The 71,841-nt window shown below is 38.3% G+C and overlaps 5 protein-coding genes across 8 annotated transcripts; all 5 read right to left on the bottom strand.

The window, feature by feature from the left end:
• Positions 1 to 21,167: 21,167 nt before the first annotated feature.
• LOC145642974 (uncharacterized) lies at positions 21,168 to 21,895 on the bottom strand. The gene is made up of 2 exons (XM_081694131.1): positions 21,346 to 21,895; positions 21,168 to 21,232 (listed from the first exon to the last, which is right to left on the bottom strand). The coding sequence occupies exons 1-2, from the start codon at positions 21,893 to 21,895 to the stop codon at positions 21,168 to 21,170; spliced, it is 615 nt and encodes a 204-aa protein (XP_081550257.1).
• A 2,727-nt stretch (positions 21,896 to 24,622) lies between these two features.
• LOC145642973 (uncharacterized) lies at positions 24,623 to 26,642 on the bottom strand. Its single transcript, XM_081694130.1, has 2 exons — positions 25,609 to 26,642; positions 24,623 to 25,499 (listed from the first exon to the last, which is right to left on the bottom strand). Exons 1-2 carry the CDS (start codon positions 26,640 to 26,642, stop codon positions 24,623 to 24,625), a joined length of 1,911 nt encoding a protein of 636 aa, XP_081550256.1.
• Positions 26,643 to 33,006: 6,364 nt separating this feature from the next.
• LOC145642972 (ATP-dependent DNA helicase pfh1-like) lies at positions 33,007 to 34,529 on the bottom strand. Its single transcript, XM_081694129.1, has 4 exons — positions 34,178 to 34,529; positions 33,473 to 34,072; positions 33,286 to 33,393; positions 33,007 to 33,095 (listed from the first exon to the last, which is right to left on the bottom strand). Exons 1-4 carry the CDS (start codon positions 34,527 to 34,529, stop codon positions 33,007 to 33,009), a joined length of 1,149 nt encoding a protein of 382 aa, XP_081550255.1.
• Positions 34,530 to 37,290: 2,761 nt separating this feature from the next.
• LOC145641838 (uncharacterized) lies at positions 37,291 to 43,520 on the bottom strand. Of its 3 annotated transcripts, none has more exons than XR_014115560.1 (7): positions 40,748 to 43,520; positions 38,583 to 38,673; positions 38,358 to 38,447; positions 38,026 to 38,257; positions 37,842 to 37,931; positions 37,718 to 37,764; positions 37,291 to 37,586 (listed from the first exon to the last, which is right to left on the bottom strand). XR_014115560.1 is itself a non-coding variant. In XM_081692820.1 (7 exons), the coding sequence occupies exons 4-7, from the start codon at positions 38,190 to 38,192 to the stop codon at positions 37,510 to 37,512; spliced, it is 384 nt and encodes a 127-aa protein (XP_081548946.1). In that variant the 5' UTR covers positions 38,193 to 38,257; positions 38,358 to 38,447; positions 38,583 to 38,673; positions 40,748 to 43,520; the 3' UTR covers positions 37,291 to 37,509. The 3 variants fall into 3 exon arrangements, 2 of the variants coding, with proteins under 2 accessions (XP_081548946.1, XP_081548947.1); XM_081692820.1 differs by having other exon boundaries at positions 37,718 to 37,767; XM_081692821.1 differs by lacking the exon at positions 38,583 to 38,673 and having other exon boundaries at positions 37,718 to 37,767.
• A 1,444-nt stretch (positions 43,521 to 44,964) lies between these two features.
• On the bottom strand, positions 44,965 to 61,300 carry LOC145641837 (protein Iojap, chloroplastic-like). Of its 2 annotated transcripts, none has more exons than XM_081692818.1 (5): positions 61,059 to 61,300; positions 53,376 to 53,502; positions 52,047 to 52,185; positions 51,817 to 51,905; positions 44,965 to 45,089 (listed from the first exon to the last, which is right to left on the bottom strand). In XM_081692818.1, exons 1-5 carry the CDS (start codon positions 61,242 to 61,244, stop codon positions 44,968 to 44,970), a joined length of 663 nt encoding a protein of 220 aa, XP_081548944.1. In that variant the 5' UTR covers positions 61,245 to 61,300; the 3' UTR covers positions 44,965 to 44,967. The 2 variants fall into 2 exon arrangements, with proteins under 2 accessions (XP_081548944.1, XP_081548945.1); XM_081692819.1 differs by having other exon boundaries at positions 53,376 to 53,454.
• Between the last annotated feature and the right edge of the window lie 10,541 nt (positions 61,301 to 71,841).

Below are 71,841 nucleotides of genomic sequence, written 5' to 3'. Positions count from 1 at the left end.
GTGAATAAAGAGAGTTGATGATTGAAAGATGTAGATGATATGACCTCTATTTATAGGAAAAAAGAGGGTCGAAGAATTAAGAAAAAAATCCAAATTCGAATCGAAATAAAACTCGTAGACAGCAGTTTTTGCGGATTTTGTTTTTATCATATCTTTTGATCCAGGAATCGGAATAAGATGAATAAGATGTCGTTGGAAAGATCTTGAAGTCTGCTTTCTAACCCAATTAGAATCAGATTAAAATATGTTGTATAATAAAATATATGAACAAAATAGTAGGACGGTATCAGTTTTGGATAGAGTTTAATATCTTATTCATATCTTTTTCGTTATAGCTCGGATTTAATATTATAATATATCATTGGAAAGATAATTTCAAGATCTATCCAACCATATAAAATTTGGATAAAAAAATGTGAGGCACGAAAATAATATCTGACTGTCTTTGGACATGTTTAAATCCGAATAGAATTAGGACTTTAAAAAAGGAAAGTTTTATAAAAAAGGAAAGTTTATATTTAAATCAAATTCCTTAATCTTATATTTTCAAAAAAGGATAATTAAGATATTTTAGAAACTTATAGAAGATTCTAATCAATCCTAATTAGTTTAGGAATAGGATTAAACCTTTGGACCTTCCTCATGATCATTGGGTCGTAGGTAAAATCCGGTTTGGGCCCAGTTTAGTATTTTGGCCATAACTTCCTCAATATTCATCGGAATTGGGCTTATAATATATTGTTGGAAAGGTCTTTTCAAGCCCCATCCAATTACACCATTATTGGACCCTTATCATGGACCAAACTAAACTAGAATGGACGTTTTCATAAAATAGAGTGGGTTTTCGAAAACAGAAAGAAAGAATTTTAACAAAAACTAACCGCAACACTAGACTTTTCACACTTTCACCTCATTAGATTATGGTTCGACGTGAAAGGTATTCATCATTGGGTTTGGTTTTGGGAAGACACAAATGGGTGTCTACAGAAGCCCCCACTTTGACTGAGTTTGGAGAAACGCAAGTTTCGAAAACAAAAGTCAAAGTAACGATAGGGACGGAGAATGATTCAGAACGTTCTGCGATCCTAAATCAATCTTGTAACGCCGATACCTGCAAAACTAGCATTAGTTAAACAGATAAAGAGTTAAGAAACGCGTATCTTGCACCGTTGAGCACACGTCTCTGAAAGTAACCGATTTGTTTTGATGACCTCCTGCAAGCTAGAGAATGCCATCCCGCTTGAAAACCGCTACGCCCGTAACTGCTTCCAATTTGGAAAATTGCTTCGCCTGAAACGACCCTCCTCCGCTATGATAATATTCCATATCCAAGGGAATACTATCGAAGATTATTTCTCTCGAAACAATCCTCATCCGCATTGATAACATTCCACGTCCAAGGGAATACTATCGAAGATTACTTCTCTTGAAACAATCCTCAGTTGTTTGTGACAACTCTCCACAATCTAGGGAACGCCACCTTGCTGTTTCGATGTTCACTCGTCTCTGAACAAAGAGCTTCTTTTGGATATGACTCTAATTTCCGCTGTGATAGTCTTCGAAAAGATCACTGCTTCTTAATGTTTGCTATGCCAGTACGTCGGTACTTTGCTGCTTGTGAACCAGTATGTTGGTGCTTTTGCTATGATGACAATCCTCTTTTCTTTGGGAATAGTTGCCAACACAACTCTTGTATGATGTATGACAATCTGATTTAGGGAAAGTTGTCAATGCCACGTAACAATCCATCCTTGGAAATGTTGTCACGATGAAGCGACAATCCGTACCTCGGAAAATTTGCCAAAATCCAATTTTTGGGAAAAGTTGCCAATGCTTCGTAACAATCTTTCATAAGAACTTTGCTATGATCGACAATCCACATCTTGGAATATAACGCTTGAAAGCAATCCAGCTTGGAAATTTGCCAACGCTATGCGACAATCCTTTTGGGAAAATATTGCCACTATTGACAATCCGCGTCTTGGAACATTTGCAAAAAAGAGTCGACCGACAATCCACTTCGGGAAAATTTTCCACTTACTGAAATGAATGACAATCCATGTTGAGGAACTTTTACCGATATTTATGATGAATAGAAACCTACAACAATCCTTTGGGAAATTTTGCTATAGGGAACTGGGTGTATGACAATCCAATTTCGGAAAACTTGCCAGCGATCTATGAATGTATAACAATCCGAACTTGGAAAAAATTGCCAAACAAAGAAGGAGCACGACAATCCACGCTTGGAAACTTTGCCAGAGATGACAATCCAATCCTGGAAAAATTGTCGTTAAAGAAGATGCACGACAATCCATTTTTGGAAATATTGTCAATTGGGGATGACAATCCAATTTTTGGAAAACTTTGTCGTTTAATAAGAATGCGCGACAATCCATATTTGGAAATATTGTCGTTTAAGTGCTTGCTTTTGAACCGATTGTAATGAGCCAGTGTTTTAGGCGCTTAAGCTAAGTGAGACGATTTTTTCGTCAGGTCAATCACTTATTGCAATTGTAATCAAGCCGACGTGAAAGGTATTCATCACTGGACTTTTCACACTTTCACCTCATTCGATTATGGTTCGACGTGAAAGGTATTCATCACTGGGTTTGGTTTTGGGGAGACACAAATGGGTGTCTACAAACCCTAATTTCCTTCGGCTTTTTAAGTGTCGATTGATAATTTCGGGCCTTTTCTGGCTTTTTATTATTCGGGCTAAAATAAGAAAACAATTAAATAAAAATAAATAAAAGGTTTGGGCCAAAAATAAACAATAAAATAAAAAAGGTTTGGGCTTAAAATAAGTTGGGCTGAAATTAAAACTATGCTTTTACCAAACAACAAGACTAATCCATGGACTGTTCAAAAATATGAATTTAATAAAATACGATTTTTTAAGCACTCTCGGGATTAAATACTAAACCCGACCAATAGTGGCGGTGAAAGGTTGTTTATCATCGGGTTTGGTTTTGGGGAGACATTTTTAGGTGTCTACAGAAGCCCCCACTTTGACTGAGTTTGTAGAAACATCGGTTTCGAAAACGATAGTCAAAGTAGCCGATAGGGACGGAGAATGATTTAAGACGTTCTGCGATCCTAAATCACTCTGCATACGCCGATACCTGCAGAAAAATGTTAATTCCACAGATAAAAGAGTAAAGGGATAGAACACGTATCTGGCACCAGTGTATCGGTGACAAACGAATTTGGCAGCTTTCTAAGCTTGAAGGAATCCACCGAGTGACATTTGTTGAAACGCTTTCCATGCTTGAGGAAAGCCGACTGAAGAGTTTGGTACCTTTCTAAGCCTGAAAAGTTACCGGATAATACTTTCCATGCCCGAGGAAAGTCGACGAACGAATTTGGTGTCATTCTATGCTTGAAGAATTCTACCGATAATGCCTTCCATGCTTGAGGAAAGCCGACTACTTGGCGGTTTTGTATACTTGAAGAAAAATCCACCGATAACGCTTTCCATGCTTGAGGAAAGCCGACTTGGCGGTTTTCTATACTTGAAGAAAAATCCACCGATAACGCTTTCCAAGCCTGAGGAAAGCCGACTTGGCGGTTTTCTATACTTGAAGAAAAATCCACCGATAACGCTTTCTAGGAAAGCCGACTTGGCGGTTTTCTATACTTGAAGAAAAATCCACCGATAACGCTTTCCAAGCCTGAGGAAAGCCGACAATTGCTGAAATTTGTAAGTGTATGATGGTTCGATTATCCCCGAACGTGGGCCGCAGATGATTCACAATTTTAAGCCGATTATCCGACCATATTAAGTGCTTAAAATGCCGAAAAATAGACTTTGATGTTTGCTAGGGGTAAAATGGTAATTTTAGTCCCCCTTAAATATCTGTTAGAATTTTCCGTGTAATTCTAGCGAAAAATAATCGCTTAATAAGCTCGAATATTCGCTGACAATGTGCAGAGCTACCGTGCCACGTCACTACTTTGTCGTGACACGGGAACTCCTCCCGTCAGACGGGATAAAATCCCGTGTCACGGGAATACTTTTTCCCTTTTTTTTTATTTTTTTATTTTGCTGTTTGAATTGGTCAACGCGTGAATCAGCGAGCCACGTCAAATTGTACCGTTACACAACAACGGTAACCGTGGCACGGTGAACGGGGTTTGCAACGGTTACTTTTTTTTGCTTTAAATTCATATTTCTGCTTCACCATTTCGCCATTTCTCATCTCCTCTCTCTATACTTCTCCATTTTCATCTTCTTGCTTCATACAAACGCCGCGCCACGTCTAAGAGAACCGGCGGCCGTCCGAGCTTACCGTGACACGGGAACAGCAACCGTGCCACGGCGGTTTTGCATTCCCTTTTTTTTTATTTTTTTTTCTTCTTCTGCGAGCTGCTGCTACTGTTGTTCGCTGCTGTTGCTCGTCGGTGCTGTTGCTGCACAACAAGGCTCCGGCAACGTCTGCTTTTCCCGTGACACGGGACTTGCTCCCCGTGACACGTCTGTTCTCCACCGAGCCGCGGCAAAACTCAGCCGCCACGGCGGCCGCGCAGTTCTTCGAGGTTTTTCGAGCTTTTGGAGCTCAAATTTCTACCAATTTTGCTCTAATTTCTTGCTATCTTCCTCATATTCGACCCTTTACAAGCATCCATGTAAGTTTCCTTTTATTTTTGTCTTGAATTTGAAGTAATTTCATGAAAAAACCCTTAAAAATCAATTTGGGGATTTTTGATTTTGAGGTTTTATGTTGAAATTCTTGCCCTGATTTTACTTGTATATGTATGTATGTGTGTTTGTGAGAAATTTAAGACAAAAATTGCATGATTTGATGGAGAATTGAGCAAATCACCATTTTTGGGTACTACTTTGTGAAATGATGTTCATGCTACTTATCTTGTACTTGAAATGGTGAAAAAATTGTGGTAAATCTTGTGAAGTGTTTCATGATGTGTTGATTCATTGTTTTTGTGCAATTTCGAAACATATTTTGCGTATGTACTATATTGTCATGGAGAACATAGTATCATGCGGCTAGGAGAACTGCAGTATTAGTTTGTCATGGAGAAACTAAATACCATAATTTTGCCAATTTTTAGCCTGGAGGTAAAAATTTAGCATATAATTCAATAAATAACGAGCCGTAGTATTAGTTTGTCATGGAGAAACTAAATATCATAATTTTGCCAATTTTTAGCCTGGAGGTAAAAATTTAGCATATAATTCAATAAATAACTAACCGTAGTATTAGTTTGTCATGGAGAAACTAAATACCATAATTTTGCCAATTTTTAGCCTGGAGGTAAAAATTTAGCATATAATTCAATAAATAACTAAATAACTTAGGAAATGATGCTAAGTATTTAGATTTTTATTTTTATAAATATGCAACTTGAATTAAATGTCTTAGGAAATGATGCTAAGCATTTAGATTTTTATAATAGCATGCCTAGACGACGAGATTGCGATCTTTCTACCCACGGCCGGCGTCGGGCTTTTCGGGAGGACACTCCCACCGTTCCTGAGGGCATGGACGACGATGCCTTAGAGTCCGAGCCTCGGGCATCCGCGAGTAGAGGTAGGTGGGTTCCACCTCCGTGGACTCCAGACCAGTTGGTTTTCTGCCGTGAAAACCATGTCTCTCATCGCCCACTCTCCGGCATAGTCGATGGCACGCTTCGCCACCACGGTTCTGGAGCCGGCGATTTGATCCCTCGACTTCACCAGATCATTACGAGGGATCCTGCTACGAGCGCCCTATGGGAATCAGCTGGTTTAGTAGATTTCTATACGGCGGTTGTAGGGTTTCGCAGCCCCCGGGGTTGCGGTGCGACGGTCGTTCGCGCATTGTTGGAGTATTTCTGGGATACTACCTACACTTTTCATTTTGCTTGGGGGGAGATGACGGTGACCCCCCTAGACTTTAGTATGATCAGCGGGTTGCGCTTCACCGACCGGGCTGTAGCTCAGATGTCTGATCTGTCTTGGGGATCGGCTGAGACAGCTGATTTGTTGGGTCCGATCGTTCAGCACATCAGGACCCGACCAGTGTCTCGAGGTGGTCCTAGGAGCGAACGATCGGAGCTGGATTCAGTTTTAGCTCGTGGCTTCGACATGGAGGATACGACGGCTGAGCAGCGAGTGCGGATCTTCATCCTGATCCTGATCTCTATGACCCTTTCTCCCGATAGGAGTTCACGTGTACTCCTTTGCTACCTCCCCGCTCTGGTCAGGATCCATGAGATAGGATCCTATAGCTGGGCCAGCCTTGGATACGCCGATCTCCTCTTATCGCTACGTCATGGCTGTCGGCAGCTGAATGACGAGTCTCCCATCACCGTCTATGGTCTGTGGAGAGTCGTAGAGGTGATGATCTTTCCCCTTTTTATTTCACTTTAGCTTGTTCGACTCATGTGCTAAAGATTACTTTTCATTGCAACTATGGTTCTACGAGTACTTCCCAGGCTTGGCTCCTCGCCGGCGTCGTGGAGCGGTCCATGATTTCCCTGTCGGGGCCAGCTGGCGTGATCGAGGAGAGTCGCGGGTGGAGTCCGTCCCTGCACTGCGTGGGCTACTACGCCGAAGCACATCTTCTGTTGGCGTAAGGATTAGTTTTGTTGCGCTTTTCCTTCTGACGTTGTTTCCGTTGTTTCACGCCAACTTTTTATGGTTTCCAGGTTGCCATTGATGTCCAGTATCGTCCTTGGGCCGGGATGACTGATCTACCTGAGGCCCTGCGTCTTTCAGCGTACCGTACCATTTTGGTTGGTACCGGACGCTTTGTCTGGTATTTGGGGGAGCGAATCGTCCGTCAGCATAGCGGCGATCGTTTTGTGGTGCCCTCATCTCCACCAGAGTCGATGCTGGACTCCCGCTTGATCAGAGAGTTGATCAACAGGGGAGAGCGCTATACTTTTCCATGGCAGGAGCTTGTTCACATGGAGAGTGACTATGCGTGGGACTTGCTTCCCTCTATGGCTCCTCCACCCCGTCTTCCTGAGGTATGATTTCTTTTGAGGATCTTCTTTACTAGTCTCTATTTTAAATAGCCGAATAACTTGATTATTCGATCATATTTTCAGACGACCATTCGCCTTGTGGGGAGGATCGAGATTCCTCCTCAGTCTGTCCGCTATCCAGGGCCGATTGGTATCACCGAGGACCATATTGCTGACGCGCCAGAGGGTTATAGACAGGCGTAGGAGTCTCTGCCCGAGGTCTTTGAGCCGGTGAGTTTTCTACGATGCATTATTCACCCTTTTAACACTGCTTGTTTACTGACTTTTCTTTGTTTTATCCTCAACCTAACCGCCCGGAGATGATGGGACTCATGAAGCTGGTTGACGCCCTGAAGTATTGCATCATCAAGCTTCGGCGTGGTGCGAGTTGTCGGAGCTCTAGCGACGTTCTTGAGGTATCATTCATTTTTTACTTCTATCATTTGTTTTATTTTGCATTGTTGACACCTTTTGATTTTGTATCTTTCAGGAGCGACGGAGGTCCTGCTCGCGCTCGAGGCCTAGAGGCTCGGACGAGGAGGAGCTTGGTCGTGGTAGACGATCTCCTGAGATTCGCCGGCATTCTCATTCTCAGCGAGAGCCTCAGACTACTCAGCCATTTCAGGAGGCTCAGTGGCAGCAGCCTCAGTGTTCCCAGCGCTTTCCGGGCCAGAGTCAGGGGCAGCGACAGTTGTTTTCACAGCCTCCGCAGCCTGAGCTTGGGTCTGTTTTGACTCCCTTGGATCCTGGTTCATTTTCAGCTCCATTGTCCGGGATTCCTCCACCGGTGTCGGGCTTGTTCTCAGTTCCGATGTGTGGGACGATGCCTTCACCGACGATTCCAGTGTCTTTGGGCTAGTCTACACCGTTTTCCGACTGGACGGGTCCTACCTTGAGCTTGACTACTGCTGGGGTTACAGGGACTAGTAGAGACACTACTCCCCGTACTCGGATGGTGGAGGGACTCTTCGGCTCACCGTTCCCATATGCGCAGGGTGGAGATGATACTGATTCTGGCTCTAGGGACTTTTGACCGAGGGTTTTTATTTGTACATACTATGATGACACTTGACATGTTTATTTATTACGACTCTTTGTACATTATTCACGGTTTATGTATTTATTATTGTGTGTTAGTGTGTGCTTGAAACTCCTTGTGTGAGATTGTGTATTTATTAACGACGCGACAAAAAAAAACATAAGTGGAGTAATGGAGGGTACTGACCTTCCCCAAAAGAAAAAGAAATAAAAAGACAAGCAAAATAAAATTACCTTCCCCAAAAGAAAAAGAAATAAAAATAAAATGATAAAGAAATAAAATAAATGAAATTACCTTCCCCAAGACAAAAAATAAAATGATAAAGAAATAAAATAAATGAAATTACCTTCCCCAAAATAAAAAGAAATAAAAAGACAAAAAATAAATAAAGTGATAAAGAAATAAAATCTTAAAGTGATGGATAAATAAATAAATAAAATAAAGATAATAATAATAACAAGAATATAGATAAAAAAAAAAGTGAGAATTTTATTAGAAATAAAACTCTCAGAAAAACTGAAAAATAGACGGTGAAGATAAAATACTATAAAAATCCGGATAGATACGGGAACAGATGAAAAAAGAAAACGCGTGAAGTGCCGTGACACGGCACTGTGTACCGTGTCACGGCAGAACTTGCCGTGTCACGGCAAAAGTTCCTGTGACACGGTGGAACTTCCCGTGTCACGAGACGCGTATTACTCAGCGGTGTGTTTTACGCGTATGAAAAGATAAATTCTGGGCAGTTTCGAGCACTTTTGCTATAAAATAAGACCAGTTTATTCATGATATGCATAATTACGAAACACAAAATAATTTATAATTTCATATTTCAATAATCATGTCTCAGAATTTTGATAATACATTGTGCGACTGGTCTTATTCTTTGACCAATGCTGAAAAAAGAGAGTTAGAATTATTTCATGTTAGGGGTTTGCTAGCCCTGCGACACGTAGCTATTGAACATGATTTTCTTAGGGCAGCATTAGATTATTGGAGTCCAGAAACACACTGTTTCAAATTTGATTATGATGAAATATGTCCCTTGTCGGAGGAATTCGGCGCAATCTTTGGATTTCCTGCTAGAAATCTTATTTCCATGCCTACCCTACGTGAATATTATTACCAAGATTTTGAACGCCATCTGAATCTAATAGATCCAGATTTGAATAGAATTGTTTGTGGTAATGAAGTAGACTTAGAAAAACTTGCTAATTTATATTTTAATCGCCCTATCTCTGAGTCTTATCATGTATATCGTAGAAGGGCATATATTTTTTGCATGTTTAGCAAGCTCTTATTTGCAAACGATAGGGTAGGACATGCTTGTCTAGCGTTTGTGCTTGAACATGTCGAATCTGGAAGATCTCCTATGCCGACGTGCCTTGGAGAGACATTTCGTGGCCTTGACGAGGAAAAAGCTGACCGGAAAGCCATCAGGAAGGGCTCTCTGGTACTACTGCAGGTAAAAATACGCTCCGAGTAGCCCCCGTGACACAAAACAGGCACCGTGTCACGGTGGGTGTCTGCCATGACACGGCAAAACCTGCCGTGTCACGGGAATCTGCTTGATTTTTTTTTTTTTTTGCTGCCGTGACACGGGAACTTCTCCCGTCAGACGGGATGAAATCCCGTGTCACGGGAATATTTTACACGTTTTTTTTTTTTGACTGATTTTTTCATTTTTTTTTTTTTTTTTTTTTTTTTGCAGATTTGGTTGATGGAGCGTTTGGAACTATTCGAAGCCCCCGACAATGTTGAAAAATATGGCCCTAACGACCTAATCCACAGGAAAAAGAATTACTCTGCGAACATGTCGTATGAAGATTGGAAAAATTTCTTTGCAAAGAGAGAATTTTCCATTCGTTGGGTGGTGCCTTGATGGAGGCTTACTAGGATGGTTGGCACGAATGATACTCCATATTGCCGTGTTCCTAGTATCTCAAAACTGACCTTTTATTGCTCTTCTCGACTGATGCGGCAGTATGGACTTGAACAAGTAATTCCACGCTATAACGATAGTCCTCGTGAAGTATCGTTGCATGAAAGTAACTTTCACAAGTACGAGGCTTATTGGATTGGAAGACCTTTGTGGACCGTTTCTGCAAGTGACCAAGCTCCTCCTCCTTCATCTAGTGCATACAAGGCATGGTTGAACCCTAGAAGTAGGAGGGAACGATTTGGGTCACGCAAGTCTGATGTGAAGAGTCGTCTTGGAAATAAGAAAGCTCCTCCTAAAGATCGTCTAGGTCCGAGAACACAAGGGATTGAGTTTAAGACTCCTATAATGCCAAGAAAGAAGAATTATGTGAAAGGGAAGGGTAAAGAAAAGATGGTCTATAGGGAGAAACAACCGAAAAAATTCAAGAAAGGTGAAAGGGGTGAAAGTTCGACTAGGGGTGTGACGGTTCGGGCTACGAAAGACACATTAATGGTGAAGGCCGACCTAATTGACCAAGAGAAGGATGTTCCTAAAGAGAAGAGAGATTAGATCAATAGTGCTTTGCTTTTTATGATTTAATTTTTATTTAAAATAAGGCATATGATGCCCATACTTGTAGTCACATTTATTTTAATAATAATAGCACATTTATTTCAGCCTTAAAAAATAAAAATTACAATGACTTTTATTTATTATTTATTTATCCGAGTCAAGGAGTCGGGCGCAATGGAAGAACGAAAATAAAAACTCGAACAATGAATCCGCAACGAATGCGCCATTATTCTAAAAATATAACGGAAAACTGAAATTCCACCGTGTCACGGTGAGAGGGTCCCGTGACACGGTACAAATTCCCGCGTCACGACAATTTTCCCTTTTTTTTTTTTTTGCCGACAAAAGGTGACGTGGCACGGGAACTTCTCCCGTCAGACGGGATAAAATCCCGTGTCACGGGAATTTCCCTTCCTTTTTTTCGTTCAGGCCCACCGTGTCACGGTGAACAATACCGTGACACGGTGGGATGTCCCGTGTCGCGGCAATTTTCCTTCTTTTTTTTTTTTTTGGCCGTGACGCAATGCTGAACTGACGCGCATATTTGATCAACAGAGGGAGGATTTTTTATTTTAAAGTGGTCGGGCCCCCTTGAGGGGTTGCCTACGTATCCTAAAAAGGAATCAGGCCAAACGTAGCTCTATTGGGTCATGAACCCATGCGTCTAGGCATAGAATTTCTTGAGTTGATCCAAGTTGGTTAAATTATGGAAGTCGTTACCGTCCATGTCTACCAATTGTGCCGCTCCGCCAGACAGGATGGCTTTAACAATGTACGGGCCTGACCAGTTCGGTCTGAATTTTCCTCTTGGATCTAACACATTTTTATGAAGTGCCTTAAGCACTAGGTCACCCTCTTTGATATTTTTGGTCTTGACTTTTTTATTAAAATGTCGTGCCATACGCTGTTGGTAGGTTTGGACATGATGCAAAGCTGCCAAGCGTTTTTCATCAAGCAAGACCAGTTCGTCGTATCTTGCTCTAATCCAGTCGACTTCTTCTAGTTGGCTTTCCAATGCGATTCGAAGAGAAGGGATTTCGAGCTCGATTGGTTGTACAGCTTCAACTCCATAGACCAAAGAGAAAGGGGTAGCCCCTGTTGATGTACGGACAGAGGTTCGATAACCCCAAAGGGCGAAATGTAGCTTACTTGGCCAATCCTTGTAATTTTCTGTCATCTTTTCGATGATAGTTTTCACCTTTTTGTTGGCCGATTCGACTGCTCCGTTTGTTTGTGGTCTGTAAGGTGATGATCAGTGATGCTTGATATGATATTTCTGTAATAATTCCGCGCATTCGGCTTGGAAATGTGTTCCATTATCACTGATCATCTCATGTGGTACCCCATAGCGGCATATGATATTTTTCTCAATGAATTGAGCTACGTGTTTTGCCGTCAGCTTGGCATATGAGGCAGCCTCGACCCATTTGGTGAAGTAGTCGATTGCTACGAGAATGAATTCATTCCCCCCTTGTCCTGGTGGTGTTATTTTTCCAATGATGTCAATGCCCCAAGTGGAGAAAGGCCATGGAGAAGTATACGTGTAGAGAAGCGAAGGTGGAACATGCTGTAAGTTTGCATACACTTGACACTTCATACATTTCTTGACGTATTCGTGACAATCTCTCTCCATAGTAGTCCAATAGTAACCTTGTCGTTGAATCTTTTGGACTAACATCTTTGCATTCATGTGTGTTCCACATATACCAGCATGAAGGTTTTCCATGGTTTTATGTGCTTCTTTCTTGGCTATGCATAAGAGACTTCTTCCCATTGCAGTTCTCTTGTGGAGTTCTCCCCTGACGAGCACATACTGTGAGGCCAGGAGCCTCAAAGCACGGCGTGCTCTTTTATCAGTATTAGGAGGGTATTCTCCTCTTGTCACATAATTAAGGATGTCCGTATACCATGGCTCTTCATCTTCTTCTTGTGGTTCTTGTTCATCGTCAAGTGCATGAACATAAGCCGGCTCATATCTTCTTTCTATGGTCAATGGCATTATGATTGTATCAGTTGGAATTCGCACCATTGATGCTAATTTAGCTAGTGCGTCGGCGAATTGGTTTTCCTCTCTTGGCAAATACGTATACTCCACTTCATCTAGTTGCTCCGTAAGAGTTTCTAAATGAGCTTGATACGTAGCGAGAATTTCACTTCTCACTTTCCATCTCTTGGAGATTTGGTTAATGATTAGTGAAGAATCACCGTAGATTCTGAGTTTCTTAATTCCCAAGGCGACAGCTGTTTCTAACCCCAAAATGCATGCTTCATATTCTGCGGCATTGTTGGTGACATCAAAGTCGAGCTTCATGGAAATTGGGATGTGCTCTTCATTGGGTGATACGAGCAAGACTCCTACACCACATCCTATTTGATTTGAAGCTCCATCGAAATAGAGCGTCCAGCTATCATCTTCGGTCATGAGTAAATCTTCGTCAGGGAAATCATACTCATCTTCTTCTTTTTCAGCTTCTTCTAGCGGAAAGTCTGCTAAGAAGTCAGAAACTGCATAACCTTTGATGGCTTTTTGTGGCACAAATCTCAAGTCAAATTGAGCCAGATTGACTATCCACCTTGATAATCTGCCATTGAGTATTGCTTTCTCGAACAAGTATTTGAGAGGATCCATCTTGGACACGACATGCACTGTATGAGTAAGCATGTAATGTCTTAGTTTCTGTGGGGTCCATACAAGTGCGAGACACAACTTCTCAAGTGGTGTGTATCGCGTTTCATATCCTTGAAGTTTTTTGCTCAAGTAATAGATTGCATTCTCCTTGCTTTCGATTTCTTGTGCTAGCATTGCCCCTATCGTTTCTCTTGTGACCGTTAGGTAGAGTCGAAGAGGAAAGTCAGGTATTGCTGGCGCTAGCACGGGTGGGTTTGCTAAATACTCTTTGATCTTGTCGAAAGCCTTTTGGCAGTCATCATCCCATGTGACTGGGACATTCTTCTTAAGCTTCTTGAATATAGGTTCACATATCGCTGTGAGCTTTGATATGAACCTACTTATATACTGCAACCTTCCAATGAAGCCTCGAATCTCCTTCTCATTTTTAGGTGGTGGCATGGCCATGATTGCTTTTACTTTTGTAGGATCTATTTCAATCCCTCGAGAACTGATCACGTATCCAAGTAATTTGCTTGACGTGACTCCGAATGCACATTTTGCTGGATTTAATCTCATGTTGTACTTGCGGAGTCTTTCAAAAAACTTGCGAAGGGCAATAATATGTCCTGGGCGATCTTTAGACTTAACGATCATATCATCGACATAGACCTCCACCTCTTTGTGCATCATGTCATGTAACAATGCTGTAGCTGCTCTTTGGTAGGTGGCACCCGCGTTTTTCAACCCGAATGGCATTACCGTATAGCAATATGTACCCCATTGCGTGATGAATGTGGTTTTCTCCATGTCTTCTTCGGCCATCAATACCTGATTATATCTGGCGTAACCATCCATGAATGACAGGAGTGCATGGTTTGATGTATTATCGACCAGAATGTCAATGTGAGGTAGAGGGAACCCATATTTTGGGCTTGCTTTATTGAGATCCCTGTAATCAACACACATTCTGACCCTTCCATCCTTCTTTGGAACTGGAACCACATTTGTTATCCATTCCGGATACTTGGATACTCTGATGAAACCTGCGGCCAATTGCTTCCTGATTTCTTCCTTGATTTTGAGAGCCACATCTGGTTTCATTCGGCGTAGCTTTTGTTTGACAGGCTTCATACCTGGAATGAGTGGTATCGTATGCTGAGCTATATCCCTGTCAATTCCTGGCATATCTTGGTATGACCAAGCAAATACATTAACAAATTCACTAAGCAAGTTAATTAGCTCTTTGCGTTCATCTTGACTTAGTGTTAATCCAATTTTTACTTCTTTAACAGTCGTATCATTGGAAATGTTAACTGTTTCTGTATCTTCAATAACTGTTGTTTTATTTTCGTGTTCTTCCATTGCTTTTATTATTTCTTTGTCATTTTTATCATTAGCAAAGCAATATTGATCAGGGCTAGGGGAATGGCACGCATCGTAAGCAAAGGTACTCATTTTATTGAATTCACTGGCTAATACATCAAGAGAGGCAAGGTCGGCTGCGACCTCACCAGAATTATTAGGACTAGAAAGAGAGGACTCAACAAGAGACTTAGGGTTGAACTCTATAGCAGAAAGAGGGTCGGCCTCAGACTCTAAGGACTCGTCTACAGACTTAGACTCAGACTCGGACTCGGACCCAGACGACTCAGACTCATCAAACATAGGACCCTCGCCAGCGGTTATTCTCAACTTCTCTCCACTCGGCGTAGTGGTCCTCAATGTCTTGCGCCATCCTCTTGAAATGTTGTCAGCTTGGACGATTAACTCGGAGGGGTCAAAATCCTTGTTCGCTATGACAGCTTGAACGAGCTCGGAGTTATCATTGCGGACCGTCTTGGACTCATTTTTCTCCATTCCAAAAAGAAGGTTGATTCCTAGATCATCAGAGTTCAGGCTAGCTGGCTTCTCGGTTGTGAAGAGCTCTTCGTCTTCGTCAACGAAGTCACAATCGAGGAACACCTCGAATCCTGGTTCACGGATCCCATCATGGACGAATGGCTTAGGGAATTCATAGCATGGGAAGTCTTCCCCTTCTTTGATGTACTGGCCATTGAGGGTGAACGGATACGGATCCATGGCCATTTCCGTCTTCATGATTCGAGTGTTATTGCGAGCCTTCATCTTCAATGCAGCTCGTTTCAGATCTTCTTTTGTTGGCTTGAATCCCAAGCCAAAAGTATCCTTCTTGAGCGCACCAGGATGGCCCCAAGATTCAGCCATTTTCTTCTTGAGTCCAAGGGTCATTCCAGGGAAATGACCTTGCTTCTTCAGAATGGCATTGATACTGGTGTTTGAATAGGGATCGAAGTCGAGATGACACTTTTCCTCCTCTTCGATCACGAGAACATCATCTAGTGAAAACCCCCAAAGATCTTCATCTTCTTCGTCATGTTCAACATGGACGATAGGAGTATCAATAACTTGAATACGCATAGGAGAAGCATCGATAGTAATCGGAACCCCTCCAACTATGGGTTTCACTTTCTGGTGAAGCGATGACGGAATCGCCTTTAGCTCATGAAGCCAAGGGCGTCCTAACAACAGATTGAAAGAGGCCTTAATGTCCACCACCTGAAATTTGGTGCGACGTTCAATGGCCCCAGTAGTTATATTCAGTATGATAGTACCCACGGCTTGACGGCGAGTATTATCATAAGCTCGAATCCCTTGAGTGGAGGGAGTCAATTCTTTATTCTTTATACCCAATTTCTTTGCAGTACAGAGTGGGCCCACATTGATTGCAGAGCCATTATCAACCAGGCTCATGGGAACATTCATCTGCCTACACACTACAGTGAGGTGTAAGGCCTTATTATGTTGGTCCCCTTCCAGGGGTAGATCCTTATCAGAAAAGGAAATCAGATTGCTAGTACTTGGCAGCTCAGTAGTAAGAAAGTTGACCAATCCTTGAGGAGTCATGTCATCATCGACTCCTATTTTCACCAGAGCATTCATCACAGCCTTTCGATGCTCGTGGGAAGTGGCCAAAAGCTTCCATACATTCATCTCCACCTTGGTCTTTTGCAGTTGTTTGACCACATCGCTGTTCACAGGGTCGATGGGATCAACTATCGGATGTGATTGTGGTGGAGGTGGAGGTGAAAGTGGGTTAGGTTGTTGCAACCGTCCACTTCTTGTGAGAACCTTGACCTCAAAGTCCCCCCAAACATCTTCACTGGTGCCAAGAGATGAACAGGCTATGTCTTTGAGATAGACGTCTTCATCATCACTATCCCAGATCCCATTCACTTCTTCAGTACTTGAGATAAATACAACTTCCGGCAGAGGTTCATTCACAGGTTGAATGAGTATTGACGGATCAAAGGAGACTTCATCTCCCATGATAGCCAAAGCATCATAAAGAGGACCTGTTTGAATGTTAGGCTTCTTGCCCCCTGGAGGGACAGGAAGTTGGTTAGCATCAATCAGGTCTTGGATTGCATCTTTCAGCCTCCAACACTTCTCAGTGTTATGACCCTTGCCTTAATGAAACTTGCAATAAGCATTGGGGTCATAGCTAGCGGTCCTATTCTCAAGTCGAGGTTCTGGAAATGGTCCGATTGGCATAATCAGTCCCTGACCATGCAAACGGTCATAAGCAGCATCATAAGTCATTCCCAAAGGCGTATAAACCTTCCTTTGCCTTTGGAATCTTTAAGGAGGAGCATTAAGGGCCATCACATCATTGATGTTGATATTGTTGGTAGCATTATTGGGCTTAGAAGACGAAGAAGAAGGAGTGTCGTTCTTCTTGTTTTTCCAAGTGTCGTTGTTATTGTTGCTACCAACAGACTTCATCAGTTCATCTTCGATATTGATTCCAATATCGTATACAGCTTCAAAGGTACTTAGAGGTAGAAACTTCAAGTGTTGCTTGTACTTATGAGTCAGATTGGCAATGAACAAGCGAACCATTTCCTTCTCCTTGGGAGGATCCACCAGGAGCGCAGCTGTTTCTCTCCACCTGCTTAAGTAAGTGGTGAAGCCTTCATTCTCTTTCTGTTTGAGAATGGAGAGTTCACGTTCAGAAGTCTTGGCCTGGATGTTACACTTGTACCGATTCATAAAGCTTTCAGCAACATCCCCCCAGGTCGCAACATGCTTGGATTCCAAAGAATAGAACCACTGTTGACATGCATGCTCTAAGGAAAGAGGAAACACCGTAGGGAAGAGTGTCACATCTACTCCCTTAAGAGCCATAGTTGCAGAAAAAGCCTTCAAATGGAAAAGCGGATTATCAGTAGGCTTGAATTTGGGAATGTCAGCAGTGGAAAACTTCTCAAGAAGCTTCTCTCTTATGAACGAAGAGGTGACAGGCTGTTCCACATAAGTGAACTCTTCAGAAATCTTGCTCATCTATTCCTTAATCTTGTCCATTGCAGCAGTAGTGACATTGTTTTGATTGTCTTGCTCTATAGTGCTGACTCTAGTTGTGAGTGTCTGCATCATGTCAGACAATCTTTCGATTGTCCTGTTGAGGTTCTCAATGTCTTCCTTAGTGGCCATTGGTTGAAAGTAGACTGGAGATGGAACTTGTGGAGATGATTGAGGTGGTTTCCTTATACGCCTCTTTGGTATAAGAGGTTGTTGAGGTATGGACTCGAACCGTAACAATCTACCCCTGCTTCTTGTCCAAGTGCTGTGACACCGAAACAAACTCACCTTTAATGACCAAACTTAACCTTAACCTATCCGGATTAAAAAGAAAAAATTTTTTTATTAAAAATCTATAATTTTGAAACTCTACTTATTATTTTATTTTTTTTTATTTTTTTTTAAAAAAAACATGGGAGGATACCATCCGACTTACTCCGAAAAAAAACGACACAAAAACGAGACTTCCCTAAAATACGGTCAAAAGGTGGTGCGCGACTTAAAAAAAAGTGTGTGAACATAATGTGTGAGTGATTAAGTGAGGTTATAGACGTGTGTTTTGACCGTATAGCTAGACACGACACAAAACTGGACACAGCATTCGCACAAAAATCGAAAAAAAGACTGACAGGACACTTTCCTGAGCACCGTGTCACGGTACAGATTTGTCGTGACACGATGCAGTCTACCGTCAGACGGCAGGCATCCCCGTGTCACGGCACTGTTCATCGTGGCACGGCAGAAATTGCCGTGACACGGTGCGCAGTTCCAGGTAGTTTTGTGATTTTTCCAGATTTTAACCGATTTTAGGTCCGTACTAATTACTATGTGAGAATAAAAACCCTCGGTCATGGGTTAAAAAAAAGAGCAAACACATAAAGGTTAGCATCAAACAACCACATAGCATTTAGGCACGATGATGTAAAAAAAAGTTCGCAACCTAGAGTCGAGATCTGTGTTCAGCTATTGGTCAAGCTTTGGGTGTCAAAAGGGTACCATGGTTAAGAGTTTGGACGCGTTAGCAAGCCAGCCTCCCTTGAGCGTGTATGCCAACGGGCGGCTCCGCGAGTTCGTGATGAAATCGAACTCGACTCCATGGTTTGGGTGGATTTAATAACTCGGATGAACCCTTATTGCCATGAGCGTTTTTGGGTCGATAGAGCTTAAATCCCCCGGGGCTAAGACGCATGTAGAACACATACGTTTTTTCAGAAAAATCGAAGGAAGTCGACTGTGAGGAAAGAAAATAAGTCACTAGACTGATTTTAGGACTGCCGTGACACGGCAGAAATTCCCGTGTCACGGTACTGTGCACCGTCAGACGGTGCACTGTACCGTGACACGGAAGATTCTGCCGTGGCACGGCAGTCAGAAAATCTGACTGGTGTCCTGTTTTCCTTCGCGCGCAACCAAGTTATCCAATTTTTCTTACAGGACAGACCTGAACGCGACGTTAAAACGTCTATGCAGATACAAAAATGCCAAATTAATCACAGGAATATTGTTTCAAGAATCTTTCAAGTCTCATCCACTCATCTTAATTAAATACCGATCACTCAAATCGATAAATAATTAAGAATCCTCCCCAGTGGAGTCGCCAAATTGTAGGCGTCGCTCGAAGTGCGCCTACGTTAAAAGCATGTGTGAATATGCTTGGCACTCATAGGAAGTGGGAATTGATATAATACGATTAGGGACAAATAAAGTAGGGAGCCGCCAACAAGTTTTTTAAGGAACTTGTAAACCGTTCACGGATCATAAAAGGCAACCACGAATAAGGGACAACGATAGGCAACAACGATTGACCCGTGAAGGTTACACCCCATTCATAATCCATGAGATTACTAACTCCATATGGTTCGGAACCACGAAAGGAGGATCGGGGATGATGGTACGAAGTGAGTCATGGAGTCACATTCGCCCGTATTGGCCTCTACTCGATTCTTATAGTGAAAAGTGATTCCCGCGATCTCAAAGACATAAAAACAAAATATTCAATTTGCTCCAAACTATTATTAAGCTAAATTGGTTGAATATTAATGCAACATATAATTCTAAAATATTTGTGATCACTTGAATTAATTAACAAGATTAAAAAGAACCTAAACCGGTTGTCCAAATTATCTTATTAGGCGTGATTTTCAATTACATATTCCCTTTAAACATGCAATATGGTGATCATAAATATAATAAAACAACATTAATATTAAAACCAATTTAATCACAATTCCAACAACATAAAATCGTTAGAAAAATAATAAAAATAAAAGGAGCATGATCCTTACTTTGATTCTGTTTGTTTGCAACTACAAAATAATAAACGAGTTAGTAACTTCAAGGAAATAAATAAAAAATAATTAAATTAAATTAAATAAAGTATAGTTGATTTTGGGGCCAAACCCTCAAACAATTCTACCTTTCACGCCTTGGCTTAAGGATAGAACCACGAGTAAAGTATGGACTCCTTTGAGTACTTGAAGAAGGAATTTTGAAGTGAAAAGGGTAGGCTAGTGTTTAGGCTAAAGCATACAAGAGAGAAAATAAAATAATAAAATTATTCGGTGCCCCGTTCATCAGAAATGAGGGGGGTATTTATAGGGAAAATGTGCTGAGGGAGCACACGGAACCCTAAAATGATAAAAACCCTAAAAAGTATCCCGTGACACGGTCAAACTGTACCGTGACACGGGAAGCTCCACCGTCAGACGGTACACTTTCCCGTGACACGGTACATTTTTGATGTGACGCGGGAAATTTTCAGAAAACGGGATAAAAAACGTGTTAAAGGTTTACGCGGAAAAGACACGGAATGTCCCGTGTCACGGCAGACCTCCTGTGTCACGGGAAGTCCCACCGTCAGACGGGAAGGATTCCCGTGACACGGTGGCAGTCTGCCGTGGCGCGGGAATTTCCAGTCCATTTTCCGTCTAAATACATTTTTAACCCTAATTTCCTTCGGCTTTTTAAGTGTCGATTGATAATTTCAGGCCTTTTCTGGCTTTTTATTATTTGGGCTAAAATAAGAAAACAATTAAATAAAAATAAATAAAAGGTTTGGGCCAAAAATAAACAATAAAACAATAAAATAAAAAAGGTTTGGGCTTAAAATAAGTTGGGCTGAAATTAAAACTATGCTTTTACCAAACAACAAGACTAATCCATGGACTGTTCAAAAATATGAATTTAATAAAATACGATTTTTTAAGCACTCTCGGGATTAAATACTAAACCCGACCAATAGTGGCGGTGAAAGGTTGTTTATCATCGGGTTTGGTTTTGGGGAGACATTTTTAGGTGTCTACAGTAAGGGCTTACTGTATGTCTGTCTCCTCCTTTCCTTTCCCCCTCAAAGAGGTGGGCTAAGTGGGACTAAGAGAACCTTAGTGTTTCCCATGTAGCTCATCTTCTTCATTTCCCCTTTTCTCTCCTACTCAAGCTGAACGTGACAGGCCTTCCCCTCAGGCGTCCCCGAGGTGGTGCCCTGTTTTGCTTTGAGCAGGTGAGGTGAGGTTTTAGGGAGGGATGCTTTAACTTGTCGTTTTAACGGTACTTTGCCACTTTGTGCTAGAGTGTTTCTTGCCTCTAACACTTTGTAATTATTTTTGTTTGACTTCTACATGTTAGCATACGATGCTGGGGCATAACATATTAAACAGATTTACGCAAAATACTCCTCACGCAGAGGCTTGTATTTCATTGAATAAAAATGGCTCAAATGCCTTAATTAACATAACATGAACTGAATAAAGGTTTATCAAACTTGAAACAACTATATTTGTTTTTTTTTTCAAGCTATTTAAACAAAATATTTCTTTAACACATTAGCATTGAAACTGTTTCTTAAGACCTGACCTTCTTGATCTGCAAGGAGGAATGCTCCTGGTCCAACCTGCTCGTGAATGATGAAAGGGCCTTCCCATTTCGCTGACAACTTTCCATGCTGATTTCCTCTTCCCACTGTTGTTGTCCTTCTAAGGACTAAATCTCCGGGGAGGAGCTCTCTATGCTTGACCCTCTTGTTGAAAGCTTTTGAAATCCTGCTCTTCTGGGCTGCCAGCTTGAGAGCTGCTTTTAGCCTTACTTCTGGCAGGAAATCTAGCTCTTCTAGCATGCACTTTTCGTTTCCTTGTTGCTCATAGTGTTGTATCCTCGGGCTGGGAATTTTCACTTCCACTGGGACGACTGCATCAGCCCCATAGGCCAGGGTGAAAGAGCTTTTACCAGTGGACTCCTTCTCAGTGGTTCTGTTTGCCCAAAGGACTTCTGGGACTAGGTCTGCCCTTAGGCCTTTGTATTCCTCCAGCTTCCTTTGCAAGGCTATTAGGATCAGCTTGTTTGCTGCTTCTGCCTGGCCATTACTCTGCGGATGACAGACTGAGGCACTTGCATACTTGGTGCCCATGTCCTTCAGGTAGTCCTTGATGGTGTCACAGTCGAACTAACATCCATGATCAAAGACTATGCACTGTGGCACACCGAATCTTGTGATGATGTTTTTCCATATGAATGTCCTTACTTGGACTGCCTTTATGTACTTAGTGGGTTCAGCTTCTATCCACTTTGTAAAGTAATCTACTGCCACGATGAGATACTTCCTGCCCGGTGACCCAGTGGTGAAAGGTCCCAATATGTCCATTCCCCACTAAGCAAATGGGATTGGGCTGAGGATTGGAGTTAGATCATTTGCTGGTTGGTTTATAACTGGTGAATACTTCTGACACTTGTCGCATTTTTTTTACATATGCTAGCGCGTCTTGCATGAGAGTTGGCCAGTATGCCCCCCTTTTGAGGACTTCTACTCCCAATGCCTTTCCACCAATGTGGTTAGCGCATATTCCCGAGTAGGCTTCTTCCATAATGCCTTCCTGCTCCCACTCTGGGATGCACCTCAGCAGTGGTTTTGAGAAGCCTTTCTTGTTGAGCTCCCCATTCATCACCACATACCAATTGGCGTCCTTCTTAACCTTCTTAGCTTGTACTTCGTCATCGGGCAGCGAGCCATGAACTTTGTACGCCAGAATGTCTGAAAACCAAGCCCTCTGTTGTCCAATGCAGTTTACCTGCTCCTTTTTGGTAATACTGCATTCCTCTAGGACTTCAACCATCACTGTCCTTGTGAAGCTCTGTAATGTGGAACTAGCTAACTTAGATAAAGCGTCAGCCTGGGAATTTCCTGCTCTAGGAACTAAGTCTATCTGAAAGTGGACTAGCTAAGCTGCCAACTCCTTTACTTTAGTTACATATTTCAGTATGGCGGCTTCTCTAATCTCGTACGCTCCCTGCAATTGGCTGGCGACGAGCTGAGAATCAGTTTGCAGATGTACTTTACGGGCTCCCGTTGCGATGCTCATACGCAGGCCTGCTAGCGCTGTTTCATACTCTGCTTCGTTGTTTGATGCTTTGAACTTGAACTTTATGGCGTACTCGAATACATTTCCCTCTGGAGATGTTATTATGACTCCTGCTCCACTTCCCATTTGGGCCGAGGATCCATCTACTTCCACCTTCCAGACCCCAATATCATCCTCTTTCTCCTCATAGGAGGCTACCACTATGAAGTCCGCTAAGTCTTATGCCTTGATGGCTGCCCTAGGTTTGAACTCGAGTTCGTACTCAGAAAGTTCACTTGCCCACTTTAGGAGTCTGCCTGATGCATCCATTTTCTGTAACTATTTTTCCAGTGGGTGATTTGTGAGGATTTATATTACATGCGCGTCAAAATATGGTTTTAGTTTCCTTGCTGTGGTGACCAATGCGAAGGCCAGCTTCTCTACCAATGGGTACCTTTGTTCTGCCGCAGTCAGTACATGGCTCACAAAGTATATTGGCCTCTACTGCTTTTGTCTTTCCACCAGCAGAACGGTTGTGATTGTCTATATTGACGCAAAGATGTACAGTTGCAACTTTTCCCTCAGCTCCGAGCTGATCATTGTTGGGAGCTTAGTTAGATGCTCCTTAATACCCTCAAAGGCTTCTTTTTCTTTGGCTCCCCACTTAAATTCTCTGTTCCCTTTCAGTAGCTGATAGAACGGTACAACCTTATCCGCTGACTTGCTGATGAACCTGGTCAGCGCAGCCATTCTGCCCGTCAACCGCATGATATCCTTGATGCACTTAGGCTCAGGCAGGCTTAGGACTGCTTCGACCTTCGGCCAAGAACTTTCCTAAGCTCACTCCAAAGACACATGTCTTCGGGTTGAGTTTGATTTTATACTTATTTAGGGTGGCAAATGTTTCACTCCAAAGACACATGCCCTGCTTGCGTGACGCTCTTAACAATCGAGTCGTCAATGTATACTTTAACATTTCTACCCTTCTGGTGTAGGAATACCATATCCATTGCCTTTTGAAAGGTTGCCCCAGCATTCTTCAGCCCGAAGGGCATAGCTATGTAATTGTACACTCCCCCTTCGGTGATGAATGCGGTTTTCTGCCGGTCTGGTTCATGCAGGCTGATTTGATGGTACCCTGAGAAGGCGTCCATGAATCTTAGCAAGGCGTGCCCGCTGGTTGAGTCTACCAGCTGATCGATCCGTGGCAGCGGGTAACAGTCTTTTGGGCATGCCTTATTGAGATCTGTGAAATCAACACACATTCTCCACTGGCCATTTGCTTTCTTCACCATGACCACGTTGGCTAACCACTCTGGGTAGTCACAAGGTTCAATGAATCCTTCCTCCAAGAGTTTCTCCACCTCCTCCTGGATTGATTGTTTTTTCTCCGTGGAGAAGCTTCGCTTTTTCTACCTAACTGGCTTAATATGCTCCTTCACATTCAGCCTGTGTACCACGACTGCAGGGTCAATTTCGGGCATCTCATTTGCGGAAAATGCGAAAATATCCTTGTTCTTCCCCAGCAGCTCTACAAGGTGTACCCCTACTCCTAGATCAATGTCTTTCCCAATTTTCACCGTTCTCGAGGGGTCACCTTCTGTGAGCTCAACTGTGACATGCTCCCCACTGGGAAGTGGTCTAGCCATTTCCTCTTTTGCAGGCTCGAAGTTTTCCATTGCTAACTTCTGTTTATCCTTTTCCCTATGATATTCTTCACGCTTCCTTTTCCTTGACTTCCTCTCAGCCTGCTAAGGGGGCCTTCACTATGAGCCAGGCTGCTGTCTGGTTTTTGCGGGCTACTTTAGGGCAGTTATGTAACATTGTTGAGCTGTCTTCTGACTCCCCCTGAGCTTTGCTGACCGTCCCTCATTAGTTGTGTAGGCCATGGAAAGAAGATAGGTGGATACCAATCCGCCTATCTTGTGGATGAGTGGTCTTCCCATGATCACATTGTAGGGTGAAGGAGAGTTTATCACAAGGAATTCTACTCGAACATCACGCCTTCTTGATCTCTCACCCACCCGGATTGAGAGCTCGATTATGCCTTCCGGAGTTAGCCCTGATCCATTAAACCCGGTGACTTCGTAACTCACCCTCTTCAAATCTTTCTTTTCCAACTTCAGCTCGTTAAACGCGCTGATGTATATGATGTTGGTTGAGCTGCCTCCATCTATCAATATCCTATCCACTTCCCAGTTTGCAATTCTCATTGTCACTACCAGTGGATCATCATGAGGGTAAATTATGCCATTCTGGTCATACTCGTCAAACAAGGCTCGTGGCTGCGGGGGAAGAGATGGCCATCTACGCTTCTCTTTGTCGTTTATCTGATGTATCATCGCCCGCAGGTCAGCCCGTGCTCTGTTAACTGTTCCTCCATGCACTGGACCCCCACTAATCACATATACCCTGCCTTCTAGCTTGCCATCTCTGTTTCTATCTCCAGCGGGACCCCTATGACCTCCTCTGCGGTCAGCGCGACCTGTTCTATCCTCGTCCCTCCTTTTGGGAGGGTCATCGCGCTGCTTAAACTGATTCAGGTACCCTCTCCTGAATAAATCTTCTATGTTATCCTTCAAGTGTGTGCATTCCTCAGTGGTGTGGCCATGGTCTCTGTGGAAGTCACACCACTTGCTGGTATCACGGTTCCTATTAACCATCCTTGGGGGGTCTCTGCCACTTATCATCAGCTTTATTCACGCTGAATATATGAGACCTTGAGTGGGTTAGTGGGGTATATTGGTCGAACCTCCCAGGCCTTGGCTCTCTCTTTGGATCTGACCTTCTCACCCCCACTACTCTGTCCGCTTCTCTACGACTTTGCTCGACCCTACTCGGCTGGTCAGCCCTGGGTGTGTTCTCTTCCCAGGTGACCTCTGCCTGCTTAACTGAGTTACCTGGTGCCTTCCTACTCAGCATTGCTCTGTCAGCCTCGTCTTCTTTGATGAACTCGTGCGCTTTACCTAGCGCTTTAGCAAGTGTTTTGAGGCTCTTACGCCCCATATACGCTCTGAATGGTGAGCCTAGTAGTAAGCCACTCTGCATTGCTAGTAGTGCTACCACTTGACTCATATTTGGGATGGTTGTTGCCTCTTTGTTGAATCTGGTGATAAACTCCCTCAGGGGCTCGTCTTTCCCTTGAACTAATGACATCAGCTTGGTTGTCATTTTAGTTCGGTCTACCAGGGTTATGAAATGCTCCATGAACATTCTCTTCAATTGGTTATACGAGTATACGGAACATTTGGGAATAGCTCCATACCACTCCGCTGCCAGCCCCTCCAAGGTCGGCGGGAACGCCTTACACCAGACTGAGTCCATCATAGTATAAAGTACCATGTGGTTCTCAAAAGCTGATATGTGGCTTTTGGGTGTTGTGGTTCCGTTGTATCTGCAGCTCGGCATCTTTACCTTCTCCATTGGTTCTTCTTGAATCTCCCGGCAAAATGGGGAATCATCTAGGACAACCTGGATTCGTGCTCGTTTCTCTCTCTCTGGGCTGGGTCCCCGCTCTGAGGCTGGCGACCTGCTGCGGGGGACCCGCTTCTCCGGGCTGACCTGTGCCGGAGTTATTTCCTCCACGCTCCATTCTCGATTCAGATTACGAGCTTCCAACTCCAATACCCTCTTCCTCAGCTGAATGAGCTCCTTTTGCTCAGGGGTGAGGGTTGAGGAAGCCGGATTCTTTGTTGCGGGCTCCGCAGTTGCCATTGTCGGTGACGGATTCGCCCCCTTACCCATATTGGTAAGGACCGCCGTCATTGCTGCCAGCTGCTCCTTACTGCACTTAGAGAGGTTCTGCAGGATGGCTGGCATATTTACGGGCTGCGGTTTCTGGGTTACAGGTGCTGAAACAATGAGCTCATTGTTCGCGCCTGTTAACGGCATTCCGTATTTGAAAATGGAACTAGATCCTACAAGATCGACTGGTTTCGACGTCGCTTTAGCTGCAGCCGATGTCGATATGATGGGGTTGGATTTCTGAGAGATGGTCAATTTGGGATTTCCGGTGGATCCTTTTGGATCGAGGGTTACTAAGGGTGTTTTTTGTGGTGTTTAGTTGGTCTCATTAGCTTTGGACATGGGTGTCGGTACAGTTTCTTCTCCGACCATGGTGGTTAGTTAACTAGTCCCTAGCTCAGTTGGTGAACCTCAGGTTAGATGATCCTACCCCTCCTTCTAGCGCTAATTGTTCCAAGTATGGATCCAAGGGTTCTGCTGGGTGAGCTGGGTCCCGTCAACAACCTACACAAGGCAGCACACATAAACTGCCCTCGGGGTGGCTCGAGGAACCCCCCTCCGAAGCTTAAGTTAGAGAGTGTTTAGAGAGAGAAAGTGTACTTAGAGAGATGTAGAAAGTATAATAACTTGAGTGTCTAACCTCCTTTCCGTTGTACTTTACCCTCTATTTATAGGCGTACCATCTCCTTCGTGGAGAGTCCAGCCTGGTCAGACCTGCGGGCTGACTCCACCGGGCTAATGAGACCTCCTTAATTGCTTTCTCGGCAGTGAGTGCGCACCCTGGGGGCTGGGCGATAGTCCAGCGGGAGCTATCCTATACAACAACTATGACACTTTGAATAATTATTAAAGTTGGAATTTAAACCAGAGTACATGTAAGATTGAAGGTCGAATCAGACTACATGTAGCATTCGACGTATGGTATCAATAAGTCCAAGGGGGACTAAGGGCATCGATGATGCGTATATTTCAAACCACATATAATTATGTTGTGTTATTGCTTATTTCACATGGCTACAGTACATGGAAAGATTCTTCCTTAAAGTGTACAATGGTCCAAATGTACAAAGGTTGTGACATACTATATATAGATGTTGGACAATTATGTAAGAAAGTATATCGTATAACATTGTTATTACACGTTATTTTTGGTTCCTTAGAGATGGTATGTATAGGATATTCTTGATTTAAATTTAATTTTGTTTTATTCTTCAATATATAGTGAAATTATTGTTTATATATGTGTTACTAATTTGACACTTGCCTATGTTGGTAGGCATATAATAACTCAATCATGAAGTGGATATTAAGAATTGAAGAAGATCATAAAGACATGGCAGTATGTAATTGTATTTAATCTTATTAATATTCATACATGTTTATATGTTTTTGCTAATGTATTATTTGTTTGCTCAAAAGCAGGAGATCCCTGGTTCTTTCTATCATGTACTATCAAATCAGTGTGGAGCAAGTCAAATTATGCGTGGCTGTGACGGTCCAGCATGGGATATTGTTATTAGAAGAACTAAACATGGAAATATGATTACTATAATGTATATAGAAGGAGGCTGGAAAGAATTCATCTCAGGTAATAATATTGAGGTTGGAGATACCTTGATAATGTACTATAAAGGTCGACGTACATTTCATACTCAAATCTTCTCATATCATGGTCATGATACAACTCTGTTAGGTACTCCAGTAATACAGACAAGAGTTATTCGTAGAAGATTGCCATTAAATGTTGTAGAAATGGACAACCATCTTATGCTATTGCAACAACAACATCCGGAGCCATCATTTACATATGTCTTTAATGCTCAGTGTATTCACCAAGGAGTTATAGTAAGTTTTTGAATTAGAAGCCTTTATGTATATGTATATTTGTTGTGGCCTGGTGTAAATAAGGCTCTAGGTGAATGGCTAACCAAGTGTTTTGGGTTTTATGTCCCCCCCCCCCTAATAGGTTGTTCCCATATAATTTGCCACAATGCATTTTTGGACTGCAGACTCATGCACAGCTGTTCTCCTACGTCACAGGAGGGATCAATGGTGTGCTGAGTTACAAGTGGTCCGAGAAGAAGGAATGATCACATCATGCACGTTATGCAATGGCGTAACCTTGTTTTATGAACATGCAAGTGTTGTCGTTGGGTTAGGTGCTTTGGTGATTTATAAAATAGGATATCCTCTATTATTTGAAGTAGTGCTTGGACCAGGATAGGTTCATTTCCCATGGATCTGCTTCATATTATCCTAGCCTTTGTTTACAAGTGTAATAATAACTATTAGTTTAAGTAATTGAGTGTCTGATAACAGAGATGTTATGTATCTATGGCAAGGAATGCAACTACATGTATTTAGTGTTTGGTGTTCCTGGTTAATAAGCATGTCCTTATTATATTCATGTACAAGGACTAATTTGCAATGTTAACATCTTTGCATCAAACAATGGAATGAAGTAATATTTGATTATATAGAATATTTTGAGTTTTTAAAGCGCTTATATCAGTAATTCAAAAGGCATATACTTAACAAACATGAAAACTGCCCTTTCACATATGTTACATGTACAATCGACTCTTACATTTGTAACCATTTTATCATAATAATTAAAGTTGCATGAAAGAGCACATAGGTTTTTGCTAAATTTGTTTAACACTGTCTCAATTTATGTTAAAATGGATATGTGATATAATAGCAAAACTATATGGTGGTGTAATTGGGAAAACCCTATACAAAATTCCTAATTGCATCTGATACTTTGAGTAACATTGTTATTACCTAAATAAGTGAGCATTTACATTGTGACCTGTTGAATGTTAACCAATTCCAAAAGAAAAATTAAAGTATGGTGTGTTCACATATCAGAACTTAGATTTCCAAAGACATTTCTCAATAATCAAGATACATACACTGATCATAGTCCTTAATTCCTGTAAGCACTTGCATTTACACTGAATTCTCATATAAGTTACATGTGCATCAGTCACCTAATTTAAATGCATGTAAGTTATAATCAGCATGGATATTTGACCAGTTGTATCTAAAATTAATACAGCGTTAATAGACTGTGTTAAATGTGGTCAAAGTTTATCAATGTAAACATTTGTTATAGTAACTGTCACTGAGATTCCCTCTGTACACATTTGATTCACGGATTTACTATATAAGCAGAACTGTATGTTGATGTGCAACAGTTTGATGTACATTTTGCTATGAAAAAACACCTAAAGGTAAATGTTCTGACAATATATCTTCATCCGTTCTTCTGCTATAACTATTGCTTTAATAAAATCATTGCATTATGTGCTCTTCTATTTTCATTGCATTTAGTTGTTGGCTTGTATACTTCTGTACAAGTACTAACCTACACAAACAATAACTTGAAATAGAATTCAATTGTAAATGATTAGATTTCGTGTCCTTAACATTTTCACTTACATAATCATATTGATTGACATATATGTGTATCTTATTTACGATTTCATGCTTTGATTACAGAAATTATGAGTCTATACAATAATTTTCCAAGCCATCTGTTGTTTTTTCAAGATGAATATCGACAGGAGTTGGTATGCAAGGACTATTAAGAAACCCTACATTATGGCTGTTCTTCTTTATATGTTTTGGATGATTTCCTTTTGTGTTACATATGTTTGTTCTGATTTATCAAATCATTACTGATATGTTTCATGTTTTTTATAGGAGTTACCAGACAACTGGGCTGCTATGTTAGCCAATGTTCGCAGTCCAGTAAAAGTTATTCGTGGGAGTAATAGTCGGATATGGAATGTTCGGTTGCTTAAAGTGACAGAGCAAGCAAGGGAATACATGTCCTTAGATTTCGGGTGGGAAGCATTTGTAACTAACAATCAAATCCGTGAAGGTGAAATTCTTATAGTTTATTATGCTGGGAACAGGACTTTTTATGTAAGGATATTTTCATCTGCAATGGTAGAAAGGTTCAGTTCTATTGAGCCTCTTTAGAGATCTGTGTCACGTGGTGGAACTGGTGCATCTAGTGTTGGTTTTCTAGAGTACTTAGGAATTGGGGATAGGCTATGGCTCCCTTGGGTGTTTACTCCAAGATGTTTTGAAGAAGATTCACTGGTTTGTATCGTATTCACTGTAATTAAGTTATTAATATAGTGCATCTAATACTGCAGAAGTAGTGTATTGAGCTCATTTGAAATTGCGTATATGCAGGAAATACCAGTAAGCTTTGGCAACCAGGTTTTTTCTCATGTCAACACGCAAGAAGAAATTCAGATGTGTTATGGTGACAAGACATGGGATGCTGTTGTTAAGATCTACTCCAAGGTCAATGGAAACATCCACAGTAGAATAAGCAGTGCAATTTCACAAGTACTTTCTAACAGGAAATTAGAATATGGAAAAATTGGGGTTGTTTTTCTGTGTAGCAATGATCCAATTGTGTTAAAAATAGCATTCCTTTGAACTTTGGAAATGAAGGCATGTATTATTGGCAAACTTTGGTGTGTGATTCACTTCAAATCCATGGAAACTGCTTTGTTCTATTCTTAAACTTTAGGAGTTATTGATAGTAGGATAAAGATCTTCTATGATATAATGGATTCAATAATATTAATGTTAAGTTTAATGAATCATGTATTATTTGCAGTTTCTTTCTCAATAATCCATTAGAATGGCTTCATTGTACTAAGCTATTGAATTTCTGTTTGGAACACAGAAAGCAAAAGCAATTACAAATAGTTCTGTAACTTAATTACACGGAAAGTTAATAGCCTCTATATTATCCTATCACAATTACAGACAATTCCATGGTTTAACTCTACTATAATCCATAAATCAGTTATTGGTATATGGACAACCCAATACTGGAGAATCTGGAAGTGTTAGATATTGCTTACTTGCTTTCAACTATAGGGTAATACTTATTAAAGTATTCCTGTATATTGATACTATTTTGTTTGGATTATTCAAAGGCATATAAAATCTTTCTGTAAATCAAAATAGCAATGATAATACTTCATTGTGGTGATTCTATGTCAAAAAAACTGTAACAAATCCTGGTGTTACTCAACTTACAATTATATACAACTAACACCATATCTTTACCTACATATAGATTCTATAAGGACCTTGAAATGACTTGACATTAGTATCTCGCAGTGTGAATAGTTTTAAGCGTGCATATTAGCTACCACCAACACTCTACTGCTGTAATAAGATTCTGTAAGGAAAAGGAAATCAGTTATGCTTTATATAATGTTTTTAATATAAAAAGAAAAGGCAATAACTAAACACTTTTCATAACAGCTTGCATCATTCAATAATATGTAGAAACAATTTTCAGGACACAAGCAATCCTTTTTTTTTTTTTTTTTTTTACATGAGGTGAGAAATGGATTCAAATCTTCCAACTTATATCACTCAATATCATAATTGTTACATAACTGCTCTGGTATATTTCTAAACTCTTAAGATAATGTTTATATTTTAAGCCTAATTTTCATAATCTGTATCCTCTAATCTGTATGTCACTGTACACATGTTAGCTTACATGTTGATTATCTATAAATGATCATGTTTTAGATATGCATGTGTATATATATATCTATGTATGTGATTCCCCCTTATGTATCTATTTGTCTGTATATTTAGTAACATGAGAGTTAATGCATATATTTCTTTGTCCTTGTAGCCTCTGCCAAACAGTTGGAAATCTTTTCTGTATAACTTCCAAGGTCCCGTACGCGTTACACTGAAGGACCAGTGTGGACTATGGATTTGTTAGGTGCTGATATACCAGAAACACATGGTGTGTTCCTATATACTGGATGGGAGGATTTTGTAATTGACAATGAAGTGATGCATGGTGATATTTTGAGTGTCCACTATGTTGGTCGTGGAACGTTCCACATCAAGGTCTTCACCATTACAGATAACAATAATGGCATCTAGAAGTATACTTGAAGGACGTAGTATAAAGCATAACTGATGCACACATAATTCACCCAAAGTATTACTTCCCTTCAACTTATGCAGTGTATTATAACCCACCTAGCTTAGTTTGAGAGTCTTTATCACCATGTATTTCATTATGCTAGTGCTTCCTTTATACCCCTTTTGTTATTGTTTCTGTTATGTTAAATCTGCAGGTGTATGACTGTCGTATTGTAATAAATAAGCCTCACCTATGCATCATACTGTCTTTACTGATTACCTTTGGAATTGTATTTGTTTTAAAATTAAAAGCAATGTATCTACAATGCAGACAGTGTTTAAACAAAGATGTCATTCAAATTAATACTATGGTTATGTTGGTCAGATGATAATCGCCATTTAAATACTGAAGCTGTTATTTAAGTGGTATACAATGACAATAAACATTCTAAAAATGTCTACCAAAAATAGGTTGTACATAATATAGTGGCATACAAAACATGTTATTTCAGTATAGAGATTTAGTATAAACCTTAGTATACGATGATGTCATGCATGGATAATAATTCAATATTTCATATTTGCATCTTCTGTTTCCTGTAAATACAAACAGGATGTTCATTAAGGGAAACATTGCTTAAATAATTATCCAAAGTGTCCATGGAAAAAATGATTCAATGGCTATATGTATACCTCTTCTAGGTCAAAACCCAAAAGTCTGCTTTTTAACACTGTCTCTTCAGGAATTATTGGTTATCTGGTTTGTCTGTATAGTTTTGCATAATACCTGCTAGTCTTTGAACTTCATAAGCCACTACATTCTTAACAGTGTGCGGAGGATACTGTTTAGGAGGTTTAGCATAAAAAAACAGCAACATCTTTTGCTTTCTTAGCTCTGGACAAAGCAACATATAGCTGGCCATGAGAAAAACATGGCCGTGGAAGATGAATGGACACTTGATTTAGAGTTTGACCTTGAGATTTGTTGATTGTCATTGCGAAGCTTAATTTGATGGGGGACTGTTTCCTTTCAAACTGAAAAGGATAATTTAGAGATCCAGATGGGCGTAAATTAATCCTATGTATGAAGACATAATCTCCCTTGTACTGTCTAGTAGCTATCACACACTGAATGACATTTGGGAAGAAACATTTACATGTAAGACGTGTACCATAGCATGATGACAGAAGTAGATTATGTAACAAGATAACTGGACAATTTTCCTTGAGCACTAGTTCATGAGGGCTCATTCCACCTGGACACAGACTGTTTATAAACTTCGTAGGATATACATTGCATGAATCATTCAACATAGTATCAAAACTCTTGTACTTAACAGATCTTCCCTGAAATTGTTCTATCATGAATGCATTAATAGAATCCACTTCATCATTTAACGGCGTCAGGATTGCTCGATTAATAAAGCTCTCAGCACATAGATTACCCTCCATCATTTCAGGGAATGTTACTCTTAGCAGATCAGAAGTTAAATCTTCTTCACTGTCACAAAACTGTGTAATCTGAGTTGGCAAATGCACATAAGTAGGTTCCAAATCTTGTAGCTCACCATTACCTAAGGCAAGTAAAAATTCAGAGTAGGGTAAATCCTCCTAAGCTCTTATATTTTCTATCAATCTAAACTTAATGAACTTAGACCATAAATATGAAGTAACAATACTGCTTTCAACTGCTTCTTTCATTGATCTGTGAGGAACAACTGGCAACACTTGCCTAAAATCACCTCCAAACACAAAAATTTTACCTCCAAACATAGTTTTATTGTCACATACATCTTGTAGTAGTAAATCCAAAGATTCAATATTATGTTTTTTAGCCATTGAAGCTTCATCCCAGATTATCAATGTAGTTTCCTTGAGCAATGCTGCCAAACTTCCTTGTTTAGGAACATCACAAGCTAGAGAAGCTTCACTATCAAGTGGTATTTTGAACCTTGAATTGGTTGTGCGACCTGATGGTATATTTGCTGCAGCAATACCTGATGTTGTCGTGGGCAAAACTATCTTGTTCATGAGCCTGACCTCTGCATACAGAGCTTTATATAAAAATATTTTACCAGTTCCACCCGGGCCATCTATAAAATAAAAGCCCCTCCTTTTCCTTCCATGACAAACTGCATAATACATGAGAATGCAGCATCCTGTTCAATGTTAAGTCTACAACGACATGAAAGGCAGTCTTCTGGGATAGGAGCATCAAGAGCATCCATAATGTCCTTTGTTCTTTTGAACTCAACATCAAACTGTATGTATAGATGCTGTAAACCAAATGCTGCCAATGACTTCCCCATAGCTTCAAGGTATCTTTCAATAGAGCGAACAGTTAACTGCTGAATTTTAGGAGGATTGTTACTATATGTGTGGTTGTAATCTTCAGACAAAGAGGGATAAAACTTATGCCATAAAGAAATTGGATCAGCTGTCTAACAGAAGATCACTATTGTTGCAAATAAGCGGCGTAAGGCATCAAGCATCTGAGCTTCTGAAGCTTCAGATAATGTTAAGTATGCAACATCGTCATTTTCAATTAAACCCAACTTCATGGCTGCATCATGAAAAGTTTGATATACATGGCCATTAACAGTTCGAAGGTCCTCAAATGAAGTTGGACTTCTGACATTAAGTAACAATAACCGTAAGAAAAAACGTTCCCCTTCTGCAGGATATACAAATGCCAGTCGGCCTACAGAAAATCTATCTATAACCCTTTTTTTCCACTGCTTACTACCTGCATCCCATCTATAATGCTCGCAAAATTCACCATACAGTTGGCCTGTTCCACCTTCAGTAGCTGCGTTGACTGCAAAGAATTCAGTTAATTGAGTGGAAGATCGTTTAGAATTAGCAATAACAACGCATAATCTTTCATGAGGATGCAAGTGTACAGTTTGTGCATTTGGCTAATGTACCTGCAGTCGAAAAACTGGAGGGTGCATTTCAAATAAATCAAAACTAAATATTCTCCAGGCAGCTTCACAAGGTGACACCCACCTACCTGATTGGAATTGCCTAATTTCATCAACAGAGGTGTCCTCACCAGGCACTATATTAAATGACACCCTATCATGACCCTTACACACGTACTTGTATAGATACTTAACTGCTTTAATCGTTGAGCAAACCTCAACATTTAAATGGCAGTCAAACAAGGATGACAGGTAAGGATTATATGGAATAACCCACTGATTGTCTAGATATACATTACTTATCTTTACCTATTCTCTAGTTTCACGTCTTCTGTAGATAGGATAACCATCTTTGTTATTAGAAGTTTCATCAGAAAACTGTTTTGGATATTTATTCTTACAAGCCAATGTACCACCTCTATTACGCATACATGGACATTCTGGATTTAATATACCACAAGGACCATGCATCATATGTCCAAGCACGGTTCTACGTAGGTTATTATTACTGACAGGCAGTATTTCAGCACACACAAACTTATCATAATCAGCAGGACATTTCATTTTCCACTCTGATTTCAATATCACTAAGAAATGAGCATGTGGTAATCCTCTTTTTTGAAACTCAACTACATACACCATTGCAGACACTTTGCCAAATACTTGCTTCTCCATTATCTCTTTCTTTAGAAGTAACAATTTGGATCTGAAAATCCTAGCTACTAAAACAGGACATCTTGTGCTGTTTCACTAGGGGCTAACTTAGCTTTAATTTCAGGCCAGTTAGCATTGCAAGTGATAGTTACAAAGAAATCTAGTTTCCCATATCGCTGAACCAAAGCCATGGCATTAAGGTAGCACTTCTTCATATCTCGAGGTCCTCCAATAAATGTTGGGGGTAAGATTACCCTACGTCCTACATTACGAGCAATAGTTTCTCCATAGTCTAATGAATCTAGAATGCCCTGATATAATTCAGCTCGTATGCTTTGTTGATTATTCCGAAAATAATCAAGGCGAATGTTTTCAATTTTGACATACATGTCAACTATATACTGTTGAAAACATCGGCCAGCTCGCAACAACATGTTTTCAGGTCGAATTTGCAACTTGTAAGCATAGTACTCTCTTGGAGGAATGAACTTATCTGCTCTTGTGTTTTTCTTTGATGCTCCTGCATAACCAAACCACTCACACCAGTTTATATCTTGTTAAGCAAACAAAATGCAATCATCCACCCAAATTTATACATGTTGACTTGTACAAAAAAGAAAAAGAACATATTTTTAAGGGTTAAAAAAAACCATACTTTTATCCTCTTCATTGATCAAGTCTTCAGCAGTGTGCACAGCACAGGACATAATAGGATCTGGCAATGACACAGTTTATTTTGCACCACCATGAGACTGTTTTTTCAACCCTTGAGTCCAACCACATTCCCCACGAGGGAATAATAAAGGGTATTGCAATGGATCATAACATCCATAGTTATGATATATCCTATGAGATTTTGTAGATTTTCCATATACTAAGATATGAGGACTTAAACTCTAACTGGATGATACATTATCTGGCCATATAACATCAACATCATCCACGACAGGAGCATTGTAGACACGTTGATCTAGCACTGTACTTTAATTGAGAACAATTTTGGTGTCTATAGTTACCTGTCTTTCCTTCAGAGAACGAAAAAAAATTGCATATGGATTTTGCTAAGAAACACGCATCAATATATCTATGATATCCTGCCTAACTTTTGGAAAACATCCAAGTCTATTTTTAGCCTCTTGTTGGCCATCATAAAAGTACAACTGCAAATACTTTGGAGTGTTTTTATTAGGCAACAAATTAGGAACAAAATGATACATCTGCCCGTGCATTTTGAATACATATATGCCTTTATATGTTCCTGCATCAATTTTGCCCCTATAGAACTAAAGGTAAATAAGTTATTATATAGCCTAGCATAAGTTTGGAAGTGAATTGCATCTTCATCTTTTGATGTAAACAATCGCTTAAGCTCTGGAGGATATTCATTTGTTGCAATTTTGATATCCCCATTGCCACAGCAGAAATTCACAGTTTCAAATGCAAATTTTTTCGCAGCACATTTTGAACAGCATGTAGGGGACAGTAACTTCAGAGGTGATGTTGGAAGTGGCTGACCAGTCACAGCAGCAGGAACAGGTGACATCAATAGGAATTACATAAACACAAATAAGAAACTACATCTCAGTAATACAGCAGTTTATAATACATGATTAAACGCAAAGTAGTCAATTCAAAACCTACAATGGGGCTTGGGTTTGAACTGAGTTTTACTTTTCTTCTGCACTGAGCTACTGCACAGAAAGAAGATAATATTACAATTGGCAGCACTTAAGCAGCCTGTAATGCCAAATAACAAACCATGTACCTTTTCAGTAATAACTCAGCCACTTGATCAAGACTGCGTTTCTTTTTAGTTGCACGTGATCGCGGTAGTTTCGTAGGCCCGTGCTGATGACTGAATAAAATAGCAGTGTATCAACAACCAAGCACGTCAGGCATATGCCTTTAACGCATAGCAATGTATATTACCAGAATGTGCTACCATGTACCTTAAAGATTCCTGACTGGTGTTAGTTCCAGATATAGAAGGTACACAGCATGTCTGTGTCCTGCACACATCAATGGGTATGTTTGCAGGGCTAATTAATTCAGTAAACGTAAAAAACCCGTTTAAACAAATCAATGTACCTATGTGCCTGCAACTCCGATGATCCATTCAAACACCGATTTCTCTTCGAAACTCGTGAAGCAGAAGGTTGTCCATCCCGTTATTTACTTGTACTTAACCAAGAAAACATATTCAAATTAAAGCTTAAACTACTTATACCCCAAGAAGACCTAATAATAAACACATAAAAGGCAACAATACATAATAATATACCTCTGTATCGCTGACTTTGGCGCTTGTTGTGAAGCTCGATTAATCCTGTTCAACTTTTACGTGATAAACACGGAATACCATAATGGCAGTCTTTAAAGTTGTTTTTTTGGTTTGGGAAAAAAAGAGAAACCAATTACAAATGCATATACATAAGTACGCAAAATAGACATAATTGCAATGCACTATATAAAGCAAACCATTGTATCAACAGGGAATTTTAAATACCCATAAATAATGCCACCACCAAATGGAACTATCTTTAACACGCAATCACTGGAACACTAATATCACGTACCACAATATATTTGCTTAAAATCTGCATTCAAAGAAGTAGAGTTTGCACTTCATTCTATAGGCCACACATTATCCACCAAGTACTAAACCTGGCTAACATAATAATGATAAACAATATTTATGATACAACATATTAACCAGATATACAGTATAGTACATGAGTAAAAGCCACACATTCAACCTAAAGAACCTTAATATGATTACATCTTTAACAATTGATTGCAAACAAAGGACCATTCCATAGATATTTTAAAGAAAGTGTTATTATAACAAAAGGAGTGGCAGTCTTATACATGCCACTTTAATTGCCCTAGAACATAGAGATAGATGGAAGACTGCATCTCCATCCTAACACAAAACATGCAACAGTTGATTTCTACAATGAACACCTGATACTGTATCTTAATTCATGAATCCCTACCCAAAATACAGACGCCTCTGTTTTAGGAATTATGTTGTTACATGCCTAACAACATTACAAGCAAAAGAAACCGTTACCAGAACCTAACAACATCTACATATACATGATATGATACAAAGCATAAAAAATCATTTGTTGTTTTTAGATATACATACTAAAATGACACAAAAGATATCTCCTCTAGAACTTATAAGAAGCAACTAATTAGACTTAGTGGTGGCAATCAACTGTCCTAATTCCAGCAAACCAGATGCTGCCTGCTTTGAGGTGCCTTCCCCTAAATCCCTTTCATGAGCCAATTGTAATATTTTCTTACGCTTAGCTGGAGTAACAGGCATGCTGGTCACAACAGGGGCATGTGACCCATCAACAGTCAGGACAACATTTTCCTCACCAGCTGCAGGATTTGTACCAGCAGCTTCTAGACAAGGCAGCTCCAAGCGCTGGAGATGTCCCTTTAAAATCAAGTACTTCTCTCTGAATAGCACTTCCTGCTCATTTTTGCCGTCGCACCATAGCTAGCATCAACTATCTCAAGATTATACTTACAAGCTAAGTAAAACATGACCTTCTTTGAAACCCTTTGTTCAGCAATACATGCTAAAGGACAGAACTCACTAAAAATGCACTCCATCCCATTATTACTTAGAGGAAAATTAACCATAACCCATGAGACGAATCCATGACCTTCCACCCAAGTAGTTTCAATTGCTGTAACAGAGCACCAGTTTTTCGCACAACAATCACTAAAACTTGTGCATAGTCAATGGATACTTGTACCATCGATAGCAAAGTTACGTCCAGAGCTCTCTCCAGCAAATGCCTGAGGGGATTTCCCTTTCTCTTGCAATAGTTCAGCACACTTGTTCCGGAACAGCTTCATACATAGTTCATGGAGCCTAATCTGATCATATGTAAAGTCAGACACCTTAATGCCAAACAGGAAAATCAGTTTTTTCACAGCTTTATGCGCTGCCCTTTCACGAGATTCTTGAACTGTGGTTGCATCACCTCAAAAGAACGTCAAGCATGCTCGACTATTTGGTCGGATAACTTGCACCCAGACATTATTCCTAGCACTATAGCAGTTATCTTTTGCAATAGAGGCTCAAAAGGAATGTACACCTTGTTAGGTCTTGCAGCCATAACCTGTAATGGCAACACCCACATTTAGACCTCCAATGATTTCATACAACCAACAGCAGAGATACCCCCTAATTTTTGTCCAACACAAAATACAGCAACCATATTGGATGCTACATCTAATAAAGTTGGGTCAACAGGCCCATCCTATGAAACAACATAGCATCATTTGACTTAAACTGTGAGAGACATTTCAAAATGTATACAAAAACACGAGCAACAACTGCAAAGCACACACATAGGACAACTGTAGTCTTTTATACCCCCCCTCCTTTATTTATTAACACCTATATCTACATTCACCCTAGGAAGTAAAAGGTCTACCCTGACGTGACAAGTGGGATTGAGTACCCACACAACACATAGACCATTACAACAAAACCTAGAACAACTGTAATAACTTCTAACCAACAAACTTTAAGTATACAAGGCAAAGCACCAACAGCTGAACAACAACACAGACAAAGATAGCATATTCAAACTCTAGAACTCAACAACAACTCCATATTTTAAGAATTGCAAATAAATATACCATAAAGACGCACACCACTTGGAGAACAACGACCAGCCAACACTAACCAGAAGATCCGCACTGATTCTACGGTACCTGAAATACCAAACCACTTCCATAGTACCGAAAAAACAAAAACAAAATAGAAAACCAAAAACAAAAAAGTGTTACCCAAGAAAAGGCAGTTGAATTCACCACAATCATAGTGTTGAAGGTTATGTTTATTGCAAGTAAAAGGGACAAATGAAATCAGAAATAGGAAAACAATATGGTAAAACAAATCAATGATACAATATGTCTGTTGTTAACCCAAAAACAACAGTGAGCAATCATGCAAAATAAACAACAATAGACAATATAAAATACATGCAATACTACCAGCCAATTTGTTGAACCCAATTCATATTTCCAATCTATACAAAAGGGGAGAATCCATCATTCAAAACCAATAGAAAAAAGATTAATTACAAAACAACAAACTGAACTTACAAAGTCACAGCTGCTCACTACAATTATTTCAGAAACCTCCAAACACACCAGATAGAAACAGATTTTCCTTTATATATAGTATATGAGAAATGAGCTATGCTAATATCTCAAGAACACCGACTCAAGCATTGTGAACAGTGAAACAGTGTTAGCAAGTACAGCAAATCAAGAGTAAGTTACCTATTCCCACTCAATATACATGCAATAGACACAAAGCATGATTACATGTACATAATCAAACCTAAATCAATTTAAATTATACACATAACAACACTGAACATCTATTAATTGCACCATAAATCAGAAACACCACACCGAGTATCAAATTCAAATTATGCCTAAACTCTGTGTACAGTACAACCTAAAAACCAATTCCAATCTTAATATACATTTGTGGCGTCCCCTCACTTTCAATCAACAACATTAATCCAAATTTAAACCCATAAAAAGTTTGACTTAGCTGGCAGTAAGTCCCTCAGTATACAGAAACCCACTAATGCAAGCAAACAGGAAAACCACCTGTGCAAGTAAAACCAGTCAATGGAAGCAAGGGCAAATCAGGCAATATATTAATGTTGGGGGCAGTGAGGTAATAGCACCAGTTTTTACTATTCGTAAGGATGCACTGTTACTAAGCTACAGTGTCATCCAACTTAAACTTTTATAAGGTTTATAGATTTGTTTCTTTCACCTCATCCATGCTTTATACTACACTGTGTATTTATCTTTATACTACACTGTGTATTTATCTTTATGTACTCCCAAGCTCCCATTTATAGGCATGTGAAATATTTTTTTTTTCATTTAAAAAAGAAGGCTGACGACCTACTCATTAGGTGAAAAATGCACACTATATAGACTACCCAACGTTGGTTAAAGGTTCTGACCGCGTTTCAAAAACGGTCTAATGGTGAGCCTAAAAAAAAGTTGTCTCACAAAATTGATATAATTGATGATCAAATAGTACACTAGATATTTAGTGATATTAAATACCCTATTAGTGATACTTAAATGATTTCAATTGTATTTTTTTATATTTTCAATTGTACAATTAGATCATAGTCCCTATTAGTTTTTTTTTCACCATTTTGCATGTCGATTCAATCAAACAATATATCTGGACTCTACATCATCTATTTCTCTCTCTTGTATGTGATTGAATATTTTATTTTAATATTTTCTAGGGTTTGGGTAAAACCCTCAATGTAGGCACTAATTGCTTGTTGCATGTGTTGATTTGGTAATTGTTGGGTGTTGATTAGTTGAGCTTAAGTGGTTTAATTGCTTAGTTTTTGTATATGGCCATTGCTAGAACTATTATCCAAGCTTTCTCAACAAAGGATCGAGATGAACTTGAGTTAGCTCCCTTATGCTTAATTGACTTGAAATGCCAAGAGAATAGGAATTTCCAGTCAAGGGCATGTTTTTGTCATCGTAATTATGCTTTAATACTTGTTTTGTGCTTTGTAACCACGAGAGTAGGTTGTATTCATGATTCAAGTAATCCCTCTAGCTTGAGAGAGTAGTTGGGTGCTTTAGATGACTTCCCCTATATTATCCCCTTAATTTACCATTGTTTGCTACATGCTATTTGTGATTTGTGATGAAGTTGAGTGGTAATTCCCGAGCCCTAGAATCCTCTAAATATAGTTAATCTCCCCTTAGTCTTAGTTGATTTGAACTAGTACATGTTACATAAAACCAACCCAATATTGACTTCATTAGCTTATTTAAACGGTAGTATCTCGGCGGTTGATTCAACACCTCTCTTGGATTCAACCCTTTCTTACGCTTGCTATTAGCTAGTGAGACCAAGATAAGACTTTTTTTTTTTTTTAAGAAAATATCTTTCTTAACTTATATACTTCATCCGTATCGTTTTAGTTGCATCACTTTACAAATTGCAAACTTCTAACAATTTTTAGAGATGAAAGATATACATAGAATAAAAAAAAAATGGACTCATGTGGGAGGAGAGAGATAAAAGAGTTACTTAACTAAAAAGGAAAGTGATGCAACTATTTGAAGTTTTCATTTTATGAAAGTGATGCAACTAAAAAAATGGTGAGAGTACATATATAAATTTTATCATTAGATTGATTCAATGAACATCTTCAAGCATATAAAATTTTGCATATATTTATTGAATGCATAATGAAAGATTTTAATAGTTTAAGATGTCTCATACACCATGCAAAGTCACATATTGCATTTAATTTCTGCTGAAGTATTTGTCAATCTCTGCTTAAGCTAATAACTGGAATGGAGATATCTTTATTCCCAAATCCTTTCTAAAAAAAAATAAATAATAATAATAATAATAATAATAATAATAATAATAATAATAATAATAATAATAATAATAATAATAATAATAATAATAATAATAATAATAATAATAATAATAATAATAATAATAATAATAATAATAATAATAATAATAATAATAATAATAATAATAATAATAATAATAATAATAATAATAATAATAATAATAATAATAATAATAATAATAATAATAATAATAATAATAATAATAATAATAATAATAATAATAATAATAATAATAATAATAATAATAATAATAATAATAATAATAATAATAATAATAATAATAATAATAATAATAATAATAATAATAATAATAATAATAATAATAATAATAATAATAATAATAATAATAATAATAATAATAATAATAATAATAATAATAATAATAATAATAATAATAATAATAATAATAATAATAATAATAATAATAATAATAATAATAATAATAATAATAATAATAATAATAATAATAATAATAATAATAATAATAATAATAATAATAATAATAATAATAATAATAATAATAATAATAATAATAATAATAATAATAATAATAATAATAATAATAATAATAATAATAATAATAATAATAATAATAATAATAATAATAATAATAATAATAATAATAATAATAATAATAATAATAATAATAATAATAATAATAATAATAATAATAATAATAATAATAATAATAATAATAATAATAATAATAATAATAATAATAATAATAATAATAATAATAATAATAATAATAATAATAATAATAATAATAATAATAATAATAATAATAATAATAATAATAATAATAATAATAATAATAATAATAATAATAATAATAATAATAATAATAATAATAATAATAATAATAATAATAATAATAATAATAATAATAATAATAATAATAATAATAATAATAATAATAATAATAATAATAATAATAATAATAATAATAATAATAATAATAATAATAATAATAATAATAATAATAATAATAATAATAATAATAATAATAATAATAATAAGATAAAATTAAATAAATTAAATTAAATTAAATTAAATAAAAAAATTATAATAGCAAAGCGATGAATCTACTTTTATCAACTAACAATGCCTTCACTGATATGCTAAAGGCCTTAATTTTATAACCTACATGCCTTAACTATAGGCCTTAAATTAAACAACACTCAATCTGCCAACATTGATAATTGCACATTAGTTTACTTCACCTCCACCATACAATACCAGCTCACATATCAAAAATGAAACCGAGCTCATACTAAGCATATATCATTGCTTGATGCAAACACAGTCAAAAGACTCAAACTCCATGAACAGGGTTGGAGGCCACAAAATGGTTCAGAATTTTCTTCTGTCAGGCTAACCTGAAAACTCCTCGTATGTTGCCATTAATTAAGCAGTTTTTACCGGAGAAATGGCTTTTCATCCTCAAATGGTAACTCAATGGATTTGGCATTGCCGTAGAATTCTTCTAAATTGTAGAATTCCCTCTGTGGGGGAAGAAAAATATGGACGACCACATCTCCTGTGTCACAGATGAGCAAAATTTAGTTGGTGGCATTTAATTCTACAAAAATGTATCATCCAAACTTACAACAGTTAGTTTACAAAAAAAGTATCATCCATACTTAATGCCAGGCACTCCATCTAAAACTTGTCAATCTTTGGCATGGAAAAGCTAAGGGGTAATTTACCACCAGAATCGGCAATGATAGCAGGACCTATGTAGAGGTCCAAATTCAATTTAGTATGCCTTGGGATGGAAGAAAACATGTGGAGAGACCCACATTGCCGGTTCAGGGAAGTTCAGGAGTACTCAGATGCAAGAATTTTTATCACTCAACGAAATCCAAATGTCACAAAGCGCAGGAGAAAACTCATACTCCCTCCGTTCCTTCAACAATAGGCTACATTAGTCATTACATGAGGGATCTCTGCTAAAAAACTGTGTGGTTATATACATCCCTTTTTTATGTAAAATATACATTTCTGACATGCACCCATGCAACCAGGTTGTCTTTGTTATTTAAAATAACACAGAAAATTGAAGATTCACATAATGAATTCAGAGAAAGATGTGAAAACTGTGGTTACTAAGATCTTTTTTATGCAACATATGCATTTCTGCCATGCGGCCATGCCACCAGGTTTGTCTTTGTTATTAAAGATAACACATGAATTTGTAGCTTTGCATAATGAATTCAGAGAATGATGTACTGTCCCTGTTTCATTAGAACTGCAAAACTTTGAGTTTTGCACATCATATAATAACTCTAACCAATTGGTTTTTAAAAGATGTATCGAATGTAATATTTTATTATTTAAAATGTTGTTAGTAGTGGCCACGTGAAAGTCAAGTGTTGCAAATTTATAAAACAGAGGAAGTATTATTTCCGGACAAATTTAAATAGAAATGTCGACCATTGAGTTTTGATTGTAATATGATAGGCTACGCTTCTTCCTTAAAAGGTAAGTAGTCTAGTTATCATAGGAAGAACATGGTTTCCCAGGAAATAGTAAACATAGGTTATCCTCTTCTAAGTTAATTCTTTCTCAATTCATTTACCACTCTACAAACCTAAGAAATTCTTTTGAAAGATAATGCTTTTAGCAAATCTCAATGCAAAACCCTGAGGTGACATTGTGAAGAAGTATAACGGTTACATTTACATTTTGCATGCTCATATAAAATTAAATCAAAGGGTTTTTCATTCAGCAAATGAACGCAATAATTTATTTTGGTTATCAGATACAAATTTTACTCTTCAACTGTAGCTTATACATACTTGGTTAAAGCGTGGAAGTCATTAGGCCAATCTTTTACCTGATCTTGGAACCAATACACTCTAAAGTCCTGTTCTCTTCACCTTATGTAAGTAATATTTGGTAAAAATAATGTATACTGCACCTTATTCAAATAATATTTGTAAACATAATTTAAGTTCATTTTTCTTGTGAAAGAATAATTTAACTTCATTATAGAAAAATTTAAGTTTAGCAAAATTAAGTTTAGTTTAGCAAAATTAAGTTTAGTTTAGCAAAAATAATTTCATTTCAAAAAAAAGAAGTTAAGTTCTGTTAAAATAAGTAACTTTAAAAAATTAATTATGAAATAATAAAAATAACTTAGTGAAAAAGTTACTTAGTTTTAGGAATAATTTCAATTAAAAAATTTATGTTTGGCAAAATTAATTTGATTTCAATAAAAAATAATTAAGTTTAGTAATGTTAAAAATGAAAGATCTTCCTTCATTCTCTATAATTAACAAGCTATTTTTAGTTATTACTATATTAATATTGATTTCACTTTAATAATCATTCAAATTTTAAGTAAACTATTAACGGTGTTTATATATATCATATCGGCAATAATAAAATATATATTTTTTATTTTTTACTTTTTATTATATATTATATTATGCACAATTAGCACTATATCTAATAGTGGTATTAGAGCTACTACAATTAAGAAGACTCTAACACGATTTCTGCAAAGTTAAAAATATTTCATTAAAAAAATATTACGTTAAAAAAAATAGAAAGATGGCATTTTCAAGCACAAATCAACAAGTTGTTCCAATATTCAATGGTGATAATTACGAATATTGGAGCATTCGGATGAAGGTTGTTTTACGTGCCTTTGGCATTTGGGAAGTCGTTGAAAACGGCATACCGACAACACAACAAACTAAAAGGACAATTGGCTTCAGGAAAAATTGATTGGCAAAAGAAAGATGCAGAAGCATTAGCCAAAATTCATCTTGCTACCACATACTCGATATTTCCTCGAATAATGAATGCTACCTCAGCAAAACAAGGATGGGATTCCTTGAAAAATGAATTTCAAGGAACAGAGAAAATGAAAGGTTGTCAAATTACAATCGCTTCAACTTGAGTTTGATCATTTAAAAATGGGAAAAGATGAAAGTATAAAAGAATATTATTCTAGAGTAATAGAGCTCGTTACTCAATTAAAAGCCCTGGGTGAAAGTATAAAGGATCAACGAGTGGTGCTGAAAATGTTAATAACCTTATCAAAAAGGTACAATACATTCGCTCAAATAATTGAAGAAGCAAAAGATCTCACTAGATTATCCCTTGTGGACTTTCTTGGTTCTCTACAAATTCATAAACAAAGAATGATTATTAGGGATGTATAGATGGTCTAGAAGGAGCTTTTCGATCAAGACACAGACCCTCTTCTTCCTCTTTAAAACCTCAAAATTCAAGAGGAAATTTCAAGCAAAATAATTCATACAACAATAAGGAGAGAGATCGAAAAGGTAAATTATCTCCTTGCAAAATTTGCAAAAATACAAATCATGAAGAAAAGAATTGTTGGCATAAGGGAAGACCCCAATGTAGCTACTACAAGAAATTTGGTCATATTGAAAAAATATGTAGGTTTAAAAAACAAGCAAGTGTTTCAGAGACAATAGATGATGAAGAAGGATACCTTTTCTATGCTAATCAAAATAATAACAATAAAAGAGATGATTGGCTTATAGATAGTGGATGCACAAATCATACGACCAAGCGGTCTGATATTTCACCAACATTGATACATCTGTTAGAATCCCTATCAAAATGGGTAATGGAGCAATGGTGAAATCTGAAGGTAAAAGTACTATTGCTGTTGAAACAAAACTAGGCACAAAGTTGATTAATGATGTTCTTTATGTCCCTAGTTTAAATCAGAATTTGCTTAGTGTTCCTCAGGAGATGATTCGGAATGGATATTCCGTTCACTTTAAGGATGAATCATGTTTAATATTTAATCCACAAAGAAATCAAGTTGCAAATATTAAAATGCAACAAAAATGTTTCCTTTAAATTGGCAGTATGCAGGAAAAGAAAAGGTAATGCAAGCTAAAGGAGATGAAGTTACATGGCTATGGCACAAGTGTTTAGTAATTTCTAAAATCTAAAACTTCTTTCGCAGAAAAATATGGTGAAAGGTATACCTATTATCTCAAATATAATTAGTGTATGCAATGGTTGTCAATTAGGAAAAATGAGAAGGCAACCGTTTCCAAAGGGTGGCAAGAAGAGAAATTAAGAAATTGGAACTTGTACCTACAAGACATACAGATGTATGCGGTCCAATGAAAACTCTTTCTCTCGATGATAGCAAATATTTCATCTTATTCATTGATGATTTTACTCGAATGACATGGGTATACTTCATGAAAGATCATTATGAAGTTTTCAAAATATTCAATAAATTTAAGAATTATGTCCAAGAAAGAATGTTCATCACAAATAATGGATCTTAGAAGCAACAATGGGAAAGAATTTACCTCATTAGAGTTCAACAAATTTTGTGATGAGGAAGGTACATCATCAACTTATTATTTCATATACACCGCAACAAAATAGTGTAAGTGAAAGAAAGAATAGAACTGTAATGGAGATGACAAGATCAATGCTCGAGGACAAGGGAATGCCTAACAAATTCTGGGCAAAAGGAGTCTATACTACCGTATATCTTCAAAATCGACTCTCAACAAAAGCAATAGAAGGTCGAACACCAATTGAAGCATGGACGGGAAATAAACAATCTGTAAGTCATTTAAAAGTGTTTGGATGTGTATGTTATACCCATGTACCTAAACAAAAACATCCTAAACTTGATGATAAAGCTGAAAAAGGAATTTTCCTTGGCTATAGCTCTCAATCTAAAGGATATAGGATACATAATCCATATACTCATAAAGTTAGTAGAGTAGTTTTTGATGGAAATGCATCATGGAATTGGGAGCAAAATGATATTGACAGAAGGTATGTTACGACACCAACATTTCATCAAGAGCATCCTACACCTCCAATATCAACTCCAGGTGAACGAACAGGTCAACATCCGTAGGAGACTGATAATATTACAAATGAATCTGATAGATACGACTATGATAGTTCTACAGAGAAGAACTCGAAGAATTTCAGACATATATGATAATACTGAAAGAATTCCGGATCTTTGATTTGGAATAATGTGAACTTTGTTGTCATGCGTAAACTATGAGCAAGCCTCTCAATATGGAGAATGGACAGCTGATGTGGAAGAAGAAATTCGCATGATTGAGAAAAACCAAACATGGGAATTGCAAGACAAGCCACCTAACAAAGATGTCATTGGTTTCAAATAGATATTCAAGACAAAACTTAATCCAGATGGTTTGATTCAAAAGCACAAAGCCAGACTGGTAGTAAAAGGATATTCACAACAATTCGGAATCGATTATAATGAGACATTTGCTCTGCTGTCAAGACAAGATACAGTTAGAGTAATTCTTGCTCTAGCCGCACAACGAAAATGGAAAATTTATCATTTTGATGTTAAGTCTGCCTTTTTAAATAGCTTTCTTGAAGAAGAAATCTATATCAAACAACCTACAAGGTTTGTAGTGAAAGGAAAGGAAGATAAAGTATTGAAGCTAAAGAAAGCTTTATATGGACTTAAGCAAGCTCCATGCGCTTAATATAGTCGAATTGATGGTTACTTTATTCAACAAGGATCAAGAGGAGTCCTAATGAAGCAACATTATACATAAAAAAGGATGGGACTAGTGTCATAATCTTATCACTTTATGTGGATGATCTAATCATTAATGGAAATAATCCAACAATGATAGAAGCATTTAAGCAAGATTTGAAGAAGCAATTTGAAATGACTGATCTTGGTCTAATGAATTATTTTCTTGGTATGGAGAATTGGAGATGAAACAAACCAAAGAAGAGATTTTTATAAGTCAAAAGAAATATGCTGAAAACATCTTAAGAAAGTTTAAAATGGAAAATTGCAAACCGGTGTCTACTCCTTTAGCTCAAAATGAGAAGTTAAGCAAGGAAGACGATTCTGAGGATGCTGATGTTAAACAATATAGAAGCATAATAGGAAGTTTGTTATATCTTACAGCTACAAGACTTGATATGATGTATGCGGTAAGCATGTTGGCAAGGTTTATGCAAAAACCTAGCCAGATACACACACAAGCAATCAAGAGAGTTCTTCGTTATCTAAAAGGAACCTCAGATTATGGAATATGGTACAAGCCCATTAAAAATTCTGAACTAATTGGATATTCACACAGTGATTGGGCTGAATCTATAGATGATATGAAAAGCACATCAGGATATGTGTTTTCACTTCGAAATGGTGTATTTTCTTGGCTAAGTCAAAAGCAAGATTGTGGCTCAACCAATTGCAGAAGCCGAGTATATTGCAGTATGTGCAGAATCAAATCAAGCAATTTGGTTAAGAAGAATCTTAGCAGAAATGGGTGAAGTTCAAAAACAACCCACAAAAATATTTTGTGATAGTAAATCTGCTATTGCTATAGCTAAGAATTCAGTACTACATCGAAAGACTAAACATATAAAAATAAAATATCACTTTGCCTGTGAAGTTGAAAGTGCAGGAAAGATCGGCCTTGTTCATTGTACTATTGAAGAACAAATTGCTGACATATTTACAAAAGCACTTCCAAAATCAAGTTTCGACCGATTGAGGAAACTTGGCATTCAAAGGAAGCTCTTCAAGGAGGAGTGTTAAAAATGAAAGATTTTCCTTCATTCTCTCTAATTAACAATCTATTTTTAGTTATTACTATATTACTTATTGATTTAACTTTAATAATCATTCAAACTTTAAGTAAACTATTAACGGTGTTTATGTAATTATTATTGCTATAAAATCATTGTAAAATCATAAGAATATATATCATATCAAAAATAATAAAATATATATTTTTTATTTTTTTCTTTTTATTATATATTATATTATGCACAGTTAGCACTATATCCTAACAAGTAATAAAAAAAATTAATTAAAAAAAAAAAAACAATTTCAGTCAACAAAAATCATGTGAAGAGAACAGGGGTGACAAGTCCTTGTACTGAGATTTAAAGTTGACAAGTAAATTGTGATGTGATATGAACCAGGTGGAAGAAAGTATACAGCATGATCCCAAAACACCAATTCAACATGGATATATTGATAACATATGCATATAAATGACAGAATTTAATGATAATCAATACGTGCCATAAGGCAAGCCATCAAAATATCAAGTCCAATTCAAGGTGACAATATAGTGAATATACATCATACGGCTCATTTATTGGACTGGATAGTCTCTCAGACAAAGCTTCATGATATGATGGTTGCAGCAAATTTTATAGTGGTACACTAGACCCCCCCCCCCCCCCCCCCCCCCCTCCCAAAAAAAAAAAAAAAAAAAAAAAAAACTTACCAAAATCCAATAGTGTCCAAGAGTTTGGTTTTAAGTCTCCATTCGGAATTTTCCCAAACTTCTCTTCAGCAAGATCTGCCATTTTTGTCCTATAAACAAAAAGGTAATAGGCATCATATTTTCTAGACAGTGAACAATTGAATCTATTTGAAAAAAAAAAAAAAGGAAAATGTTGAGCCTCACTGAAATCTAAATAGCAGAATCCGTGCAGTATAGAGCCATGTGCATACCTGATTGCATCGATTTGAGGACGAGAAAATGCCGTTGCAATTATGAAAAACCGAGTCCAGTATACAAGAGGTTTTACAAATAAAACTTTTATATCCGCAGCCTTTACCTCATTTGCAACCTTGGCCATCGCCACAGCAACTGCACTGATTCATAAGTGTAAATTTGCAGTGATTCATGCCAGCTCATATGATGCAATTTTGTTTCAAGAATAACTTGCCAAGAACTTAACAGTAATTCAGAGCATTATTAGGTATGCAGGTTAATGATGAAAGCAACTAATCTGCTGAATGATACGACATCTAGATATTCAGCAAAGCCGCCAGGAAACACAGAACACATCAAATGCATTTTATAAAATGCAAAATGAGATCAGATTTCAATAGCGTATTAGAGGGTCATAAAATGGGCTGATCATATTTGAGAAATGTTCATTAACAGAGGGATGACCAGAGGTTCAACATGGAGGAAGAAAAGGGAAATGCAATCACATTTTACATCTCACAAGATATGCCAAAGAAGACCCAAAGAACATGAGCATAACGAGAAGCTAGAAACAAGAACCTTGTCCAGATGCTCTTAATATTTCCTATTATTCTAAACCTATATCATCCACATGATGAACAACAAAGCTGTCCGCCACTTCTCAACCTTTAAATTGTATGTTTGACGCATGAACTATTTTACAACGATGAGAGTTTACAAATCATTGAGCTTATCTTACACTTGCACAAGATGCATTATCCCCTACAAAAAAAAAGTTAAAACCTAAACATACACTTGCACAAACACTGATAAATCAGTTTCCCGGAAATTGAGTCTAGAAAACAAATTTAAGAAGGTTGACATCCATGAAGAAATCGATATATAAAGGTTGTTTCAGGTGTTGTAATTCACGAAACAAGTGTGCCTTATCCTATACACTTTATAGTTTGAAAGGCTACCACCATAATCTGCAGGGGGATAAACACAGTAAAGACTCAGATTGTACTTCCTTTTTGAGAGCTTAAAATGAGACAGTTCTAGGGGAGTGAAATCCTTTTTTATAGATTTATGGCATTTATAATTTAAATATCCAGTATAAGATTCATCCATCCTGGAATGTCAAAGTATAGGTAAAGTCATATAACAATATTGGTAAGATTATGGTAAATCAAGGAGCTTATCCTGTAAATATCAGAGGGGCATTTGAGGTAACAGTGTAAGTTGTAACAATACCACCGAGATCTAATCGTATTCATATAATAACAGTCATTATAGATGACTAGATGATTAATAGACAAATGCAAGATGCCTAGCATTAACATGTAACAATCATGGATTGTACTTACATGTTAAACTCTCAGCATCATCATCAATTTCTGCACCAGAGGTCTTCTGGTCTTTACTCCTGAGTACCACTTTTCCATGCTTTTCAAAGAGATCATCAAACATATCATCAGTGTCTTCATTTATATCCTGCAAAGTTTTTCCCATTTATCATGCCCAGAAACCTCTCTCATTTATCAGTAAAATTAGCAGTACAACTCAATTTAAGAAATTAAAAAATTAACAAAAACAACAACAACAAATTCGAGCAACTTATTTCCAAGCCTCAAAATTATCAATTAGACAATAGCAAATAGAGAATCCTTTAGGTAACAAAATTTGAACCCGCACAATATAAGATACAGAACCTTTGTTATTTCCCTTTTATGAAAATATTACAAGGGAGTTTAAGGAAGAAAAAATGTATTTCTCTCTCTAGAAATAGAGAGCATCTCACTCTAGAAATATAGTACCCCTTAAGGGGTTTTGTTTCGGTGGTTATCCAAACTTTTCCCCTTGAAACCCACCCCATAATCATCATTTAGTTTTTTGGGTAAATTGTGCCTACGGCTTATTACCGGCCTACTTCTAATCCCTGGGCTGCCACTTGGCGCTCTCAATTGGAGCCCTTCCAAAAGACCAATCACTTTCTCCTCTAGCAATCATTCCTTTTGCTAACGGATTCTCATCAATTTTAATTCTGTTAGCTTTGTATCACGCCGTTACTCTCTCCTCTTATTCTCTTCCTATCTGAGCAACGGTGTGAATCTTTCTTAACATAAGTGGTTTGTTTTAGACGTTTGGGGCTTCTAAAGTAGCAAATTAATTACGGCGGTAATACACTCGGATCAAGACTAATCTGCATGCCAGTGTTGCCTTCTACGAGACAGAATTTGAAACGCCTCCTTGGCATGGTGGCTAGTATAAAAAGCACACTCCTTCCCACAACCACTCCACAACCAATTCTTCTTTAATTACTCTCTCTTCTATGCTTAATTAATCTTACGTTATTTTCTTTTCACCATGACTGAAAGAACCTTTTACACTCGTAATATCAATAGCTGAGCTCGAGCCTTACAGAGTCAATGGCAGCAGGGCATTCTGGCAAAAGTGTGTGTATGGTTACCTTATGGACTATCGCACATTGAGTCCTGCTGCTATTCGTGATTTTATTAATCAGAGATGGAGAACAAGGGGCTACATTGACCTTTTTAAAATGAATGATTTATATGTGTTCAAGTGCTCGAATGATGAAGACAAACGGGACTTGTTGCACAAAACAAAAGCGTGCTTCGATGGTGCGTTAATGGTGTTTGCACCATGGTGGCCGAATCAAGTGCCGCACACAGTGAGGTTTAGGAAAGCCAAATTCTGGGTTAGAATTTGTGGCCTTCCTTGTGAGTATCTAAACTCTCACATGGTAGAAACTGTTGGAGAGTTGCTGGGAATGCCGTACCAAGTTGACTTCGAACCCAGTTCGTTCCAAGGAATGATTACTTAAGAATTGAAGTGCTTGTCAATCTGGGAGAACCCTAATCCCAGGTTTCTTCTTGAAGCTAGATGATGACGCGGTTATTTGGATTCAACTGAGGTATGAGAACTTATTTAAATATTGTGTTAGGTGTGGTAGAATTGGGCATAAATTCTCACGGAGGCACGAGGACCTTATCCTTCAAGATATTAGTCATGCAATGATGCAGTATCAATCAAGGGGTATTCCTACCCTTGAAACTGATGAAGGATTCTCAATGTTCAATTTGGATATGAGAGCCACACTGTCGTCCGAACGCACAATAACACCAAGGGAGCAATTTGGTGATGACCCAACTCAACCACCATCACCAAATTTCAGAGCTTCGGACATTATGGTGGAATTTGATCTTGGAATTCAGAGTGGAGATAGAACTATTAGACCTGGAGAGAGGTTTAATGGTGGGGGAGTTCCCTTTAGAGGCCTTGTGATGAATCAAAATGGTGCTTCATCACAAAATGGTCAGCAACAATCAGACAGGGGATTAATCTGGGAAATATGGCACCTGCAGGAACCATGCATGTTGAGGGTCATGCCGGAGTTGCAGAGCCAGACACTGGTGGGACCCTTACGGGGCGGCAGCAGCGGCGGCTCCGATTTAGAGTGAAAACGCTGAAATTGTTGGGAACAGGGGAATGCAAGGATCTGTTCCTAGGTATGGAATGGATATTGAAAACCTCAGATTCGACTTACTAATGAGTTCAGCAATTCAATTAAGAGTCGAATTAAATGATGAAATCGCAGGAAGAAGGGTAGATAGTGCGGGATACAATCAACGTTTCTTCATTGAATTTGATACTCAGAACCTTCCGAGGGGTGTGGAAATAAGAGAACCAGACTCTCCGATTCAAGACCCGATTGATTACCAGGGTGATGAGGATGCAACTGCTTATCCGATTGGGCAAATTCCCGAAGACACAATGAGCCCATGGGAAGGAGAACAGCAGATTGAACTTGAGGAGGAAGATTTGATGGAACAAAACAGTGTGGAAGCGCTTGCGGAGCAAGCAAGAGCTCAACCAAGGATCGAACAATTGGCTGTTGAAATTGGGGGAAGCAGTGAAGTAGAGGTAGTAAAGCCATCAGAAACATTGTCAGATAGCGTCATCATCTTTACTAGGTGGGGCGAAAAAGACAGAAGGGGAAGGAGAGTGCAAAACAGAAGATTCAGGAAAGGGAAAAATAAGAGGAGATTCAAACAGGAAAATTGCCCATTGAAACGAAAGGCAATTTCAATTCAATTTATAGAAGAGGAGGAGGATGATGCTGACTCACTTATGGCAAGGAAAAAGAAAAAAGGAAAAAACATCAACAGTGGTGGGGATAATGATGGTGAAGGGCCATCGACATCATCTAGAGCCAGTATTGGGCTGGACTTAGCCTATGCTTTTGAATCTAACATTACTATGACTTTCGCAGGAAATGGGCTTGCGGTGGTTGACCCAATTCAACCACCTCGAGCGTAGTGATTGGGCTTATTTGGAATTGTCGGGGAATTAAAAACCCAACAACCCCGATAATTCCTATTTTGAAAAGACTTGTTGGGTCTTTTGATCCGGATTTTATTTTTCTCTCGGAAACTAAAGCTAATTCGGATTTAGTCTTTAATCGTTTAAGAAGTTTAGGTTTTAACTATTTTAAAGGAGTCGACCCTAGAGGTCTTAGTGGTGGTTTGTGGTTAGGTTAGAAAGTTAAAGCCTTGTTTGATGTAGTTTTTGCTTGTAACAATTTCCTTGTAGTAGATGTTAATGATCATATCAATGGAAAATGGAGATTGGTTTTGGTGTATGGCGAACCTAGTACCTCACTAAGAGGAGACGTTTGGGATTGTCTCAACCTTTGGACAAACCCAACTCTAAATTTACCAATTACGTTAGTAGGGGATTTTAATCAAGTTGACTCACTTCTTGATAAATCCGGAGGGAAAGCAACTAGCGTTCGTGGTGCAAATCTTTTTAATGAGTGGAAAGATGGTAACAACTTACACGACATAATTTATGAGGGGCCAAAATTCACTTGGTCAAATGGGAGGGAGGGGGATGACCTAGTGATGGAAATATTAGATAAAGGTAATGCAAACCCAATGTGGCTCAATAAGTTTCCACACGCACATATTACTCACAAACCAATTCAGATTTCCGACCATGCCCTTATCTTTCTTAAAATGCATCAAACAAAAAGGAACAATAAGAGAAATTATAAGTTAGAACAGTGGAGTCTGAGCTACAACGACTGTATTGAAGCAGCACAAAGAGGGTGGAATTCACATCAAAAGGGTTCCCCAATGTTCAAATTGGTGAGAAGAGCTCAGAGAGCAAAATTGGAAATTAAAAAATGGACACTTGATAAAAGAGAAGAGTGGAATGGAAATTGGGACAAATTTGAGAAGGATCTCCTAGAAGCGCAATTAATTATGGAGAATGAGGGGAAGGATGAAGATTTCAGGGAAATTAGCAAAAAATTAGAAGAATACTCGACTAATCTGGCTATATTGGAGGCAGGGAGCAAAGATGAACTGGAATTGCGCGGGGGATACATGCTCAAGATTTTTCTTCAATCATGTCAAAGGGAAGAAAGCGCAAAACAAGCTGGAAGCAATTCGAGACGCGAATGGGGATTGGGTGACTGCAGAAGAGGAAATTGCGAAGATAGCGGTGGATTTTTTCGAAGGTATATACGGAGGTAATGAGGGTACCGATATCACAGCGCGAGTTGCAGAAATTGAACAAGGAATCAAAGGTATAACTAAGAAACTCTTTGAGGATCAGAGAGACTTTCTTTCTCGGCCTTACTCGAGAAGGGAGATAAAAAATGCTCTCTTTGCTATGCAACCGGAAAAGCTCCTGGGCCCCGGCGGACTTTTATCAGAAGAACTGGAGCTGGATCCAAAATGAAGTGGTTGAAGCTGTTCAGTCGGCTCTCAAGTCTGGTAATTTATTGAGAGAATTAAATTGCACAAATATAGCATTGATTCCAAAATGTGATAATCCGGAGTCTATGGATAAGCTTAGGCCAATTGGTTTGTATAATGTCACCTATAAAATTATCTCGAAATGCATTACTAATAGATTGAGGAAGGTGATCAATGATTTAGTTGGGCAATTCAAAATGCCTTCATACCTGGTAAGGTCATATCAGATAACATTCTGATTGCACATGAATTGCTTGAGAACATTAGAAGATCTAAGAAGGGGGTTAAAGGAAAACTTGCTATCAAAACCGACATGAACAAGGCCTATGATAGGATCAAGTGGGACTTCCTTGAGAAAGTCCTGTTTAAATTTGGATTACCTGAATTGATGATCAAAACTATCATGAACTGTGTGAGCTCAACCAGTTTTTCCATAATTGTCAATGGTTCTCCTGGGGAAAGATTTTATCCTAAATGTGGGCTAAGACAAGGGGACCCTTTGTCACCCTATCTATTCATTCTCTGGATGGAAAGTTTGTCTAAAATCAGTCATCTCTTTTTTGCAGATGACTCTGTTTTCTTCGTCCAAGGTAAGGAGAGCTGTGTGCAATCACTAAGTAGAGTGCTAGATACTTATTGCAAAGCCTCTGGTCAAATTATAAACCGAGATAAATCTGTTCTTCTCTCCAGTCCTAGTATTGAAGAGTGTGATTCCATGAATTTCAGTGAGTTATTGGGAATTAAGAGTAGCAACAAATTTGGAATTTATTTAGGAATTCCTGCTGATTTTGGAACTTCTAAGCAACATATTTTTGGTACACTAGTTGACAGAGTAAAGTCTAGATTAAATGCATGGAACTCTCTTTTTCTCTCCCGTGCTGGCAGACTTACCTTGATAAAGTCTGTTCTATCAAGCTTGGGAACCTATGCCTTGCCTGTCTTTAAATGTCCTTTAAATATACTAAAGAGAATTAACAGCATAGTAATTCTGGTGGCTTGGAAATAAGATAGGCAAAGGTGTGTAGCCGGAAGAAATGGTCTCTTTTAACTCAAGTCAAAGAAAAAGGAGGTTTGGGTATTTTGGATGCTCGGTTTTTTAACCAAGCCCTCCTAGCAAAACAAGGGTGGCGTATCATTCAGGAACCCGAGCTTTTGATCAGCAAGGTTTATGGCAATAAGTATGGAATTAACGGGGAAAGTTTATTTGAGGAAACATGGGAAAAAAGGGAAGTTGGTTCTTAGGGCTGGAATGGCATGAAGTGGGGATTACAAATTCTTAAACAAGGGTGTGCATGGTCTATAGGAGATGGGTGCTATGCTAAACTTCACCATCCCTGGGTTAAGGGCTTGACACTAGTATGGAAGAATCAAGATATTCTCACAACTAAGAAAGTTGGATACCTCAAAAAAGAAAATGGGGAGTGGGATTTGGATAAGTGTAGGATGTGGTTTGCTGATGATACCATTGAGAAGATTAAGGAAATACCAAAAATGGAAATGGGTGGTGATGACTTAATCTTTTGGAAAGGTAATAACATTGGCACTTATATAGCCAAAAGTGGGTACAGGTTTGTTTATGATGCTAGGAATAGCACTCACAATAGTCAATCTACTAGTGATGCTAGCAACTACAAGTGGAAGAAGTTTTGGAGATTTACTGGGACTCTTAAGCAAAAAAGGTTCATATGGAAGATTTTGCATGGAGCTTTGCCTATTGGTAGTGAAAGGAAAAAAAGGGGATTGGGTGATAATCACCAATGTCCTCTCTGCTGGGACAAGGAAAAGCAAAATAATTTTCAGCTTGAAACCTTAGAGCACCTATTTAGAGATTGTACTTTTGCAAGTCACGTGTGGAAAGGTTGCAACCTTGGTATGAATGTAGCTTTCTAAGATAATATTCCAATTGCAGACTGGATTAGTAACTGGCAGAGAATCCTGGGAAGAAAAGATAAGAGCTTGGAAGGTAGCTATCAACTATTTCTAGCTGGGCCGGAAAGCATTTGGGAAGCAAGGAATGTTGTGATCTTCAATAATTCAAAGATCAGCCCTTGGGGCACGATTAAGAAGATGGAAAGCAAAGCAGCTCTGGCTTACAGGAAGCTTTCAAGCCAGCCAAAGTGACAGACAGGTCACAGCACATAGGGAGGACTGTGATCAAGAAAATGAACCTGATAGCAGGTACTGCAGGCTTTGGTGATTCTTGTAGGAAAAGGGAACATGTAGCAGGGAATCTGACTGTAGTTGGGGGAGCAGGTGGATGCACTATGACAAGATTGATTGTGCAAAGGGGAAAAGGCTCAAGAAGATAGAAGAGTGAAGACAGATGACCTCACTCCATTGCAGGGAGAAGATTTGGTGCAGCAAGGAAATGGTACTGCTAGCATGCTCTGTGCTATTTACAAAGGAATGAAAGCAGCTCTTGGCAACCGTATTTGGCATTTGCAGGTGTACTGTCAAGACTCTCGGAGTTGCAGGATGGATGCAAGGAAGGAAAATAGGGATGCAGGACTACAGGAACTGGTTACAGAATATTGAATCTCTGCTCCCGTTTTTTCATTGTTTAACTATTAATGTTTCAGGTTTTGGGGATTAATCCCTTTGTACTAGCTGTCAAAAAAAAAAAAAAAAAAAAAAAAAAAATATTACAAGATTTCTGGGCCTAAATTGAACTTATTGATGTGTCAAGTGTCCTTCCAACAAAGTTCTTCGATTTATGCTCTAAATTATGCTGCAACAGAACCGCTAAGCAGAAGCAGTCAAGTGTTCGAGACAGGCTCCTTTACTATACACTCGTATGCAAAAGGAAAGAGAAGTGAGAAGGGAGAATGACCCAATTTACTTCCTCCTTCTCCCTCTAATAGTCTAATAATACACTAAAGCTTCCAATGTAAAAATGGTGTAATTGTCGAAGCGAAAAATCTCTATTAAAATCACTAACAACTAGAACTACAAGTATGGTCACATTCTAGAATATATAATACGGAGTAAGGCTCTGAAATCATTGAGCACTTATAAACTTTCCCAAAAATAAGCAAACAACCTAAGCTACCCTGCATATACAAAATGTTAAATTTTCAAAAACAATGAAACCCTTTTCTTCAATTCTCAATTCTGAAGAAACCCATTTGCTAATTTCACTTTCTTCGTATCCTAAACCAGAAATTTTCATATGACAAATAAATGTAATAAAATTATATATAAATACTCAAATAGAAGGCAGGCAAACTAGATTAATCTGGGTTTAAGAGAGAGAAAGAGGCTTACTGAGCCAATTGCTCTGCAAGAAACCATGGAAGATAGCTTGAAATTTTGAGTTTGCATTGATTGATTATACTCGTCAAAGGAATGCCTAATTCTCCGAAAACCCAATTGAGTTAAAGGGGAAGAAATCAGGGTTCCGGCATTAATTGCAAAGGAGGGGATAAAGATATTAAGCTTGTTGTGCGCCATGAGTGCAAACTTGACGTAGCTTCAAACTGTGTATTTGCCCATTCAATTTGAAACAAGATGACCCATATATATATTAGCATTATCTTTAACTTTTTTTTTTTTTTCTTTTTTTTTGTAAGGAGTATAGGGACTAGGGGTTAACGAGCCAAGCCTGCTCGTGAAGCGCTCAGCTCTCGGCTTTAAAGCTGTCAAAAACTGACACGAAACGATAATCTGACATGAACCCTACACGAAATAAGCGGATTTGGGTCAAGAATTCTTAACCCGTTTAAGTAATTGGGTCGACACGAACCCGACACATAATTAAACGGGTTAGGTTTGGGTTGAAATTTTCAACTCGAAATCGATACGCATAACCTGATTATAATAACGGGTTGAACATAAACCTGTTAACCTAAATTCGACACGCTTGACTTGTATGTTAAATTAGTCAACATAATTGAATTTTTTTCAATGACAATCTTACTAACCCTCCTAACTACATAATTTAGTAGTATGCATATATTAGTAACTTTTAGTTGAGAAAATTTTGGTTTGGGTGGACAAATTTTATTACTTTTTCACTTTAAAGTCTTCTATAATTAATAGCATGAGTGGGTAAAAGGTTACCCGAATAACCTATTTAATAGCGAGTTAGGTTTAGGTCAAGGCCGGGATTTCAACCCTTTTAATAAACGATGTGATGGGGTTTTTTTATGTCCCTCGAGAGAGTTACGTCACCAAGGTTGATTCCCCGCGCGGATGTACCTGCAAAACAACGGAAGCTCCGGGTGTTCGGAGTTTTGCCTCTAACGATCAAGTTAGATAGCGTATGGAGTACCGTAAAAACTGCAGAAAGTGAAAGTGGATCTTCTTGGATTCCGAGATCAGGTTTTTTTCTCTATTTTCGAGAGAGTTTATTGAATGTAATAAATGAACATGCCCCCCAAACGGGATAAATCTCTCTATTTATAGGGTCATTAGGAAATGTGCCTCTTCTTAGGTCATTCTGGCCTAGATTTGGTGGGCTATGCCGTTTTACGGCTTTCTCGGGAATTAGGCACTGAAAGCCGTCATTCCATGATGAATATTTGCATGCCACGTATCAAGTCCAAAGTGGACCATTTGAACTCCTTATCAGGTGACACGAGTCACGCTCCTATTTGGCCATATGGTATGGGTAAAAAACTCCAAATCATTTGCTCCTCACATGGGTGACGTGGCTCTCCACGTGACATTGTGACAAGTGTCACTCATGCAAGGGTAAATGGTGTTTAAACTATTTATTTTATGGAGTAAATTTAGGGTTTTGGACCCCTAGTTTTACCTTCTATAAATTTGCTTTCACCCCCTCATTTTTGAGTATTCACAAAAAAAATTTGAGAGAGAATCTTTGACTTTTGAGAGAATTGATTATTGCCGCTTGAGTTCAATCCGCTTGCATCACATCTAACCCAAGCACTTCCAACAGCACCTTCAATACAAGGCAACCACCTATCTTTTCTCTTTCTTTTGTTCTTCAATTATCGTCTGTGTTTGTTATTCCTTGTTTACAAAATGGTTTCACAAACACGCACAGCCCGCATGACCTAGAATATCTGTCAGCCGGCCACCGGGGACGGCTGAATCTAGGATTAGGAGTGTTGCCTTCCCCCACTTGGGTTCCTCTTTGCAAACATCCCCGAGTCCGGTCGTCTCTGTATTTGTGTAGGACACTATGGCCAGGATTAAGAGGACGACCCAAGGCCCCGTAAATGATGACAAGGATGACATCACTATTAGGGTGCCAAGGATAAAGTTTATGACCATCCACCCAGCACTCCAAGTACGCTCGATGACTCCATCTTGAACGAGTCAGATGATGGTCCTGGCAATAGTGCGTCCTGCTCTGAGCAATAGTGACCTCAGACACACACTGCCTCAGGCGGACACTGCCTCAGGCGGCTCTAATGCTGAAACAAAGCCGCCTGTGGCCCATGAAGAGCAAGAGAGTTCTAAGTCCTCCTTTGATTTTGAGGAGGAGGCCGCCTCTGTTGAAAGAGAACAAGGGGATACTTCTTCCTTTGCACAATAAGGGTTCACCCCTTACTTTACCCATATCTCCACTGAAACTCAGAGAAACATGCGCAAAAAGATAAATGAGTTTTGGGACACCTATGTCATGGGGGTCGAATATCAGATTCATGTGTAATACTCAATATTTTTATTATATTTAGATATATAGATTAATTAGCTCATTTATTTTATATATATACATAAATATAATGGATCATGAATTGAGGCAATAAAAGTATTTTTTAATTGGGTCAATCCTATTTAAATGAGTGAACCAACTTATTGGAAATTTAAGTTGGCCCAAAGGGGGTAAATATGATTTTTATTTTTAAAAGGAGAGTATAAATACTTTAAAACCTCAAGATTTTTCCACACAAGATCATAATTGTCAGATTTCACAAAATTCAAAGGATTTCTCTTTATTTTCTCTTTCTTCTCTTTCCTTTATTTTTATTTTCCTTTTCTTCTTTTCCCCCCCAAATCCCACGCCACTCTATATCTCCTTCTCCTTCCTTTTGCGCGGCCAGCACACCGGCGCCGTTACCACCACCGGAGGCAGTAGCAACAGCTCCGACGCACTCTCTCTCCTCCTCCTCTTTTTCGGTTTGTGTGTATAAAAAAATTCTTTTAATCCTAAAATTAATTCTATTGGTTTAGTGTTTTAAAGACATGATTTTTATTTTGTTTTGGTATTGATTTTGGGATTTTGATGTTGCTAATTTATTAATATAAATTTCATATTTTTATTTAACCAAAAACCCTAAATTATAAACTATAGAAATTGGGGATTTTGTATAATTGGTTAGGGATTGAGGCTAGATTGTTGTTATTGATTAATTCATGGTCTAATCATGTTTTTGATGAGTTTAAAGCCATCAATTTAATGCTGGAATTTATTTACACACACTACTTTTTAATTATTGATTGAGTTATGGTTTGATTACCCATAAAACGGAGAAAGGTGTTAATGATTTATATGTGATGTTTTATACTATATAAGTATGCTGGAATTTTATTTAAGTCATGAAAATAAAGTCTTTTAAAAAGGATTTAAAGCGCCAATTAAAGAAAAAGTTTTATGGCTTTATTGTCATTAAAAGGGGTTGATTAGGATGATATAAATAGTATTATAGTTGCTAGAAATTTGTGAGAATAGTGGATTAATTATAGTATTGTATTTTAATTGTAGGAAGATTCGAGCTATGTGATTTCTAGAAAATGTGGCTGATAAGTCTATTATATATATATATATTTTATTCCCCGTCCCATGGTCATATTTGTGCTTATTTGAGCTCTACAAGGCTATTTTTATTACTAATATACGTTTTTTAGTGTTTTTGTAGAGTTGGTTTTATTTTGTAGGAATTTACAGATTTATGACAATTCCCGAGCTTATTGATCCACTACAAAGATATTGGAGTCGGATTGTATTTTATGACCAAATATTTAAAGCTCAAGACCGGGTTAAAGGAATTTGGTTCGGTGAATAAGAGCTTAATTATGAAGGAGTCCAAGTTTAACAAACAATATACAAACTAAACAAGCTAAGGATTGGGCCAAACTTGCTGACCCAATCTCATGAGAGAGCCCAAGCTGAGCATAATTGTTGGCGGGCCCGATTGGGCGGACTAATGGCCCGATCGGGTGAGTGTGTAGCAAGCTGCTATGTCCGTTATGATCTCCTATAGAGTTCTATTCTTAGTGGGTTTTTATTGTTTAAAAAAAGCCCATTAGCTTTGTTATAAATAGGAGGGAGTACGTAGGATTTTGGGGAGGGAAGCTTATTACTTTTCTTTATTTCTTTTAGTTTAAGATTTCGGATTTCGGTAACTTTGTTTCATCTAGGATTTTAGTGGAATCTTTTATGCTTTTTAGTTTTCTAAGTTGACTTTAGTTTGGAGTTTCTTTAATCCTTGAGTTTTTAATTTATTGTTTTCGTACTACTCGTATTTCGTCACTTTGCAATTTCTTCAGATATAGTTTTACTCTTATTTCTTTGTTTAGTTTATTTTAATTTATTGCTTTCATATTAGTTTTAATATTATTGCTTTCTATCGTGACTTCTTTTATTGTTTTGATTAGTTTACGAGTAGTTTAATTCTAGGGTTCTTGGAGATCCATGATTAATATGAAGGGTTAATCTATTATTGTTGATTGTCAATGTTTTTGGTTAATTTCCTATTGATTGATTTAATGCTATGCAATTAGATTAGCGCTGGTTTAATTGTATGAGTAACGCAGTATTGATTCGAGATTCGAGAGATGAGAATTAATATTAAGGCCTAGTTTCAATAGGTGGAATTAATTTATAAATGGTTAAGTCGAGATTTGAGAGATGAGATTTAATACCGGTAGATTAATTCTGTGATTGTAATATGTAGCGAAAGCCCTTTATGATCTGGTTAATTGATGCATTGATGACTTATTATTATGTTTTACTCTGGAATATTATTTATTGGTGAACCTATGCCCTAGGTCTTTTATTTATTGATTTCCTCCTACTTTTATTTCTCCCTACTCATATTCTTCGTAGTATAGTTCCTTTAAATAACAATTCTTGTTTACTTTATTAATTTAGATTATAATAATTAATTAGGAATCAAAAGACTTGTTTCTCTGTGGATTCGACCCTACTTCCCTATCTATATTTAGTTAATGGTTTTAGGTAATTCTTTTGATTGGGTGATACGACTTTAGCCTGTCAGTGGCCGAGTGAAAGCGTTATTCAAGGTACGTATGTGCACAAGAATATTTGTGTATGCGTAGTATCATGCTAGGATTGTGAGTTGGATTGAAGTGATGAATTAGTAACATGTTTGGTTGATTATATGCTTGGAATTGATGTTAGTTGAACATGAATTATTATGCAAGCATGTGAATATGATATTTGAAGCATGATACAAGTTGAATATATGTGAATCATAGAAGTATGTTTTATTTTTGAGTATCAAGGAAGCATGAAATTAATAAGCAAGGCTTATATATGTTTAAAAGAGCTATAATTAGAATTATTGAACATGATTCGTGATTTTTATTCTCACCCATTATTTATTGGTGTAGAGTCAAGGAAGTTAGTTTATTTATATGCTCACTCAAGTAAGTTGAGATCGAGTCAAGAAGTTTATTAGTGCATTCTATGCACCATGATTGTTTTGGGTGTTTTCAGGTCCCTAGGGAGGGTTACGTCACCAAGTCTGGTCCCACATGGTCTATACCTGCAAAAACACGGAGACTCCGGTTGGTAGAAGCTCCGCTTCCGATGTTCAAGTTAGTATCGGTCAAAATAGAGTAAAAAGTGTGGAAAGTTAAAAGTGAGATATTCTCGGATTCTGAGATTAGGTGAATTCTTTTACATAAATGAACGTATCCCTAAAAAGGGGCAAATCTTCCTATTTATAGGGTCATCAGGAATTGTGCTCCCGATTGATGGGCTGGATTTTGGCCGTAAAGGGAGTTTTTTTCCAAACAATATAGGAGGGACACGTGTCACGTAGAGGGTGGTCCACTTTGGTCCTCTCTTAGGGTGACACGTGTCACCTTCTAATTTGGCCACTTGGCATGGGTATTTTTACCCAAAACATTTGACCAAGATGTGATGTGGCGTACCATGTGGCATCTATGACATTTGTCACTCTATTACTAATGGATTAATTTTAACCGTGTATTAGGTTTTTAACCGTTCACATTCCGGGGAAATTACAGGGATACCTCTGAATTTACCCCTCAATAAATATGACTTTTACCCCCTTATTTTGGACGTTTCCAAAAAGTTTAGAGAGAGAAAGTCAAGTTTTTTAGAGAGAGAGAGAGAGTCTGATAACCGTCTGTGTTATTCACAAACAACTCATTTTCTGTTCGCTTGTCTAGCCGGTCAATGTCCGCTTGTGCTATATACAACCAAACTCGCTCCTGCCTGCCTGTTACAGCCAGACAACGCCTGGCACGTTTCAGAGCCATATATTAAGGTACTGTCTCTACCCCTCTCATCTCATTCTTGTTTTTTAAAGTTTGCACGTTTACATTCAGTAAATGGATTCATTACCAACGCACACGGGCCACACGACATAACCTAGGTCAATAGTGATCTCCTAGTACAGCAGAGTCTAGGACTATGGGTGACGGCTCTAGGTATATGGAGCAGCATTGTTCATCCCCAAAATCGATCGTCTCTGTGTTTGTGCAGGACACAATGGCTCAAACCAAACAAACAACCACCAAACGGCGAAGAAGAGACGGTAAATTGGAAGTATCATTTGATAAAGTCACGCCGGTTGAGGGGGTTGATATGCAAATTGACTAAGGTGACTTCCCTTCTGAGATCCCTAGCACCCAAGTGATGGGATCCTAGATGAATATGAGGAGGGTGATGGTGAAGAGGCCGTCTCCAATGCTGGCTCTTAAGAGTTGGGACCCGAAGATGAAGATAGGGAAGGGGCTGCCTCTGCTTTTAGCTCTAATGACGAGGTTTCCTAAGAGAGAGACAAGGAAAGCATCGCCTCTAGGTTTTACTCTGAAGATAGCAGCGATGCCCCCCTCTCCTCAGTTGAGGATAGTAAAGTCGAGGAGAGGAAAAAATGGGACGGGGAGGAGATCCCCTCACAATCCATGTCTCTACCCAGAGACATGGAAAGCATGGAAAAAGGGTCTTGAAGCCTTTAAAATGAAACAACCTCTTGGTGGGGAGTATAAGATCTGGGTGCCGTCTGAGCTAGGCACTATTGCTTGGAAAGATGACTAGCTTAATTGTAACGAATACTTCTATTGCTATGAGGTGGCGTTTTTGGCTGGTCTCTAGTTCCCCCTGCATGATGCAGTAAAGTCAATCTTGCGGGGTTATGACCTTGGTGTATGGCAGTTGTCCCCAAACTCCTAGGTAAATATTCTAGGCTATATCGCCACCTGTGAGATGCAGGGTCTACACCCCGGATGAGAGGCGCTTGCTCATATGAACTATCTCAGCCGCTACCTAGGCGACTTGAGAGCGTGGTACTGTTTGACCACATATCCTAAGTATCAAATGACCTTAGATAAACTGTCTAGGTGGGGCAACTGGAAGAACCAAAACTATTTGGTTTCTGGCCCCACACGGCGTGAAAACCATGACTGCTGCCGGTATAATAAAAACCCGACCTTCTAGGTAAAAAATGTAAGTTCGCTGCTATCCCGGACGAGGACTATGAGAAAATCATAGAGATGAGCTTTTTTTAGCTTACAACGAATATTCTCTCAACCGGGGAAGTGATAAGTGTTCCAAAGAACTGGATATCAAAACATGAATGGTTGAGAGACGAGGCATTCTTGTCCGTTTGTGGTCTGAGCATAATGTATGACAAGCGTAGGTTCACCATGCATCTGGAAGGTAGTCATCTATTTTGCTAAATTTAATTGTATTTCACACCTTATGATTTGATTGTCTTTCTTTTTTTGCAGCCACTGCTTCAAAAATGCTTTCAAAAAACAACACGCCCAAGAAGTCTGCCGCCCTAATCCGCAAGGATAATGCGGAGACCAAACGATCCTAGATAAAGGCCAAGCTAAAAACCGTTTTCCCACCCCCTTTGGTAAATATATTTAAATTTAGTTATCTATGGAGATGGTCTACCGGTTGTATGTTTAATGAGCAATTTCACTAGCAGGGTGGAGAGCCTCCTAGGTAGGGATGGCATCTGGTCGGACTTAGAGCGGATTATGCTAAATCCGACTCCAACCCGACAGGAATTCGGAGGTTAAATTCGACTCGGACTTTGACTCCAACATCCGACTCCGACTCCGATCCGACCCGACTCCGAGTTTTTTTTTCATTATTCAATATACTTTGAGATGTTAGGCTATTTGGGCCTTTACAACCCACACCCAATGCCACCATGATCCACACAAAAATCCACTATCTAATGGAATCGGAGTCAGATAATCCGTCAAAGTCGGACATTTGTCGGAGTCGTATTTTTTTCTCGGATTTTTTGTAGGATCTGACTCTGACTCTCCTCCGACTCGGAGTCAAATTATTTTAACGGATTCGAACTTGGATTACTTTTTTCTCGGACTCAAAGCGGAATTTTTTACCTCAGATCGGGGCGGATTAGGGTCGAATCCAGACTGGATTGCCATCCCTACTCCCAGGTCCCTCCAAAAGCTGATCAAACGACCTAAGACGACGACGCCTCCAGCCCTAACAAAACTCAAAGAGCATCGTTCGCTCAGGCGGCTCCAGATGCTTCGTCTTAGAAAGGCCGCATGAGCATCGGGGGGAAGAGCATCAGCCTAAAAGGCTTTGGCCTAGGAATTGATCTTAGGATAAAGCCGAGTGCCCATTTGGTACTGAAGGGTGGTGATCCACCCAAGACTAAAGCTGGTTCTGCAGCGACTATAGGCAATGATAGTTGTATACACCTAAAAATGTCTCCCCGAAACCAAACCCAATAATGAACAACCTTTCACCGCTATTATTTGTCGGGTTGAGTAATTAATCCCGGGAGTGCTTAAAATTCATATTCAATCAAACTCAGTTCATAAAATAGTCAACGAATCAGTCCTAATGTTTAGTCAAAGCATAGTCCAATTTATATTTTGGCCCAAACCTTTTTATTCATTTCATATTATTTATTATTTTAGCCCAATTAATAAATAATAAACTGAAATAGTCCGAAATTATGAAACGACACTTAAAAATGTTGAGTGTAATAAGGGTAAAAGTGAGTCTGGACGCAAAAATGGAAATAAATTCCACTGTGTCACGGAAACATGTGCCGCGCCACGAGAAATCTTGCCGCGTCATGGCATATTTTCCTGTGTTACGGTGCCCATGTCGTGACACGAGACTGTTCCTTGTTTTCTCCGCGTAAATCTTTCACGCGCTTTATCCTCTGTAGGTTTTTCCTGTCCCGCGTCACACTAAAGTGTGTCGTGTCACAGTATGTTTTGCCGTGTCGTGGCATGCTACTGACGTGTTGCGACATTATTTTTTAGGGTTTTTATGTTTTTAGGGTTCCATGTGTTCCCTTTGCTCATTTTCCCTATAAATACCCCCTCATTTCTGTCTCTTCTCTCTTCTATGCTCTAGCCTAAACAATATCCTACCTTATTCTCTCAAAATACCCTCCTTAAGCACTCCAAGGAGTCCGTGCTTTACCCGAGGTTCTGTCCTTAAACCAAGGCTTGAAAGGTAGAACTGCTTGAGGGTTTGGCCCCAAATCAACTCTATTTAATTTAATTTTAATTATTGTTTTACTTATTTCCTTGAAGTTACAAACTCGTTTATTGTTTTATATTTGTAAGCAAGCAAAATCAAAGTAAGGAATAATGTTCCTTTTATTTCTATTATTTTTCTAACGATTTTATATTGTTGGATTATTGTTAAATTACTTCCAATATTAATGTTTATTCTATTATATATTTATTGATCACCATATTACATGTTTAAATGAAATATGTAATTGAAAATCACGCCTAATAAGATAATTTGGACGACCGGTTTAGGTTCCTGTTTAATCTTGTTGTTTAATCAAGTGATCGCTAATATTTTAGAATTATGTGTTGCATTAATATTCAACCAATTCAGCATAATGGTAGCTTTGAGCGAATTGAATCTTTGTTTGCATGCCTTTGAGATCGCAGGAATCACTTTTCATTATAAGAATCGAGTAGAGGCCAATATGGGCGAATGTACCATCATCCTCGATCCTCATTTCGTGGTTCAGAACCTTATAGAGTTAGTAATATCTGAAGGTATTATGTCTTCGATAAGTGAAATTACTAGATATATCAAGGATCACTATTATGGAGATGATAAGTTCATTCTTTTGGGTCGTCATTGTTTGGTGCTAGATATGACAAATGATCTTTGGGCTAGTTAAATAGTCCAAAGCCCAATAGAATGGATCCTATGAGGTCTCACAACAAGGGTATTGGGTTAAACAAGTAAGAGGCTCAATAATGGGACTCATGAGATCATGACATACCACATGGAGTATTGGGCTAGAGTAGTCTGATTAGGCTTAGGAGTTTAGGCTTAACATGAGCTCTTATTTAGAGATATGATCTATAAATAAGATTCTTACCTACGGTTGAAATAAGTCACAATTAACAATCAGTCAATTGTGAAACAAGGCAACCAACATTCCAAACCCTAATCTGTTTTTGAAGTTGAACTTGAAAATGGCTCGAATATGTAACCTGTTTAATGGCCAAGTTCAGTTGCAAATTTAGTTTTCAAAGGAACAAAATGATTATTAAATCATTGTGATGCATTTGATAATTGTAAGGCTCAAGATCTACGTAAACCATTTGTAGTTTAGGCGATTCCCGAAAGTAGCTCAAATGGCATGAATATCTCTCTCTTTTTTTTTTTGGATATTGGAGCCCCCATGTGTCGGGTTATGCGCATTCTTGCTATTTCACAAGTCTTGGAGCCCCCAATCTAGGGTAGTTCTAATGACTTGCTATTTTTTAGGCCATTCATATGATACTGAGATGGACATATGTATATGTCCTATTTTTGTTTTAAGATATTTAGGACAATGACATGGCTTTTGCATTTTAGTTAAAGTCATGTTCAAGAAAGCAA

The sequence above is a fragment of the Chenopodium album genome, chromosome 8 (genome assembly GCF_948465745.1).
Source record: "Chenopodium album chromosome 8, dcCheAlbu1.1, whole genome shotgun sequence".
Lineage (NCBI taxonomy): Eukaryota > Viridiplantae > Streptophyta > Magnoliopsida > Caryophyllales > Amaranthaceae > Chenopodium > Chenopodium album.
Note: the sequence above shows the minus strand (reverse complement) of the source record. Positions and strands in the feature narration are given on the sequence as shown.

Excerpts from the sequence above, each read along its gene's own strand:
- LOC145642972 (XM_081694129.1), bottom strand. The coding sequence starts at position 34,529 with ATGAACAAGATAGTTTTGCCCACGACAACATCAGGTATTGCTGCAGCA. Across the intron at positions 34,073-34,177 it reads GAAAGAAGCAGTTGAAAGCA|GTAATGGTGAGCTACAAGAT; the intron begins GTATTGTTACTT and ends TACTTGCCTTAG. Across the intron at positions 33,394-33,472 it reads GACAATCAACAAATCTCAAG|AGCTAAGAAAGCAAAAGATG; the intron begins GTCAAACTCTAA and ends TGCTTTGTCCAG.
- LOC145642973 (XM_081694130.1), bottom strand. The coding sequence starts at position 26,642 with ATGCCAGCCATCCTGCAGAACCTCTCTAAGTGCAGTAAGGAGCAGCTG. Across the intron at positions 25,500-25,608 it reads AGAGTAGTGGGGGTGAGAAG|AGACCCCCCAAGGATGGTTA; the intron begins GTCAGATCCAAA and ends GATAAGTGGCAG.
- LOC145641838 (XM_081692820.1), bottom strand. The coding sequence starts at position 38,192 with ATGGATCATCGGAGTTGCAGGCACATAGGTACATTGATTTGTTTAAAC. Across the intron at positions 37,932-38,025 it reads ACCAGTCAGGAATCTTTAAG|TCATCAGCACGGGCCTACGA; the intron begins GTACATGGTAGC and ends TATTTTATTCAG. Across the intron at positions 37,768-37,841 it reads GCTGAGTTATTACTGAAAAG|TAGCTCAGTGCAGAAGAAAA; the intron begins GTACATGGTTTG and ends CTTTCTGTGCAG.
- LOC145642974 (XM_081694131.1), bottom strand. The coding sequence starts at position 21,895 with ATGGGCACCAAGTATGCAAGTGCCTCAGTCTGTCATCCGCAGAGTAAT. Across the intron at positions 21,233-21,345 it reads CCTCCTTGCAGATCAAGAAG|TTCATGTTATGTTAATTAAG; the intron begins GTCAGGTCTTAA and ends ACCTTTATTCAG.
- LOC145641837 (XM_081692818.1), bottom strand. The coding sequence starts at position 61,244 with ATGGCGCACAACAAGCTTAATATCTTTATCCCCTCCTTTGCAATTAAT. Across the intron at positions 53,503-61,058 it reads CTTGCAGAGCAATTGGCTCA|GATATAAATGAAGACACTGA; the intron begins GTAAGCCTCTTT and ends AAAACTTTGCAG. Across the intron at positions 52,186-53,375 it reads TGATGCTGAGAGTTTAACAT|TTGCTGTGGCGATGGCCAAG; the intron begins GTAAGTACAATC and ends GAATCAGTGCAG.